This window comes from Cornus florida, unplaced genomic scaffold (genome assembly GCF_030987335.1).
Source record: "Cornus florida cultivar Cherokee Brave unplaced genomic scaffold, ASM3098733v1 CherokeeBrave_3.0.0_Hap2_Chr05, whole genome shotgun sequence".
Lineage (NCBI taxonomy): Eukaryota > Viridiplantae > Streptophyta > Magnoliopsida > Cornales > Cornaceae > Cornus > Cornus florida.
Window position 1 is genome coordinate 6,299,803 of NW_026775575.1, and position 72,089 is coordinate 6,371,891.

General features: G+C 37.1%; 3 protein-coding genes and 1 long non-coding RNA gene across 4 annotated transcripts; 1 reads left to right on the forward strand and 3 right to left on the reverse strand.

Annotated features, from left to right (window-relative positions):
• Window positions 1-18,500: 18,500 nt before the first annotated feature.
• LOC132306055 (uncharacterized) lies at window positions 18,501-19,300 on the reverse strand. The gene is made up of 2 exons (XM_059803251.1): window positions 18,992-19,300; window positions 18,501-18,941 (listed from the first exon to the last, which is right to left on the reverse strand). Exons 1-2 carry the CDS (start codon window positions 19,298-19,300, stop codon window positions 18,501-18,503), a joined length of 750 nt encoding a protein of 249 aa, XP_059659234.1.
• A 10,636-nt stretch (window positions 19,301-29,936) lies between these two features.
• LOC132306056 (uncharacterized) lies at window positions 29,937-30,509 on the reverse strand. The gene has a single exon (XM_059803252.1). It carries the CDS (start codon window positions 30,507-30,509, stop codon window positions 29,937-29,939), a length of 573 nt encoding a protein of 190 aa, XP_059659235.1.
• A 423-nt stretch (window positions 30,510-30,932) lies between these two features.
• LOC132306057 (uncharacterized) lies at window positions 30,933-31,754 on the reverse strand. Its single transcript, XM_059803253.1, has one exon. The coding sequence runs from the start codon at window positions 31,752-31,754 to the stop codon at window positions 30,933-30,935; it is 822 nt and encodes a 273-aa protein (XP_059659236.1).
• A 4,669-nt stretch (window positions 31,755-36,423) lies between these two features.
• Window positions 36,424-42,349, forward strand: LOC132306088 (uncharacterized). The gene is made up of 3 exons (XR_009481813.1): window positions 36,424-37,576; window positions 39,860-39,925; window positions 40,803-42,349. It is a non-coding gene; the product is annotated as an uncharacterized LOC132306088 (long non-coding RNA).
• Window positions 42,350-72,089: the final 29,740 nt, after the last annotated feature.

Consider the following 72,089-nt stretch of genomic DNA (forward strand, 5'->3'; position numbering starts at 1 on the left):
GGAATTTCCTTCTGGTCGTTTTTCTTCAATTTCAGGGTTTTTGGCCTCGGTTGCTGCCGAACTTGTTCGGGGCATATCTCTTTCCTCGGGACTCGGTTTTTGACACCGTTTCTTCTGTTATTCATATTTTCTCATTTTGAATCTTTTTCAATCATAGATTTTTGCCGTTTGTGCGTCTGCTCAAATTTCACTTTTCCGGACCCGGCGGGACCCGTTCAGGGCACTTTTTGAGATTTTCTATAAATAGGGGGACTTAAAGTCAAAAAGTAATCTTCTCCCCTCTCCATGCACGACCTGGATCTTCCATGGCAGTCCAAGGGGGGCTGCCACCCTTCTCCTCTCATTTAAACCTCGTTCCCTTTGTTATAAAGTCATAGTGCCTTCGCATTTTGTATTTGTCTTGACTACGCGCTTCTTTCACCCTTATTAGAATCCATTTCTGACCATTTCTTGAGTTCGGGTTTGAGGTCAAGTTGTGATTTTCATGGGGCTTTCTTGGGATTCTTGTTTACGGTGTTGTCCCCGACAAAACCTCGAAGTATTGTCGGATTCGGAGCCGTTTTGTTTAGGTGGCTTTTGAGATTTTCATCACAAATTGAGGTAGGGGATGTTTTAGGGTTATATTAATGTTGTATTGATTGTTATATGAGCATATACAACTCGTGAGCATGCCTTGTTCAAGTTATAGAATTTAATTTAATTATTTTCTTTATTTAAGATTTAATTCTAATGATGCTAGGCAACTTAGAATTAAATTGTGGCATGCTAGGAATTTAGGCCTTGGTATGGTGGTTGATATATATTAAATTGGGATTATTTGAATAAGAATTGCAAATTTTATTTAATATTTATCTTTTGTGAAAGTTTAATTCACCCAGTTGTATCAAGCATGGAATCAACTTGTAATGTGATATTAAAGTAGGTCTTGGTGAGTTCTTTAACATATATTAAATTGAGAACATTTAGATATGTTTAAAAATCTAGAAAAAAATTAATTAATTAGCTTAATTAATTTTATTTTTAAGTGTTGTAGTCACTTAAATTGATTTTGGGTATAATATATGTGAAGACTATGCTATGTTCCTTAACATATATTAATTTGAGTTTATTTGGGATTAATATGAAATCTAGAGACTTTTCATGTTAGGTTGAAAATTCCTTTTAATGTAGTGAAATTAATTACCTTGTGAGCATATTACTAATTGGATGTAGAATTAGTATTTGGGGCCTTTTCAAATGGTAATTGGACTTAGCATGATATAGAATATCATTGACTTGTAAAACTTGTTTAAATATATCTTGTGTAGGTATATAGCTTGTTAGAATATTACAATTGTTTACCTTGAAAGCTTGTTACTAAATTGAAGTTTATTTAGTATTTGTGGCTTAGGATAGTAATGTGACTCAATTGTTGTAAAATATTCTTGTTTTGTATGTAAATTGCATATTGAGAACATGACATGTCATATGCTATTTAGACTTGAACTCTAGGACATGGTTTGTGTGAATTCAACCTTACTTGTGCATGTAAATTGATTCCGAGACATTATTTGAGATGTATAAGTTTGGTTTAACTTATCGATTTTGCATAAGTTTTAAACTTATTATTTTTGGAGGCTTGTAAGGATCATACTCATGTGATGGCTAGGGTTTGGCCCTAGTACGGATTCGTGAGTCTCTTAAGTCATATGAAGTGCGCAATAGGTAGTACCTTGTGGGTCGTAATTACCCGGATAACTTATACACGTGCGCACTAGGTAGTACCTTGCGGGCTAGTAACCCGGAATAACTCGATTGGTCTGCAGCCAAGGATCCTAGTCTTTCCACTATTTGATTTCACATTAAATTTCAAGTTGTTAATCATGGACTACTTGTAGCTTGACAATTAATGCTTGCTTTGGATATTTGAATCTTATTTAGTATACTTGAAACTGTATACTTGTTTTGTGCATTTAGATCTCATATAGTGTACTTGAACTTGTATGCTTGCTCTGTGAGTTTAGATTTCATTTAGTATGCTTGTGCCGTGTATACTTGTCTTAGGCGTATCTCTCTTAACTTAGTATACTTTATTTACGAGATTTTCATACAAAATGCATACTTGTGTAAATATGCTTAGACATTGCATGACTTGTCTTAATGTGGTTTAGTATACTTGGAAATGTATGCTTGTATGTTGTATAACGTGTTTAACAATGTTTAGTATACTTGAGCACGTATATTTGTATGCCGTTGTTCACTTTAAATTGCATGAGCAGCTTAGGATGCTCCCTGAGTCTCATTTTGATATAGACGTTAGGTGGCATGAGCCCCTTTGACATGTTTCACCTTAAGGTGATATGATCGTAAAATGCTAGGTCGATGCATGCTCATTTCCTATGAGTAGCTTTATGTTACTCACCCATGTAGTGAGGACATTTTTTAGGTACAGGGACCTTGATTTGGGATGCACACTATGCTATGGATGTTTCGTAGACTTGAAGTATCTATTTCATTAAAATGTTAGCATGAAATCCTATTTGTAGCCTTATATATCAAAATGTTTATATTAGATTCCATATATGTAATATGTACATGAGTACACCCTTTACAATGTATTTGACATGTATGAGAGGAGGCCGGACGCCAATGACATGTATTTTGTATCCTATGTAAATTTTGACTTCATGAAATATTATGAAAATATTGAAATGTGTTGAGTTTTTGCTTCACCATGGTTGCATCGTGTGACGACCCTGGATTTTTTAACCCAGTGTGTCCTGTGATGACCCAAAACGGATCCAAAATGCAGAAGCAAAAGATAGAACAATGGTCTTTAGAGATACAACACTTCTCTAAGACACCAATGTGACCCTCAACAAGGTCACAAAACCCAAAGGAAGAAAATGCGGAAGCAACGTTTCAAAAACGGATAAGAATGAACCTAGGCACAAAATGGTCATTCTACACTGAAATGGGTGCCACCGTGCACACCATGGGAAAGACAACGAAAAATTAATGAATTTAGACTCAAGAATCACCTGATTCGGAGTCCGGACGACAAAAATATCAAGTTCTGAAGTCGAAGGAAGGGAAACCCTATCCCGATTCGAACCAAAAATAGACACTACCTTATTAAAACTTGAATAACTTGAGCCACAAGAAGAATATGATGCTCTAACTAGTACCATTAGAAAGCTTATTTCGACGCGATCAATTTAGACTAAAGAACGGACCGATTCGGAGTTAAAACGAAGAAGATATGATGATTTGAAGTTGGAGGTGTAGTGCTAAACCAAGACACACATACACCCGTGAACAGTACTTTGAGTGCTCGAACAAGGACTTCGAGCGCTCAAAAATTGCCCCAAGAAATCTGTCCAAAGTTTGAGCGCTCGAACCCCCCCCCCCCCCCCCCTTTAGAGCACTCAAACTTCTGTAGGCAGCTCCTAAAATGCTGACTTGAAATGCAATTTTGAGGACTTTCTGGGCCTTTTTGAGAAAAACACAAAGAAGAAACTACCCTCAAAATTATGTTTTCTAGCCAACCATGTGAAAAGAAAACTTTATTTTTCAAGTGACAACCCCAAAATGCACTTATGCTCAGTTTAGGCTCAAAACGGCAAAAATGTAAGTTTGCACCAAACCTACATTTGACCCCAAATGGACTTCTAGGCTGAAACGAATATGTACGCAAATGTAATAAGTGATTTTGAGCATGTGGGAATGGTCCACGGCTCCCAGAAATGATCGAGTCAAAATCCGACCCCCCAACGGCCAAAAAGGCGAAAATGAATTTGAAACGGGTATTTTGAAAACCAAAAATAGCAAATGATTGGAAATTACCATTTGGCCCTTGGCCACACTTCATGCATGACTAATGAGATCCTACGGAAGAATCAAAACGGAATTCCCACACCCGATGCAAACATAGTGAAACAAAACTTAATATTTTTTCAATATTTTCATAATATTTCATGAAGTCAAAACTACAAAGAATACAAATACATGTCATTGGCCTCTGGCCTCATCTCATACATGTCAAATACATTGTAAGGAGTGTACTCGTGTACACATTACATGTTTAAATTCAAATATACATATTTTAACATATAAGGCTACAAATGGCTTTTCAAGCCAACCTTTACAAGAAATGAAAATCTTCAAGTCCACCAATCATCCAAGCATGACGAGAATCGCAACCTTGGTTCTTGTACCTAAAATATGCCCCAGTATTGTAGGGGTGAGTAACATAAAGCTACTCATAGGAAATGAGCATGCATCGACCTACGTTTTACAAGTTTACATGATTTAATTATTGTGGTTCATTCCACCTAACGTCTATGTCAAAGGCGAGACTCGAGGAGCATTCTAGCTACCTAAGATCATTTCAAGCATCAATCACCTCATTCATGCAATTTTAGCAATATAGGGTCATGCTTACACAAGGCAACAACATAAGAGCATGCTTTCACAAAGCAACAACATATAGATTCTCAAGGTAATCAACTTGAAGTCGAAAATGTAACATCAACTAAATATAACAGTTTAGCATAATTAGAATATCTAATACCACACATCAAGACATAGGTTCTCTAGGTTATCAACTAGAAATCTAAAAGTGCGCAATCAACTAAATATAGCAATTTAGTATGGATGTACTTTACAACATCAAAAGGATTCACAAAAATCATAAAACATAGATGTACTTAACAACATCAAAATGATTCATTAAAATCATAAACATGGATGTACTTAACAACATCAAAATCGCCAATAACCAAAACCACAAGTTACAATATAAACTTGATTGTTAACTTGGAATTGAATGCGAAAACAAATAGTGCAAGACTTGGACATCTAAGCTCGGAATTCTGCCGAGACCTCAATGGTTATTCCGGGCACTAACCCGCAAGGAAGACCACCCTAAGTGCGCATTATCTCAATGACTTAGAGGACTCACGTCCCCGTACTAGAGCCAAACCCTAGCCATCTCAACTCAACAATGTTCCAAGATTCCAAAATTAAACCAAATAAGTTCACAACTTATACATAACTTATATAATGCATGAAAACACCTTCCATGCACAAGTAAGTTGAAACCACACAATCCATGCCTTAGAGTTTCGATTTTAAAATGACATACATAATGTTAATTACAAAGTGTGCAATTCACCACACATGACATCAATATGTTCCATAAAGAAAACATGTTCTCATGAATATAAATATAACAACAAAGTTGTCCAATGCTCAAAACACAACAAAGTGAATACATAACAAATTCAAGTCCATGATTTGAATATAGAAACAACTTCTAAAATACCAATAGATCCATGGAGCCATTAGATAGAATTTAATTAAACAAGATAATCAAATTCTCTAGATTTCAAATAACCTCAAATTAACATATGTTAAGCAACATATCATGGTCTTTACATATATCAAATCAAAAGTGCAAGATGAGCAAGATATCATCAAATAGAATTTAATTAATTTAAATCAATTAAATCTCTAGATTTCAAAAGTTGTCCAAATGATCTCAAATTAATATACATCAAGCACCAAGTCATGATCATAACATATATCAAGCCTAAGATGGATTACAAGCAAAACACAGTTTACTAGAATTTAAATCAAATTAAATCCATTTAATCTCTAGATTTGAAAACTCATCTAAATCAACCCAAATTAATATATATCAAAGATCAACTCATGGCCATGCCATTTACCAAGTCTAAAATGAGTTATAAGCAACTACCATTAATCATAATTTCTTAAATTAATATAATACATGGATACAAGTTGTATACGCATCAAAAACATGCAAAATAACAAACATATAACCCTATAACATCCCCTACCTCACTAGAGAAGTGTCTCTCTAGAATCCAAGGCAAAATCAACACAAAATGGCAAACCCTTCTAGGGTTATGAAGAGGAAGATGAGGGGAAAAAGATGGATTCCCAAGTTCAAGATTCGAAATCAATGGAAGGCTCTCAAAAATTAAGGTCAAAGCTTAAGGCTTTAGGCTCCATCCATGGAGGCTAGGGTTTTCTTTACAAGAGAAGGAGGAAATGAAAAATGATGAAAATGAAATGTGAGTGGAGGGGATAGAGATCCTCCACTCACTATGTGCTCTTACACTACCTCACACACACACACTAATGCAAGATCAAATTGTGAGCATACACTTGTCACAAATCCAAGGCTCCATCCTAGGCTAAATCTCAAGCCTACACTTGTCAACCATCCAAGCCAACAAGTGCACCAATCCTAGGCCAACAAGTGGTTAAATCTCCACCCTCCACATGTCCTCATCCAAGGCCTCAAAGTGTTTCCACACACATGTCAACAAGTGGACCAATGAGAGCATGACACTTGTCACACTTTTCGAAAATTGCAAAAAGGTCATTTTTGAAAATATCTCCCAAATTAAATTGCAAAATGGTCCATAAGACGAAAAATAATTACTTTACAGTAATTACACAAAAACCTCTAAAGTTTAAAAAATTACAAAAAGGTCATGCATCTATACCCTTTACAAGAAAAGTAAGCACTTAGCATGCTTTTCTACAAAAGTGAAAATACACACAGCATGGAATTTAAATATCATGGATGCATGCAAAACCGGAATCAAATCCAAACATGAAAAATGAGGTTATGCTAAAAAGTGACAACCGAGAAAAAGACGAAATGTGAATAGTGTCACAAAGTGAAAATGTGAAAATGACTCGGTCCTCAAAGAAAGTCGTCAATCCACGGACAAGAGTCTCAGAAACCATTCCCGAGTACTCAAGATGACACTAAGTGACGAGAAACCGAACTCAGAAAGGAAAAGATCAACGGAAAAAAAAAATATCCATGAAAATCCGAAAAAAGGAAATGAATGAAAATGACCGTGTCATTACAACCTTCCCACCTTAAAAGGATTTCGTCCCCAAAATCCAGCCCCAACCATCAAAAGGCGAAACCAGGAAAACCACAGAGTACATCTCTGAGTATCCCACACAACATGCTACACCAGCGACCCCAAAGCTGAAAGGAACCCCACAACCCAGTGTCATTTGCACCCACGTGTTAATGATAAGACAGCCTCTCAAAGGAAAAGTGACTACATGGCCACACAACAAGTCAGAACTCACACACAGAACCCAAGGTCAGATAAGGGAACGGAAGACAACAACCGAAAGCATCCCTCCTGACAAACCATCAGACGGATCCAAAACACATCCACCAAAAAGGACTCCAAAATATCTACGTATCAAATCAAGGTACTAAACAAAGACGACATGGCAGTACAAATAGTGACCAAAACCCGCCCATGACGTACTCAAATGTGTGGTAGCAATGACAGTACTTAGTGCCCGCCCACAGTTACTCGTAAGTAAGGTAGCATCGACGGCAACTAGTACTTGCCCACAGCATACAACTTTGTACGGTAGCATGACAGTATAAGGCACTAATTCATAACCTGCCCCCCACTAGGTCTACCTAAGAAACCTCTCGATATAAATGACATCAATGTCAAAAATGATCATTACCAAAAGCACTACGGGGACCAACATTTTGTGAGAGTTGAGATATGGTCCAAAGATGTCCGGCCGGACCATCCTGGCCAAACCCAAAACTCTGACAACAATGCTATAGGTACCGCTACGCTTAAGGCCCCAAATCCTCAACACAGCAAAACCAACATCTCCAATGTCTCAAAATACCCCTATTGACAACATTAATCAGGAATCCAAAACCTGACACGCAAGTCAACGCCTACAGAAATCAAAACGAACCTTACAATAAGACATTTCATCGAAAGTCCTTCATATCTCCCTGAAACAGATCAACTATAAGACTACACCGTAATCAAACATCAGATATGCATCCCTATCATGGATAACTAAATCCTCCAAATACAAGTCCCCCAAGTGGCACACGCATCAAAATCCTGACAACCAAGGTCACAAAATAAATCTCTCAAAACCGTGCTTGGCAACACCAAGCTAAATCAAAATTCCTCAATTTCAATCCATAATCAATCACTGAAATAACAATTCCTCAAAACCATGCCTAGTCATACTAGGACGAGAAAACTCCATAAACAAGCCATATCCAACAATGATCTTTCAAAACTCTTCTTAAGAGTCAACCACATCAAGGTCTCCAAAACTAAAACAAGTCTCCAAACGACATTCTCAAAAGAGCATCGAGCTCACCTTACGAATCAAATAAATCCTCAATCAAATGGACACAAGTCCCCTTAAAATAATCTTACACCAATCCACTCACACCGAGCACCACAACCCGTCAACAACCACGGCAAAACTTCCCAAGGGAAGACACAAAAGAAAAGGAACCACCAGTCCTAAGAAGGACAACACCATGACTTAGTCTCTGAAACAAAAGATAACAAGGTCAAAGACTTCACCCCCTACATGGAAGTAAGTCGACTAAAATCAACCAAATCCTCACCAAGGACTCAAGACAACAATGGTGATCCTTACAGACCAACCAAACCCCAAAACCGTGTACAAGGCGATGAAGAGAAGAGACTCACTCCTTGTGAAGGCCCTTACTTGAACCAAGAAAAAATGAGAAACCCTATTCTCCCACAAATGTCAACACGACAAACATAAAAAGAGAACAAAAAGGGAGAACCAAAAATGGAAGTCATGCATATGACAAGGAAATGTGACTACCATGAAGGCAAATCTACTCACATAGACAAAATCAAGGGTACATGTAACACGTCTCTACGTAAGCACAAAAGTATGTCACTAAAGCGCAATAACAACATGGCATCTCTAAGCATATAAAGAAGGCATGCTAATGCCACACAACAAGGAAACAAATGTGGATACACTTCCACCTACTTATGCATCACAACATCACAAATCATACTACTAACATGGTAGTAAGCGAAACTACAAAAAATAAAATGATGCAATAATGAACCCTATGGACATCGTGTCTTAGAGTGTCAAGATAAAAGGAAAGATCAATCCTAGCAATAACTGTCTCCAAAAACCAATGCAACAACAACCTGTCTCAAAGCAAACGTGAGCCTTTACCACAATGGTAAGACTACAACAATCCAACTCCGAATCTAAGGGTAACACTACAAGTGACACTAACAATGCAATACTCTCACCAACCCAAAACATCGATCAATCGACTCAATCCAAAAACATCATCACACAAAGAGAACTCAAATAAAATGGCTACTTTAGCCATACAATCGAACAATTAAATCGATCTCCAAAGTCGTCCCCAAAACGACTATCAATTACCGTCACAGCATTAGACGTTCAAAACAAAACTCATATCATCAACAACCAAAAAGGACTACGCCTATCAAAACAAAACCAACATTGATTCCATCCGAATTGCACTTGTAGCTCGCCAGTACGGTAGCATGACAGTGCCATGCACCCGACCACAAACGTACCCGCCCATGAAAATTGCAATCCCAGAGGAATCATCCCGACCAACCAAGGATCCTAAAAGGTCCATAAGCTCATTATGGCCCCAAACCAACAAATCCAGCACTACGGCAATGCCAAATGACTCACCTCACGAGAGCCTAAACAAAAGGTGTCTCACCACCTACCTCAAAACCAATACTAGGTCGACAACAACCTATAGTACCATAAAACCATGTGGACAATCACCAACAACCTCAAGGAAGAATGCTAAAATGAAACCAATTACACCAACCATCATACTAAGTGAAAACTCACCAAACGACTCAATCTCAACTCAAACGTCCAATGACCAATCCCAAGTCCTGCCAAATATGTAACACAACTATGCATATACAATTCTACTCTAGCACACATCACATGTCATGCTCTTTACATTAAAATAAAATAATGCTTAAACAAATGGCATACTGCATATACTACATAAGCACATAAGCATATAAACATGTTATCAAACTAAAACATGTTATCATGAAGCATATAAGCACATAGAGCATGGCAACATAAGCATGATATGCACCCAAAATCCGTCGTCCAAGGTATTTAAACCTAGGAGCTCTGATACCACCTGTGATGACCCTGGATTTTTTAACCCAGTGTGTCCTGTGATGACCCAAAACGGATCCAAAATGCGGAAGCAAAACACAGAACAATGGTCTCTAGAGATACAACACTCCTCTAAGACACCAATGTGACCCTCAACAAGTTCACAAAACCCAAAGGAAGAAAATGCGGAAGCAAGTTTCAAAAACGGATAAGAATGAACCTAGGGCCAAAATGGTCATACCACACTGAAATGGGTGCCACCGTGCACACCATTGGAAAGACAATGAAAATTTAATGAATTTAGACTCAAGAATCACCCGATTCAGAGTCCGGACGACAAAGATATCTAGTTCTGAAGTCGAAGGAAGGGAAACCCTATCCCGGTTCGAACCAAAAACTGACACTACCTTACGAAAAATTGAATAACATGAGTCACAATAAGAATTTGAAGCTCTAATTAGTATCATTGGAAAGCTTATTTCGACGTGATCAATTTAGACTCAAGAACGAACCGATTCGGAGTTAAAACGAAGAAGATATGATGATTTGAAGTCGGAGGTGCAGTGCTGAACCAAGACACACATACACCCATGAACAGTACTTCAAGCGCTCAAACAAGGACTTTGAGTAATCGAAAATTGCCCAGAGAATTCTACCCAAAGTTCGAGCGCTCAAACCCCCCCTTTAGAGCGCTCGAACTTCTGTCGGCTGCTCCTAAAATACTGACTTAAAATGCAATTTTGAGGATTTTCTGGGCCATTTTTAGAAAAACACAAAGAAAAAACTACCCTCAAAATCATGTTTTCTAGCCAACCATGCCAAAAGAAAACTTTATTTTTCAAGTGAAAATCCCAAAATGCCCTTATGCTCAGTTTAGGCTCAAAACGGCAAAAATGTAAGTTTGGACCAAACCTACATTTGACCCCAAATGTACTTCTAGGCTGAAACGAATATGCATGCAAATGTAATAAGTGATTTTGAGCATGCGGGAATGGTCCGCGGCTCCCAGAAATGGTCGAGTCAAAATCCGACCCCCCAACGGCCAAAAAGGCGAAAATAAATTTGAAACGGGTATTTTGAAAACCAAAAATAGCAAATGATTGGAAATTACCATTTGGCCCTTGGCCACACTTCATGCATGATTAATGAGATCCTACAGAAGAATCAAAATGGAATTCCCACACCCGATGCAAACATAGTGAGACAAAACTTAATATTTTTTCAACATTTTCATAATATTTCATGAAGTCAAAACTACATAGAATACAAATACATGCCATTGGCCTCCGGCCTCATCTCATACAATACATTGTAAGGAGTGTACTCATGTACACATTATGTAACGACCCGGTCATTTGCCTTCTTTTCCTTTTTCCTGAAATTTTATGAATGAATTTTTTTCGTTTAATTTTCTTTTCTGAGTTCTGTTTCGTGTCGCTTAGTGTCATCTCGAGTGCTCAGAATTGGTTTTTGAGACTCTTTCATGTGAATTGACAACTTCTTTTGAGGATCGAGTCATTTTCGCATTTTTCGTTTTTCGGACACTACGCGCTATTTCGTCTTTTCCCTATTCTGTCATTTTCCCTATTCTGTCTTATCTCCGTTTGTCAGTTTTTGGCACAACCTCACTTATCATGCTCGGAGTTGGTTTTTGACTTCACGTGCCTTCATCTTAAGTGATTTTCTCGAAATACGTATCTTTACTTTTGCAAGAAAGTACTCTGGTTGCTCCCGGTGTCCATAGGGACATGAATGCAAAGTTATTTGAAATTATTTTCTTTTCTTGGGGTGTTTTTCATAAATATCTTTTGAAGATATTTTATTTCAGGGGTTTTTAAGAAAATATTTGAGGAAGATATTTTCATTCTGGGCCATAAGTGCAGTTTTCACTTTTTGGAGGGGCCATTGTGCAATTAATGAAAGTTATTGCAAAATGTCTTGTTTTGAGCCTGGATCCTCGTACAGGATTCATTTTCAAATTTCGTCAAGTTGTGTACTCTTGGAACTTCCTCCTGGTTGATGTTTTCCAGTTTCAGGGTTTTTGGCCCCGGTTTGCGCCAAACTTGTTTTGGGCATAACTTTCTGCTCGGGACTCAGTTTTTGACACTGTTTCTTCCGTTGTTCATATTTTATCATTTTAAATCTTTTTCATTCACAAAGTTTTTCCATTTGAGTGCATCTCCTCAAATTTTATTTTTTCGGACCCGGCGGGGCCCGTTCGGGGCACTTTTTGAGATTTCTATAAAAGGGGGGTGAGATATTTCATTTTTTCATCTTCTCCCCTCTTCATGCACGACCTGGCAGCCCAAGGGGTGCTGCCATCTTCTCTCTCCTCTTTTGGTTCACTTTTCCTTGATGGAAAGTCTTCGACCTTAACGTTTGTTGTTCCCCTCGCCGTGCTCTTCCTTTCCCCCTTATTAGAATTCAGTTTTGACCATTTCTTGAGTTTGGTTTTGAGTTCAAGTTATGATTTTGATGGGGCTTTGATGGGGGTTATGTTCACGGCGTTGTCCCCGACAAAACCTAGTAGTTTCGTCGGATTTGGAGCCGTTCCATTTTGATGGCTTTTGAGATTTTCATCTCAAATTGAGGTAGGGGATGTTCTAGGTTTAAATTCTTATTATAGAGCATGCTTGTGATGCTTATTCTACTTGTTTGCATGATTAAATATAAAATCTAGAGATTTTATTATTTATTTTTCTTGTACGGGATCAAATTTTCCCGGTTGCTCATGACTTGGTTTAAACATGTAGTATAATTTTATATTGCCCCTTGATATGCTCATTGTCGTGTATTAAAATTGGAACATTTGAATAAGTATTAAAGATTTTATTTAATATTTATCTTAGGTGAATGATTAATTCACATGGCCTTAACTAGCTTGAAATTAATATTTGATAGCATATTATATTAGGCCTTAGCATGCTCTTCAACATAGTTGAATTTGAAAGTAATTAGAGGTGTTTTGAAAATTAATAATTATTAATTAATTTGATTAATTAATTTGCCCTGAGTGCACTATTCACTCTATTTGAATTCCGACTTGATGTTCTTGGTCTACATGCCATATAGCTTCACATATATTTGATTTAGAATATTCGGTGAGGTTTTGAAACCTTTCATTTAATTAATTTCCTTGTTTAAGATTTAATTCTCATGATGATATATAACTTGAAATTGAATTGTGGTATGCTAGAAAATTAAGCTTTGGTGTGGTTGTTCACATATATTAAATTGGGATTAATTGCATGAGAATTGCAACCTTTATTTTATATTTAACTTTAGTGAAAGTTTAATTTACATAGGTGTAACTTGCATGAAATAAGCTTGTAATGTGATATTACATTAGTACTTGGCATGTTCTCTAAGATATGTTAAATTGAAAGCATTTGGTTAAATTTGAAAATCTAGAGATTTTAATTAAAAGAATTAATTAAAATCTATTTTGTGGTCCCATTAGCTTAATTAAGGTTTTAACTTGATGTTTTTATTGGTCATGACTTGTTTACTAGTATATATTAATTTGGGACTATTTGAAGTTGTTTTAGAACCTTGGGATTTAAATTAGCATGATTTAATTAAAGTTCTACTTTGTTGTTCTAACAACCTAATTGAGTTTTAGAATGGATATAGGTGATGACCTTGCCATGTCCTTTAACATGTGTTAAATTGAGGTTAATTGGAATTGAATCGGAATCTATAGAATTTAATTGTGTTTATCTATTTAAATTCTATCAATTTGCTCCATGATCTAGTTGTGTTTTAGAAGTGGTTTCTATATTCAAATCATGGACTTAGACTTCTTGTATATTCATTTGGTTATGTTTTAAACATTGGATAACATAGTTGCTATGTTTGTATTCATGAGAATATATTTTCCTTATTGAATATATTGTTGCCTTGTGTAATGATTTTGCACATTTTGTATTTAATATCATTCATGCATAGCATGTAACGAATCGCATACTGAAGATTCGACATTCATCACATCATATTAGTTGTGGACTTAGAGCACGTATTGTATAGGTTTCCAAATTTGGTTGTGCTTGGTAGATAGTTGATTATCTTGCATATTCCTGTTGATATATGCGTTGTTGCACAACTTGTTGATTTTGGAAACTTGGGAATGTCATTGTTTGACTATGGCTAGGACGTGGTTCTAGTACGGGGGATAGTCCCTCTATATGGTCTAGTGTGCACATAGGGAGGTTACCCATGGGCTAGTAACCCTAAAGTAACTATGTTGTCGGTCTGATCCGGCGTGACGTTCGAGTATCCACTTTGTTTGATTTCGCATTTCATTTTCAAGTTGATAACTAGATGATGTTGTAACTTGTTATTTCTTAATTGTCGTTCCATTTTAAGTTACAGGATGTTAACTTTGTGAAATTGTGCTTTATGCGTTGTATTGGAAGTTCCAATGTTGGTTAAATTGCATCGATATTGAAAATCATGTTTTGACGTTCTAATAAAGCTTAGGATTGATCTTATTGATTCATTTATAACATAAACATTAGGTAACATAAACCACTACTGTTATTTTGTGCTTTAGATTCTAAGTTGATGGCTTTGAGAACTTAAACCTTGTTGCATTGTATAACATGCTCTTTTGTTGTTGAATTACATGGATAATGTGATTCTTGTTAACTTGTATTCAAATATGCTTTTGTCATGTTATATGGATTACTCTAGACCTAATTCAATTGTATTGAAAATACAATTCATGTTAATCTATGCTCAAGCATTCTTCTTGTCGTGTTCTTAGATTATCCCAACCATGATTCGTTTCATACATGTATGTATATCATGATTCTTGTTGCTTAGACTATAAGGTAGCTTAGGATGCTCCCCGAGTCTCATTTGGACATAGACGTTAGGTGGCATGAGCCCCTTTAACATGTTTCACCTTAAGGTGATAAATTTGTAAAATACTAGGTCGATGCATGCTCATCTCCTACGAGTAGCTTTATGTTACTCACCCCTACGATACTGGGGTTTATTTCGGGTACGAAAACTTGGTTCGTGACGCCTAGCATTCCTTGGATGTCGTGTAGCTTTCAAGTTTCCATTTCATGCAAATGTTAGCATGAAATGTCATTTTATAGACTTATATGTCAAAATATGTATATTTGATTCCATGTATGTAATGTGTACTTAAGTACACTCCTTTCAATGTATTTGATATGTATGAGATGAGGCCGGAGGCCAATGACCATTATATTGTATTCTATGTACTTTTTAACTTCATGAAATATTGTGAAAATCTTGAAAAATCGCAAGTCATTGCTTCACCATGGTTGCATCGGGTGTGGGAATTCCGTTTTCATTATTTCATAGGGTCTTATAAATCATGTTTGAAGTATGGCCAAGGGCCAAACGGTCATTTGATCCTGTTTTGTATTTTTGGATTCCGAATTTTCATTCCAAGTTCCATTTTTGCCTTTTTTCCCGTTGGGTGGTCGAATTTTGTATCGGTGGTATTTTTAAGTTGTGGACCATTGTAGCACGTCCAAATAGGTAAATTACGTTTGCGTCCATGGTCGTTTCCGGGCAAAACCTTATCGTTTGTGTTTTGAGCCTCTTGTGAATTCATTTCGCACTTTTTTTACATATTCTGATCTAGGGGCATTATAGACTTTTCATGGTGGTTTTATTTTCTTCTTTCAATATGGTTGAATAGAAAACATTATTTTAGGAGGGGTTTCTTTTCCGTGTTTTTCCAGAAAATATCGTCTTGATATCGGAAATCGCTTACGAAGTTCAGCTCTCAGTTTTTCAATTTAGCAGCTTTTTGGACCTCCATGACAAGATTTCATGGAGGGGCATTTCGGGCATTCTACATTGTGTTTTTTTTAAATTCTCATTTGAGTCACATAGAAAACTTAATTTTGAGGGGGGTTTCTTCTTTGTGTTTTTGGAAAAAAATTCATCTAGGCCTCCAAATTCAGTCTCTGTTCTGGATTTTTCTGAGAAATAACCCCATAGCAGCTTTATGGGCTGCTGCTGCCAGCCATGGTGCACTCAGCGCGCGCGCATGGGCGTGCGCATGGGGCTATCATGGCCCCTCGTCGGGCCACCGCGACGTCAATTCTTCTTTTGGGCTTTTCTCCTTCGTCCGGACTCCAATTCAAGTGAATTTTTTTTTTTGAACTTGACTAATTTTTCGCTGTCTTTCCAACGGTGTGCTCGGTTGCACCCGGTTCTTCCTGGATAATTACCAGTTTACCCTTTTTGCCTTAAGTGCTCGTTTTTCTTCGTCATGCCGTTTCACCTTCGTCCGGACTCCGAATCATGCGATACTTGAGTCAATCTTGATTAGTTTTTCATTGTCTTTCCAGCGGTGTACTCGGTGGCTTCCGAATCTATAATTTTCAAAAGACTATTTTGCCCCTGGGGGCTTATTTGTCATATTTTCGATCTTTTGCTTCCGCATCAGTTCTTGTTGAGTTCCACGACCTCATGGAAGGTTACTTTGACTCTTAGAGTCTTATTTTCTATCTTCGCTTCCACATTCAGATCCGTTATCGGATCATCCTTACGGTTCATCACAGGACACGCTAGCCTAAAAACCAGGGTCGTCACACATTACATGTTTAAATTCAAATATACATATTTTGACATATAAGGCTACAAATGGCTTTTCATGCCAACCTTTACAAGAAATGAAAATCTTCAAGTCCACCAATCATCCAAGCATGACAAGAATCGCAACCTTGGTTCTTGTACCTGAAATATGCCCCAGTATCGTAGGGGTGAGTAACATAAAGCTACTCGTAGGAAATGAGCATGCATCAACCTACGTTTTACAAGTTTGCATGATTTAATTATTGTGGTTCATTCCACCTAACGTCTATGTCGAAGGTGAGACTCGAAGACATAGGTTCTCTAGGTTATCAACTAGAAATCTAAAAGTGTGCAATCAACTAAATATAGCAATTTAGTATGGATGTACATTACAACATCAAAATGATGATTCACAAAAATCATAAAACATAGATGTACTTAACAACATCAAAATGATTCACAAAAATCATAAAACATAGATGTACTTAACAACATCAAAATCGCCAATAACCAAAACCACAAGTTACAATATAAACATGATTGTTAACTTGGAATTGAATGCGAAAACAAATAGTGCAAGACTTGGACATCTAAGCTCGGAATTTTGCCGAGACCTCAATGGTTATTCCGGGCACTAACCCGCAAGGAAGACCACCCTAAGTGCGTACTATCTCAATGACTTAGAGGACTCACGTCCCCGTACTAGAGCCAAACCCTAGCCATCTCAACTCAACAATGTTCCAAGATTCTAAAATTAAACCAAATAAGTTCAAACCTTATACATAACTTATATAATGCATGAAAACACCTTTCATGCACAAGTAAGTTGAAACCACACAATCCATTCCTTAGAACTTCAATTCTAAAATGACATACATAATGTCAATTACAAAGTGTGCAATTCACCACACATGACATCAATATGTTCAATAAAGAAAACATATTCTCATGAATATAAATATAACAACGAAGTTGTCCAATGCTCAAAACACAACAAAGTGAATACATAACAAATTCAAGTCCATGATTTGAATATAGAAACAACTTCTAAAATACCAATAGATCCATGGAGCCATTAGATAGAATTTAATTAAACAAGATAATCAAATTCTCTAGATTTCAAATAACCTAAAATTAACATATGTTAAGCAACATATCATGGTCTTTACATATATCAAATCAAAAGTGCAAGATGAGCAAGATATCATCAAATAGAATTTAATTAATTTAAATCAATTAAATCTCTATATTTCAAAAGTTGTCCAAATGATCTCAAATTAATATATATCAAGCACCAAGTCATGATCATACCATATATCAAGTCTAAGATGGATTACAAGCAAAACACAGTTTACTAGAATTTAAATCAAATTAAATCCATTTAATCTCTAGATTTGAAAACTCATCTAAATCAACCCAAATTAATATATATCAAAGATCAACTCATGGCCATGCCCTTTACCAAGTCTAAAATGACTTATAAGCAACTACCATTAATTATAATTTCTCAAATTAATACAATACATGCATACAAGTTGTATAAGTATCAAAAACATACAAAATAAAAAACATATAACCCTATAACATCCCCTACCTCACTAGAGAAGTGTCTCTTTAGAATTCAAGGCAAAATCAACACAAAATGGCAAACCTTTCTAGGGTTATGAAGAGGAAGATGAGGGGAACAAGATGTTAACCAAGGAATTTCCCTGAGGAGACACCAAAGGCACATTTGTTTGGGTTGAGTTTCATTTGGTGTTTCCTGAGGACTTGGAATGTCTCTTGTAGATCAGCTAGGTGGTCTTGAGCTTTCAAGCTTTTTACCAGCATGTCATCCACATATACCTCCGTATTCCTTCTGATTTGATTCTTAAACATCAAGTTGACTAGCCGCTGGTATGTTACACTAGCATTTTTGAGTCCAAAAGGCATCACCTTGTAGCAATACAAACTCTGTTCGTGACAAAAGAGGTTTTTTCTCTATCTGGTGGATGCATTAAGATTTGGTTATATCCTGAATATGCATCCATGAAACTAAGCAACTCATAGCCAGCCATTCCTTCTACTAACATGTCGATTTTATTTAAAACGGTAAAATCTACGCACAACCTCCATTTTTCATTGGCCTTTTTTACCAAAACAACATTGGCCAACCAGTCGGGATAATTAACCTGTTGGATGAAATTAGCTTTCAGAAGCTTGTTCACCTCTTCTGATATAGCCATGTTCCTCTCCGTGGCAAATGTTCTTCGTTTTTGCCTGATAGGTTTGACTATGGGATCCGTGTTTAATCGATGCTCGATCGTAGTTGGATCAATACCAGGCATGTCTTTATGTGACCATGCAAACACATCTTGATTCTGTCTGAGGAACTGTACAAAAGTATTCATGAAGTCTAAGGGGAGTAGAGACCTATCTTCACCTTTTTTGTTACGTCATTGTCATTTAAGCATATCTCCACCAGGTCCTCAATTGACTTGGCTCGATCTCGCTCCTGTTCTTCAATTTCTTCGACAACCAAAGCCTCTTGCTGCTTCTTTTCTCTCAGAGACGCAACATAGCATTCTCTGACAGTGGTCTGATCTCCTCTTAGTTCGCCTACGCCCTGCTCTGTAGGGAAACGCATCAAGAGGTGATAAGTCAAAGTGATTGCCCTCATCGAGTTTAAAGTAGTTCTTCCTAGGATAACATTGTAAGCAGATGGGCAATCCGCCACCAAGAAGTCTACCATGACAGTAACTTGTTTCGGGCTGGTTCCTGCAGTGACGGGAAGAATGACAGCTCCTAGAAGGTAAACCTTATTGTAATACCCCTAGTTTTCAAAAGGATAGGATTGGAAGTTTAATTTTATTTTTCACTGATTAATTGATTTTGTTTTATGACTTAGTTGTTTTGTTTTCTTAAATGATTAATTGTGTTTGCTTAATTGATTTAATTTATATTTGTGTGTATTTAATTTACATGTTAATTGAGATTGTTTTAATTATAACATTTGATTTTATTTAAATTAATTGCCTTAGTAATATGTAACTTGGATTTACCTGTTTAATTACTATACTTATTGAATTGTTTTATTTAACTAATGCAATATTTATTTATTTTTTCTATGATAACTTAGGGTTACAGTTATATTTTTTTTGGCTTATAATTCACGTATTGGTGAGCCGCCGTAGGTTAAAATTGAGATAGTTTCATGGGCCGGTTAGGATAGGGATTAGGGCTTAGTCTCTGATTATTCGTGGACTAGGGTATCAATATACACCTATAAATATAAAGTAATACATGATTTAGGGTTTGGAGAACAGAATAAACGTATGTTCTGTAAACTACAAACAGAGCCCCAGATTGGTAGTGAAAACCAGAAAGATACAGAGATAATCGGAGTGGGAGTTTGGGTGGTTCACAAAACAGAATCAAGGAGGGAAGTTTGGTGTGTATTACCGGACTGCAGTAGGAGCAGCAAGGGTGGTTTAACACTCAGAGACGTGGAATTAGCTTTGCAAGTTTGGGTTTCAAAGGCAAGTCTTGTTCTTACTCTTTCCCTTTAATTCGTGTTCTGTGCATGCCTAGTTAAGACTCCAGGGATTAATCAAAGATTTAAAATAGATGAAACTAATTCTGTATGCATGTTTAAACCAATATATAGTTCCATCATAGTACTCTGTCTTATTGTTGCTTAAAAGTATTAACTGGAAACTTGTTGCCGATTGCTTTCAAATCTGGTGTTAGATTCCTATTGTGATCGTATATTAATGTTGGAGGATTAGTCTGAGACATTAAACAAGCTCTAAAATAAGTACTTAAAACAGTGTTTGAATGCACCAAAATACTCTGTTTTGGGTTGCTTATAAATTTCAAACTAAGTTTCTATGATCAGTGATTATAAACCTATTTTTTTTATGCATGCTATCATTGCATATAAGTGATTTAAAATTTATCTAGGACTGAGTTTAAACCTAGAACAGAGATTTAAAAGCATCACAGAAGCTCCGTTAATCACCGGAGTTGGAGAAGAAAACACAGAAACAGTCGACGGCGTCTAAGGGAGTGAGAGCAGGCTCAAAAAGGGGACAGAGCCGGCTCTGTAACCCTTAGAGCCAGCTCCCTAATGTTGGAGCTGGCTCTTGGCAGCCTTAGAGCCGGCTCTTAGGGCCATAGAGCCGGCTCAATCATCCAAAGAGCAGGCTCCATTTTTCTAGAGCCTGCTCTTGTCCAGTTTTTGCATTTCTGTGAGGTTTTGGGCATGTTTAGGCTATACAGTGTTTTCAGAAGCTGTTTAAAGGCTATTGCAAGGTGTAATTAAATGTTAGGGACTTATGTTAAAGTTGAAAACACTTAGTACAGTAGTGGATTAAGGAAAGGAGTAAGGAACAGCTCAAAAAAATGTCTAAACGTTGCACTATTTGGCTAAGGAAATTAATTACCGGAACTTAGCAAATTGTTGGTATATGAATTAATTATATTTAATCCTATTTTCCACCATGTAATGAATGTAGTGAATTATCTGTAAATTCAACTATGATTGGTTTGGAATGAATTTGGTACTTAAGGGCTGTTAAAAGGTATCAGTTTTTGCACTGTAGGTAGAATTCAAATACTATGAAATATTTTAGTTATTTAAATTGTTGGAGTATGATAATTAGGTTCTGAAGTGAATACCTAATGTTGATATGTATGTATGAATTCATATGGGTGCATAGTTTGGAGGATGGTAGTTGATTATATAGTGTTGTAGTAACTGTGCTATGTTGGAGGATTTGCTAGTTTTTGATATTAGAACTTAACAAGGTTGTTAAATATGATTTGAATATATATAATAAATCATATGACCATAGTGGTGTAAGTATAGTGAAATAACTACAATTATCTATGCTTAGCTTGGGTGAACTTGATACTTAAAATATTTTTTTCACTGTATCAATTCGTGGACTATAATGGAGTATGTGAATGCTTGACTTTATTGCAGCACTTTACATTATTGGAATTAGATTTTAGGCCCGTAATGAATGCCTATTATTTATGTATATGCATTAAATTTATCTTGTGCATATTCTGGAGTGTGGTTGATGACTACTTAACATTGTATGGTCAATTGTGTTAACTGGAGGATTGTTTGTACCGGTATGGGACGGTGACATACTAGGTATGGATTTATTCAAACACTAAATCCTACCTAAATTGGAATGAGTTGGATTAACCATAAAAAGGTTAAGTCCTACTTATATGGATGTATATATATGAACCGATATGGGACGGTGTCATATTGGGGAAGGCTTAGCTCAAAATACTAAGACCTATCTAAATTGGATTAAGGTATGGATTAACCATAGAGGTTAAGTCCATCACTTACATGTGTCATATCAATTGTGAATTGAAAGACTTATTATGGTTTCAGGATGGATTTATTATACAGATGTCAGACCACTACACAGATGGATGATATTCTGTATTAGGAGGAGTACGGACTTTATATATTTATTATATGTGTCATGGTATGAGCCTGAGTCTCAAGACCATGGTTAGGGCGCGTATATCGCCTAGGATGGATAACTGGACATAAGTGTTGTTCCCTGGTAGGTCTAGGTACTCATGCCCACCTTAGGGTGCGTATTTGCATGTTACCTTCTATTCAGGCTGAGACAGACCTACTGGACTAGCGAGCGTCCTATAGTGTGTACTATATATACATATATGGACTACTCTAGATATTGTTGAGTCTTTCTAGGATGTATCTGCGTATCGGATTACTGTTTGGATCGTAGTAGATCAGGACTTGCATGTGGGCCTGACCCACTCTATTATTTTTTAGGTGTTCGACAGTACCAGTCTTAGAGCTGGATCGTGTTGATGCAGATACAGACACTCACTCTTCCGGTTATATAGGATTTCCTTTCTATTTTAAATTTTGGTTTTTAATTCTGTAAATTTGTTCAAGGTTTGGGATTAGAGGTCCAGTAGGTGGATTCCCGAGTTGTACGGTTTTAAATCATATTAATTTATTTATTTCAAGTTTGAGGATTCTTATGTTAGATTTCTTTCAGCGTATTATTAATTTGTTCTTAATTCAGTTTTTTTTCTGCTTGTTTATATATTAATTGTTTGGTATCCCTCGGATCTGTGCTCGGACTTGATCACCCGTGGCTCTAGAATCGAGCGGTATCACACTTATCTCCCGTGAATCCCACCAATGGTGATTTAGTAGGTTTAAGTTTCTCCTTACCAATATTCATTTTGCTGAATGCATCAAGGAAAATGATATCAGCCGAACTTCCATTATCCACCAAGATCCATCGAGTAGTATAATTAGCGATCATTATGGTGACAATGAGGGGGTCGTCATGAGGTTGTTGCACATCCTAAATGTCTTCGTCTGAGAATGTAATAGCAGGATCACCTAGACGAGGCATCTTTCGATGTTGAACCTGTACTCCAACTTCACACACCTCAGATGAGCTTCTTATTCTCCTGGCATAAGCCTTTCGAGCTGAGCTTGATTCTCCACCTCCTGCACATCCCCCGGCTATGACCCTGATTTCTCCCATTGGTTGTTGATCAGGAGGATGATTATCTCGGCCTGCTCTAGGTGGATTAATATCGGTTCTGTCATTCCCAACAATAAACTTTTGCATATGCCCCCTTCGGATCAGAGTCTCAATCTGATCCTTGAGGTCGAAGTAATCCTCTATGGTGTGCCCATGGTCTTTATGGAACCTACAGTACTTATCACGAGGTCTCCTCGCTGGATCTGACTTCAACTTTGGTGGCCACTTCAAATATGGTTCATCCTGGATCTATAGGAAAACTTGATCTATCGGCATATTTAAAGTAGTGTAATTTATATACCTCTCCGCGTTCTTATAACAAGACGCCCTTTCATTCTGGTTGACCATGGGTTTCTTATACTTGGTTTCTTTTTCATCTCTGGTTGTCAGGGCCGGCCTTTTTTTATCTGCCTTCTTATCCTCCCCTTCTTTTCCCTTTCTCGCAATCACTGCATCTTCAGCATTCATATGTGTAATACCCCTAATTTTAAAAGGATAGTCTCGGTATTTATTTATTTATTTTTATTGTATTTTAATTGTTTAATTGATTATTTGACTAATTGTTTATGTGTTTAATTGAATTAAGTGTTACTTGATTAATTGGCTACTTATTTATGTGTTATTTGTATTTTGTCTAGGTGTTATTTGTATTATTTGTTTAATTAGATTGTGTACTTAAATGATACATTTGATTAATTGTAATTAATTGTAAATTAAATGATTAAATGTTTTATTTTATTTTATTTTATGGTTATGGTTAGTGGTAATGGGTTAACTAATTGGGTTCCATGGACTACTTGGATAGGAGGTTGGATGGGTATGGATAATTACCCAAGGATAGTTCTATATGTATATATATAGATATATATGTATATACATATATATAAAAAGGAAAGTAATTTATTAATATTATAGTAACTTTAGTATTAATAAATAATCTGATGTATATATTTTATATATTTATATAATAAGGATACGTAACATGTTTTAAGTTACCTTTTTAATATTATGGTAACTTTAGTATAAATAAATAATCTGATGTATATATTTTATTTATTTAATGAGGATATAGATAGATTATATACGTAACATGTTTTAAGTTACCTTTTAATATTATGGTAACTTTAGTATTAATAAATAATCTAATGTATATATTTTATTTAATTAATAAGGATATACATAGATTATATACGTAACATATTTTAAGTTACCTTTTTAATATTTTCATTTTTATTTTTCTTTATTAAGTTGACTTGGGTTGGGAAAAGGAATAGGGTTATTATTTAGCCTATAAATACACAACTATAGGTTGAAAAAGGAGTGAAAATATATCACGTAATATATTCTAGAGAGAGAGAGTTAGAGAGAGAAGGAGAAAGAGGAAGGAATGAGGAGAAAACCCTTTAGAGAGAAGATCAAGGAAGAAGAAGTTTAACTTTCAATCCGAAAGTTTAAGGCAAGTTCTTCTTCTATCTCTTTCCCTTTGATTCGTGTTTCTGTACATGCCTAGGAAATTCTAGGATTTATTAAACACATAAAATTAAATAATTATGCATGTTTAATTGGATTAGAACATAGGTTTTATGAATTTTGTTCAAATCTGTTCTTGTGTTATGAATTGATAAATGCATGATTTTGATTTGATTTCCGGTGTGAATTTTTACATGTTTAAATTATGTATTTTTCATATCTGTGGAATGATGGAAAGTAGAAACATGCCTAGGATTCCTGAACATTAAATAGGGACTAGGTTTGGGTTTTAATAAATTTAAATAGACTCAATCATAATGATGCTTGCTATTTGAATGTTTTAAACAAACGAATGGATTTAATCTTTTAAAATATTTTAGCAATTGAGATTAAATGTGTAGGATGAATTGGATATAGAGAATCCTTATTTAACGGTATAATAAAATATCATCATGTATAAGATTCAGTTTGTGTAGGACATATGATATAGGAAGTTTAAAGAAATAATAAGTCATTCCTATTATGTGATAACTTGATATCATATTTATCATAGTTATTTATGGAATGTTTGATGTATTTCCTTAATTGTTACATCAATTGTTGGATTGTGTGGTTTAATGCACCGGTATGGGACGATGGCATTCTAGGGATGGATTAACTTATCAGTTAAGTCCTACCTATTTTATATAAGGGAATGGATTAACTAAAATGTTAAGTCCTACTTATATTTAAGTCAGGTCAGCTGAACAAGTTGAATGACTTACGGAGGATTAATTTATTATATAAGGGAATGGATTAACTAAAATGTTAAGTCCTACTTATATTCAAGTCAGGTCAGCTGAACAAGTTGAATGACTTATGGAAGATTAATTTATACTGGATAGGATGGTTACTAGATTTTATATATATAAGTATGGTGCCATGATATGAGCTCGAGTCTCAGGATCAATGGTTAGGGCGCGTATATCGCTAGGGATGTGTAGCTAGATATAGTGTAGTTGTGTACCCTGGTAGGTCTAGGTACTCATGCCCACTATATGTGCGTTTTGCATATTGCCTACTATTCAGGTTGAGACAACCCTATAGTCTAGTGAGGTTCCTTTAGTGTGTATATATATATATACAGACTACTAGTTACTGTTGGATTGACTAGGATGTATACGTGTATCGGATCTTTGCTTGGACTGTAGTAGAGTGGAACTTGTTTGTGGGCCTGACCCACCATTATTTTTCAGGTGTTCGTCACGAGTAGAGGTTGTTCGTGCTGAGCGGGGATCAGTCTACTTCATTCTTCCGATGCTACATAAGAGTTCCTTTATGATTCAGTTTCCTGTTTTAGATTACTGTCATTTGTTTAGTTTGGATTTTCTAGGGGTCCACACAGTATGGATTCTCGAGTTGTATTTTGGAGGATCAGTTGTATCAGAAGAGTTTATTAATTAATGGAAATATATTATGAGGTTTATTATTAGATTATCATTTTAGTTTCTTATCAGCATTTTATTTATTCTTCTTTATTCTTTTGTACTCTGTGTTCGTTTATTATCAATTTATTTTGATATCCTCGGGTATTCGGGCGTGGGCCTGGCCAACCCACATTCGGAAATCCGGGGGTATCACAATATGTCTTTTAGCTCAAACCAATAACTCGGCCATACTGGTAGGAGGTTCCTCTGATAAAGAAATGAAGAATCTCAAGGTTTGGTGTCCTCCCATGAAGGTGGCTAGGGCCACCTTGTCATCTGCTTCCTCCACCTGCAATATCTCCGTGTTGAAACGACTAATGTAATCTTGCAGTGACTCTCCCTTCTATTGCTTCACAGTAAGGAGGTGGGTAGCTGGCCTTCTATGCCTCTGGCCAGCAATGAAATGGCCCACAAAGCCCTTACTCAATTCTTTAAAGGTTTCGATGGTTCCTGGCTTTAGTTTGTTGAACCATACCCGTGTTAATCCTTTGAGGGTCGGTGGGAAGGCCCTGCACATGATCTCATCTGGCATCGCATGCACGTGCATAAGCGCTTAAAAAGTCTCCAAGTGGTCAAGGGGATCTTTAGTTCCGTCGAAACTCTCAATTATGGGCATTTTAAATTTGCTTGGCAAGGGGCATTTCATAACCGAGGGGTTGAATGACAAGTTGGTCTTCTGCACCAAACCATCTATGGCCGCAATGCCTTTCCCCTTCATGGCCTACATCACATACTCCATCTTTGCCTTGAGATCCTGCATCTCTAAGTCAATGTGGGAAATCTCCTCTGTCTTTTCAATGACAGTTGTGTCTTCATGGCGTCGGGAACTCCGTGGAAGAGAGGGGTGGATCACCTCTCTATGTCGGTTTCCCACATGGCTTTGTTCCACTTTGGTCTCATGTCGGGGATGATGATTATCCTGCTCCTCCAGATTCCCATTACCCCTGTTTGGATTCGAGAGGTCTTGTCATGACAAACTCTATTGAACCGGTGGAACAAGGTGTTGCAAGAGTGCTGTATTTTGCTGGATCAACTGGTCCATACCCTGATTCAGAGTTTGGACCTGCAGTTCCAACGCTACAAGCCGTGTCTGGTCATTTGGGATGTCTAGGTTTAAACCCAACTCTTCCCTTTGCCCAGACCCCTGCGACGATGTTCCTTCGGTAACCATACCGGACTGCAAACATATATACCCAACCAAGTAATTAATTGATTCAAGGGAATTGTCGTTCCCACAGACGGTGCCAGCTGTTGAGGTTGAAATTCACCGTGGCCTAGTACGACACCGTTTCCTGCAAAACAAGGACGGCAAAGTCAAACACCGGTGTGGTGCCGGCCGTTGACCCTCCGATGATTAAGTTAGTGGGGGTTTTCAAATAAAGAACTTCTACTGTAAAGAGTCTTAGTATGAGATTTTTTATGTGTTCCTTATTCCCGAGTCGTCTTCATATTTATAGTCATTTCCCTTATTCTTGATAAGGGAATTTCATCGTCCTTAGCCCATGGAGCTTATCCCGTGGAAATTTTATCCTTTATAAGATTTGAACTTACCCCATGACAAATCTTATCCTTGATACGATTTGTCATCATTCTCATATAATAGGAATGGTTATCCTTGATAACGAGATATTATCGCTTGAAAGTTAAAGAGGTCTGGCGGCTAGTCAATACTTAATTACCTTTGTCGTTAGGTCAAGATATGTTAGGGTTATTTTTTCCTATCATGTACTATAGCATATTTTGCAGCATTCAGTTGGATCCTTCTTGCTTCATCCCTCTGTTCGGGCAAAACACCATCTCGTATATACTAAATAATTGGATCTATCCAGCTCAGCTCATATGGTATGACATTCACCTGCTAGGGATTCGAGCTTAACGGTTCCTCAAGGATAGATGGCTGGTACAGCACACCAATTGGAATCACCCTTGCCAATGTTCCACCTGAGATTGACGCACTGTAGGCTAACCGATCGGCATCTTCATTGTGCTCCCTCGGCAATTGAATAAACTTGATCTGATCAAAACTTCTGGCCTCATGCATAACGGCGGAACGGTATGCCTCCATTGTCTCATTATTTGTTCCATATTCCCCAGTCACTTGCCGAATGATTAACTACGAATCACTGAAGGCGACTAAGCTTTTGACTTTTAGCTCCTTGGCCAACTTTAACTAAGCCAGCAGCGCTTCATACTCTACTTCATTGTTGGTCACTCTGAACTCAAGCCTGATCGCTTGGCTCAGCGTAGTGCCTTCTAGTGTTTATAACTTGACCCCGATTCTTGCCCCCGATTCTTGCCCCCATCTGATTTGAAGAGCTATCAACGAAGAGCTTCCATGAAGATTCTTCAAGACATTTATCTAGCTCATCCATATCACACTCCAGTAAGAAATCAGCCACAGCTTGCCCTTTAATGGCTATTCAGGGTTCATACGTTATGTCAAAAGAACTGAGCTCTATTGCCCACTTCGTCATTAATCCGGACAAATCAGGCTTATGTAGGATCACCCTTATAGGAAATGTGGTTAGAACGACTATAGGATGGGACTCGAAGTAATGCCTGAGCTTCCTCTTTGCTTTTACCAAGGATAAGATTACTCGTTCGGCCTTTGAATACCTTCTCGTTGGCTCGGTCAATGTTTTGCTTACATAGAAAACCGGGAACTGCTTACCCTATGCACATCGTATCAGCACACCACTGGTTGCAATGTTAGAAACTCCAAGGTACAAGAAAAGTTTTTTGCCTAGCTCTGGGGTATTCAAGACTGGTGGGTTCCACATATATTCTTTCAACTTGATCAGCGTTTGCCTCTGTTCATCCCCTCAGGACTGTTTTCCGTGACCTCTGATTGTATCGAAGAATGGCTTGCATCGGTCGGATAACTTAGAGATGAATCGACTCAGTGTCGCTATGCGTCCGGTGAGAGCTTGGATTTCTTTGACAGTGCTTAGATCAGCATTTTTAACAAAGCTTCCGCTTAGGCTGGGCTGACTTCAATCCCTCTGTTGTTGACCACATGGCCAAGGAACTGCCAGGATCCTACGCCGAACGAGCATTTAGTTGGATTCAGCCTCATTCCATAATTCCTTAGTATGCTGAACACCTCCTACAAATGCTTCAAGTGATGGTCCTTCTGGTTGCTTTTTATCACCATGTCATCGATGTAAGCCTCCGCTGTCTTGCCCATTTGATCCTTAAAAATTTTGCTAACTAACCTTTGGTACGTAGCACCAGCATTCTTCAGCCCAAACGGCATGACCTTGTAGCAATAGATCCCTCGTTCAGTGACAAAAGAGGTCTTTTCCTCATCGCTTGGGTCCATTGTGATTTGATTGTAGCCTGAATAAGCATCCAAAAAGGTCAGTCGCTCATACCCAGTTGTTGTGTCCACCATTTGATCAATCTTTGGAAGTGGAAAGCTATCCTTCGGGCAGGCTTTATTCAGATTGGTGAAATCAATGCAAACTCTCCATTTTCCGTTCTTCTTTTGCACTACAACCGCGTTCGACAACTAGACTGGGTATTGTACTTCTTTGATGAACCTAGTCTCTAACAATCGATTAACTTTGTCTGCAATGATCTAGTTGCGCTCCGGGGTGAACCTTCTCTGCTTCTGCCTCACTGGCTTGACGCTCGGATCTACATTAAGGGAATGGCAAGAGACTGAGGGGTTGATCCCTAGCATGTCCAAATGGCTCCAAGCAAATACATCTGCATTCTGGGAAAGAAAATCAATCAACTAACGTTTTTCTTCCTCGGCAAGCCCTGAACCTACCTTTGTGGTTCGATCTGGCCTCAAATGATCAATTTGAACTTCAACTAGGGGTTCCTCGGTTTACACCGGAAGCTCCTCCTCCCCGTTCATGCCGGGGGGAGGTTTCTTTAATTGCTATTGTGTGCTAGCAGAGCGAATGGGTGTTTTTCCCTTCCCTACGGCTTTTAGAGTCACCGAGTAACATTCCTTTACGACAACCTGATCCCCATGGATGTCAATCACCTTGCTCTTGTCCGGACTCAAGCATCTCATCACTTGGTGCAGGGTCGATGGGACTCCCTGTACCCTATGAATCCACCCCCTCCCCATCAACAGATTGTAAGAGGGATAGATCTCTACCACCATAAAGCTCTTGATAAGCTCCATTTCGGCTGCCCGGACAAGCAATTCTACTGTACCGATTGGTTCAACTCGTTTTCCATCAAATCCCAACAACGGATTCCCAGTACATTTGAGCTCCTTTGGCTTGATTTCCAGCTGATCGAAGATGACTTGAGGCATGATATTGGCATTGCTCCCTGGATCAATTAGCACTCTTCGTACCAAACACTCTGCCACTGTTAAATTAACGACCAGGGGGTCTTCATGAGGAATCTGAACTCGCATCAGGTCTGTTTTATCGAATCTTATCTGCGTTGATACGCTCTGCTGGTGCAGAGTGTTGACACTGCCTATTCTCCTCTTCATTTGTGCTTGGCGAAGATACGTTCGGAGTAATTCTTCAAATTTTTCAGTTCGTTCAGGTCGACCATGAATTGCATTTATAATCCGAACGGGCTGAGTGTTATGGTGGTTCGGCTTTTGATTTCTCTTGATTTGCTCAATTAGTCAATTCTGCTCTTGTGCTGGCCCTTAAACATATCCTGCAAACTCCCCCCTGGCAATCAACATCTCCACTTGCCTCATTAAGTTCCTGTATTCATTAGTCTGATGACCAAAATCACTATGAAAAGCACAATGTTTAGACTGATCCCTCTGTTCGAGAGGTTATCTGATTGGCAAGGGAGGACGAAACTTATCTTTGTTTTCTTGGTATAGCCTTGCCAGCGTAAATTTGAGTGGAGTAATCAAGTCATCCTCTCTGGGCCTCTTCTCTGCCTTCCAGGAGGTTTAACGCTGCGGCGGAGCTTGCTTCAGCCGTATCTTAGCTTTGGACTTTTCTTCTGTGGAGATGATAGATGTCTTCCTAGCATTAGCTGCTTCCTCCTCTTCCAGACACACGAAACCATCAGCTCTCTCATTCAACTCGTCCATTGTCTTCGGCGTGTTCACCACCAAACTTGTATGGAACGGTGTCCCTCGGGTCATCGCCAACTTGAACGCTTGAACTGCTGTAGAAGGATGGCACTCTATCACCATGCTCTTAGTTAGGTTAAACCTGGTAAGAAAGGCTTGGAAACGCTCATCCTCATGCTGCTTCATAGTGAACAGACTAAAGATATCTTTTGCCGGGTGCTTATTCCCATAGTACTGGCTTATGAATCGATCACACAGACTACGGAAACTGTCCACTAAGCCCCTCGGCAGGTTCTTGAACCATTTGAGCGCTGGCCCAGCTAAGCTTGTAGGAAAACATTTGCATATCAAGGGATCATTCTCTGTGTTCAGTGCCATCTTCAACTGAATGTGATATATGTGATCGATCGGATCGGTTGTTCCGTCGAACAGAATAAAAACAGGCATAGAAAACTTCCTCAGGCTCAGAGCATTTAGGATCTCGTCAGTAAATGGCGAATCAACCGTCCGTGCTGCCGAACAGAAGGCCTCATTCTCTCTTTCAAACCTTGTGACGATTCTTTGATCTGTAGGTTTTCTTTCTGAGCTCCTATAATCATATGTGGCCATTGAAGGCCAATAAGGTGGATCAAACGACCTTTCCTCAATGAACTCTTTCTGCCACGGTGAGTTAATCTTATGACAATCAAACTTCATATCCTGTTCGCGATTGTGTCTTCCTGATGCAGATTGAAAGCTGTAGCTTCTTCTTGTCTAATCTGCTCACGATGAAGATCTGAATGTATAGATCCTTCTCGATCAACTCGACAAGCATTTGGCGGTACATTCTCCATCCTAACCTCCTCATGGTGGAGATCGACGTGGTTATCTCCCTCTTGCTCACCTTGATGTGCTTCATCAGGCCGCACGCCTCTTTCACCCACCGGAGGCAGTCGCGACGCAACCGGAACCTCTCGGCGCTCCATTCCAGCTCTCAATTCGATCTGCATTTTCTTTTCTCGGAGCTTCGATCATGCTCATCAGTTCATCAAGCTTCATCTGCTGGCCATTCTCCACTGGATTTGAACTCTCTCCTCCGATCATCATTCTGGATCGTAGCAAAGTCATTAACCGCAAATTTCTGATCAGATCTGAACTTTGCCAATGCGAACGCACTAGATCTGGATTCTAGCTTAACTGAATTTTGATCGTAATTGGCTGGATCTGAGTTACTCTGGCGACGAACTTGCCAAATTCAGCAATCTCAGCAAATCTCAACCGCACAGCTCACCAGAACAAGCACAAATCAGAGCTGCGTAGATCGAACGACAACCTCTCAAAATCTACTGGATTCGAGATTCAGCCAGACAAATCACGATTTTACCGATCTTGATTCTACCTTTAACGATCAAGCTTCGTCTTCACGAACTACACTAGATCGAATCAATCTAAATCAAACGCCAATCAATCCTCATCGGTTCCCACAGACGGCGCCATTGAAGATGCAATAATTTTCTCTCTCTAAATTGACAGAGGTTCGTTACACTTCAAACATTTCGATCCTCCTCTCCTCTATTTTTTGTCTATTTATAGATTGTTTACAGTGTTCTAGAAGATTCCTAACTAACTTCCTCCATTGGTCTTATACTCGAGGCTTTTATAACCATGGGCCTGATTGCCTTTAAGGGCCTCCAGCTTCACTCTTCAACATTGGGCTTGCCTGATGACAGCTTGATTTGGGTCCAGGTCATTTACCAGGCCCATTATTCATCATGTGGGTTGGATCCGGCCCATGCCGCCTTTCGTATCCTTAAGTTGTTATTGCTTGGGAACTTTGTGAGCGTATCTTGAACTTATTTATTTTAATTGTGCTTTGGTCCTTGTTGAGGCCTTTTACTTTAATTATCAAAACATCGATCCTTGTCGCGGCCTGTAATGACCCTGTGTGCGGGTGTGCCGTGGGTGGGTGCGAGAGACACTGTCAGGCTACCACACTGGCAAGCTACGGGTGCACAAGTCCCATATCGCCTGAGAGAGGAAAAGGTGAAGTGCGTATATGTAGGTGTGTCACTCCAATTGGTATGAGGCATTTTAGGGTAAAGCCCAAGAGCAAAACCGTGCGGGCTCAGGCCCAAAGCGGACAATATCATACCATGTGGTGGAGTGGGTCGTTACAAATGGTATCAGAGCCTGACCCAACCGAAAATGTGCTGACGAGGACGTCGGGCCTCCAAGGGGGGTGGATTGTGATGACCCTGTGTGCGGGTGTGCCGTGGGCAAGTGCGAGAGACACTGTCAGGCTACTACACTGGCGAGCTACTGGTGCACAAGTCCTACATCGCCTGGGAGAGGAAAATGTGAAGTGCTTATATGTAGGTGTGTCACTCCAATTGGTATGAGGCATTTTGGGGTAAAGCCCAAAGCAAAACCGTGCGGGTTCAGGCCCAAAGCGGACAATATCATACCATGTGGTGGAGTGGGTCATTACACGGCCAATTATTCTAAATGTTGAAAGCATGGGAGTATAGGAACATCGTATGTGGAGGTTGATTGATTGTTGTTGTGGAAGAGAAGTTGTTGATATTTGTTGTTATTGTTGGTGTGTTGACTTGTTTTGTGCATGCATGGTCGAAGATCACTTAATCCACCCCTTATTCCTTTGAATCTAAATATTGAATCCGCCGTTCATAATCCAAGGGGTAGAGGTTGTTTTAGTCAAATTCTTCCGATTTTTTATCACTCCATTACATCAATGGAAGATCACGTTGAGGACCTTGGTCATATAGACCAACAAGGCATGTACCATCCAAATACTGTGTAACCTAATAATGTGAGGCCACCTTTTATTCCACAACCACCAGTTGGCCAAATTCCTCTTGGAATGCTAAGGCAGATCTTTGTACCACCTCCTCCCGTAGGTTAAGTTCCTCTTGGAGCTCAAGTAAAGCAGCAAGTTCCCAATCCTCCAATGGTTCTTAAAGACCATTATGTGCCAAATGAATATAATGCCCCGACATGCACCCGGCTCTCTAATTTTAGGGCGCATCACTATGAAATTAAACCTTCCACTATTCAAATGTGCCCAATTTTCTTTGGGTTGAACAATGAGGAACCATATAAACATTTGAATGAGTTCTTAGAAGTGTGCTCCATCATAAAATACACGAATGTGCCTGAAGAGGCAATAAGGTTGAAGCTTTTCCCTTTTACTTTTCGGGACAAAGCCAAGTCTTGGTTCACCAACTTGTCGGCTAATACCATAACATCTTAGGCAGAAATGCAACAAAAATTCTTAAAGAAGTATTACCCCGCGAGTAGAACCAATGTTATGCGCACATCCATTCGTGAATTTTCTTAAGGGGATGGAAAACTTTTACATGTAGCATGGGAAAAATTGAATGATTTGCTAAGAAAGTATCCATATCATGGCATTCCAAAATGGCAATTAGTTTAATACTTCGATAAAAGCTTATCCGAAACCTATAAGGGTATAGTAGATGTTTTGTGTGGAGGTACTTATTTAGAAAGGCATGAAGATGATATTTGGCACTTATTTGAGAATATGAGTGAAAACTCTATGCATCGGTCATTATCATCTCGCCTAGCTCAAAATTCCAATGTAGAAGGGAAAAAGAACTCTAACTTATGTCAAACAGAGAGTTCAATTGACATTGTCGCCGAAGTTAAAACCTTAACTCAAAGGTTTAATCAATTCTTAATGAATCAAAACTCAGCCAATCAAGCATCTTCCTCTCCTTGTTTTTGTCAAGAGATGTGCATGACTTGCTCAAGTTACACCCATACTTCTTCCAATTGTCCTCATGGACATATTCAAAGTGAGCAACATGAACAAGTGAATGCCGCTTTCACTAATCAAGGGAATAATCCATGTTCAAATTATTATAATCCGGGTTGGAGAAATCACCCAAACTTTTCTTGGAAAAACCAAGGAGATGGTGCGAACCCTCCTCAAAATCAAGGTTACCAAGTTAAGTATGTTCCCCCTCATTTGTAAAATCAAAATTCTCAAGGGTATCATCCATCTTACCTTCCTTTTAATCCGAACCAATCGTCTAATCCTCAAATGTGTAACTCTCATTCCTATTCTCAAGTTCCTCCTAGGAACTCCGCTTTTGAGGAGAAAGTTTTGTCAGCCTTGGGAAGCTTGGAGGCTAATACTCAATTGCTTCATTCCCATTCTCAATCCATTGCAAAGTTAGAAACCCAAGTAGGGCAAATAGCTAACTCTTTGAATGCAAAGGAGAAAAGGAAATTGCCTCCTCACCCCGAGCCCAAAACTCAATATATGGTGGAAGTAACTCCCCTATCAGGATGTCCCACACATGAACAAGTGAATTATTTCACCACTTTGAGAAGTGGAAGAGTGATTGATGACAAAGTTGAAGCAACTAGTGAAGAAAGTGAACCGGTGCAACCAAGTGTTGGCACCCGTCCCGTTTCCAATCCTATTCATACTTCACTTAGGTCAAAGGATCACATTGAGGAGAAACCATCACCATCTAGTACTTTTGACAAGCCTTATGAGCCCAAGGCTCCGTTTCCACAAGCTTTGAAAGCTTCTTCATCTTTTGGGAAACAAAAAGGAAAAATCATTGAAATGATTGAGGTGTTTAGGCAAGTTAAATTGAATCTTCCTTTACTTGACGCCATTCATCAAATCTCGGCTCATGCAAAGTTCTTGAAGGACATGTGCACACAAAAGAGGAAATCAAGAGCCAAACACCTAGAAAAGGTTTGCTCACCGAGCAAGTAAGTTATATTTTGCAACATAACACCCCCCCCCCCCCCCCCCCCCAGAGTTCAAAGACCTCGGCTCTCTTACCATTTCATGCACCATCGGTGATCATGTTATCAATAGGACTCTTTTGGACTTAGGAGTGAGTGTGAACCTTTTTCCCTATTCGGTTTATGTTAAATTAGATTTGGGAGATTTGAAACCCACGTCGGTAGTTTTGCAACTTGCCGCCTGGTCTATAAAAAAGCCCAGCGGGATCATTGAGGATATGTTGATTACAGTTGATAAGTTCTTTTTCCCGGTTGATTTCATTGTCATAGACACGGAACCGGTCGCCAACCCAAAGAGTCAAATTCCCATTATCTTTAGCCGTTCTTTCTTGGCCACCGTCAATGCTAATATCAATTGTAGGACGGGGGTAATAAAAATTTCTTTTGGGCACATGAAGGTAAAATTGAATATCTTTAATTCTACCCCAAACTCTTTTGACAAGCATAAAGAGGTCAATGTTGTTGAGAGAATTGTTGAAAAAGTGGTTGAAGTTCTACCAATTGTTGAGTTACCAAAGTCTAGTGTCTTTCCTTCCAATGATTCTACCCAAAATTCCAAGTTTGAAAAGGAATGGGAACCTAAAAGTCCGTCTTTGGGTGTTGATAGAGGTCCACCCCATGCCATTGATTCAACTCTAACAAATTCCTTATAGAATAGTTTGTTGGGTGGGATTCAAAGTGCCTTGCATCCCATTGAGAAGGGAATGTCAAATAAGATTTTTGATCTGAGCTAAGTAGCTCAGGATACTTTAAACACTATTCCTCCCTCATTTCTTCTTTTGTTATCTTTTGGCATCGTCCAGGTAAGTTTCAAATGTTCCATCTCAGTTTCGGGACGTTCTTAGCATTTCCAATCCTGTGATCGTTCGCCGTTTGCAAAGTCCATTTTTGCCTTGAAAACATCTCTCGGTATCATAAGTATTTATGATCGATCCCTAACCTTGGCAATCGATCACACCTATGTATCAAAAATTCCAAACTTCCAGAGTATCGTTCGTCAACTTGACGATCGATCACCAATCTTGACGATCGATCGCACTGGGACCTTTCATCTTCTTTGATCCTCCGTGAATCTTTACATTCGATCACCAATTCCAGCGATCAATCATACTGGAAGCGGAATTTCCTTCTTCAAATCATGACTATTAAGCGAACGATCGCAGTTGTACGATCGGTCGCACTATGACTGATCAAATTTTTAAATTTTGGTTCCCACTCGTGCTTTGGCTGTTTAGGTCCCTAAACCCTAATTTCTTTTTATTTTTGCTTTTTATTCTCCCCTTCTCCCCTTCTTTTCTTTTTCTCTCTCTCTCTTCCTCCCTGTCTTCTCCATCTCTATCTTCTCCTCACCGAAACCCCTCTCCTTACAAACCCTTAACCTAGCCGCACCTCATCCCTCTCATCTTCTTAATCTCTCATCTCCCCATCGGAGACCCATTTGACCTGCAGCCAAAGCCATCTCAGGCCTTCGCCGCCGTCGCTGCAACTCCGGCGAAGCTTCCTTCTTTCTCCGGCGAGCTCTTGGCCTAACGGCCTAGCCTCTCGCGGTTTTCTCTCTCCAGTCTCGGGGTTCTCTCTACTCCTCTTTCTCTGGCCGATCTACGACATGGAGAACTGCCGGTGTCTTCTGCAATTTCCGGCAGATCTTCTTCATCATCTCCGGCCACTGTTAGGCCAGAAATTATCCCAAATTTCCCAAAGTCTCATCTCTTTTGATCATCTTCTCATCTCGGGTATGTCCATTACTTGTTTTTGTTGTTTTGTTTTTCATTTTATTTTCTTGTTTTATAATTTCATGTTTATGTACATATATGCATCCATGATTAAAAAAAAAAAAAAAAAAAAATGAAAAAATGAAAAACTAGAAAACTAAAAAAATTGGACTGAGATTATTTGGACTGAATTCTGGATCTGCGACTTCACTTGTATTTACACTGTGATGTTGAAAAGGAGGTTAGGCATTTTTGAATGGAGAAAGGGCAGTGTTATGTTATTGAATGTGAATGGAATTTGGGCAGTGTTGTTTTTGTTGGAGTTTGGGCTTTAAATGTGTTGGTTTTTGTTGTTTTGTTGATGGAGGATGGGCAAAATCCAATATGGAGTTTATTGTTGGACTGTGAATAAATTTTGTTGGAATTATTTGTTGCTTTGTGTTAATGTAAATTCTGTGAATTGAAAATTGAGGCTGTAATTTCTAAACTTCAACTATATGTAACTGAGTTGCTTTGGGTTTACAATTTTGAGGAATTTGCAACTGTTTTGGCATATCTAAATATCTATGATTGTGCTTGGTGAAGGCTGTGACTTTTGTGTATGTTGAACATTTTGAAAACTCTATTTGATATGCACACATAGTCTGTTTTTTAAGTCACTATGGAAATGTAATTGAGAGAAGTTGTGCAATCAAAGGATGTATGTGAGTTGAAATTGATTGTTAAGAATGAAATTTTAGGATTGTTGAAAGTTGAATTAAAAAATTGGAAATTGGAAATTGGAATGGAAGTGTGCATTGAAATTGAAATGTGAAAAATTAATCTCATATTGCTTATTGCACTTAAATTTCTAAAAATGGAAATTAGAATTGTTGTCCTTGTGAAGCATGAATTGAAAAATGGAAAGTGAAATTGTGAGACGTTATTTGAGGATCAATTGTAAAGTTAATCTCATATTACTTGTTTGCACTTTGAATTGAGTAATGGAAATTGGATTTGAAAATTTGAATTGAAATTGAAATGAGATTGTTTAGGAAAAGGAAACCATGTTGAAAATTCTTGAAAAATTCTTGGAAATTGTTTGATATGCATTCTTGAATTGATAATTTGTGAGCATGCTCCCTAATTTTATTTCATTTGTTAAAGCCTAAGTGTGGAACTACATGGATGATTGTGCCAAGTTGTTAAATGCATGAATATGTGACTTGAGGTTGAAACTTGTATTCTTAAGTCTTGAAAATGAAAAGTCAAGTCTAAAAGCATGAAAGTGTTTTGAAATGGAACTTTTTGCAATATTTTGGACTTAAATTGACATATGCTCATGGTTAAGGTGCAATTTTTGGTAAATGATCTTTGAAAATTGGAAATTCTCATTTGTGAACAAGTCGTTGGTTTTCAAAAGTTGAAATTGAGTTTTAGACTTTGGATTTGAAATGTGAAGTTGAGTTTTAAATTGTTGAATGTTTCAATGGATGATTTTTGTTAGAATACCTATCTACAATGCATGTGAATGCTAGAACTCCAAAGTCGCTATCTACAATGCATGTGAATGCTAGAACTCCAAAGTCGCTTTAAAATTTTCTTTTTGTGAACTAAAGTGTTGAAATTTTCCAAAGTTGTCCAAAATGTCCTTAAATGAGTTGAACTTATTTCATTTGCTCTATCTTCATCCAAATGCATATTTCAAGTGCCATTGAGTTTGTTCTTGTCCAATTCTTGATTCTTGCCATGTGAGGGCATCTATTTGATATCTTTTGAGCTAAATTGTCGAAACTTGAAATTTTCTTGAAAAATGTGATGAAATGTCAACTTGAACCCAACTTTTTGAAGTCAAATGTTGTGATGTTGCATAATAAGCTTTAAATTGGCCTAATGTGATTTCTCTTGGAATAAATATTGTGCTTTTGGAATAAAATGCAATTTTCTTTGCTTGTAAATACTCATCATATATTGCACATACCTTTGTCACATTGTTGGTTTTGAAAGCTTGTTTGCATCTTTGAATACGTCTTTGTTGCAAAATCATAATTCATGGATCTTTGAATAAGTTTGGGGGAAATTGGATGTTTTAAGTTCAAAAGTGCCTTTCTAGGATATCTTGTCATTGCTTGGCCTTAGTACACACTGGTGGGTATTGAATTGTAGTTTGGAAATACCATTTGAAATAAGTTTGGGGGGAATGTTGTCTTGATATGAAATGTGTTTAAACTTGAAACAAATTTTCATTTGTGGTTAAGTTTAGCAAATTTGAACATGAAATGTCATCTTACTTACCTTATATCTTTGTGGTTCATTCTTAAAAAGCATGTAAGGGCTTGAGATCAAAGTGGCATCTTTGGCTTCGCCGGTCATTGTTTTGATACAAAAAGGGTAAGATTCTCATCCTTCTCATTCTAAACCATTGTATGCTTCAATTTTACATAAGAAGGGGGTCGCGAGTCACAAGTGATTATTTTTGTTCTTTATATTGCTTAGAGGGGGTCACGAGCCTAGAGTGACCGTAGGTTGTTGATTTTGTGAAAATCGAGGATGGGATATTTTTGTGAATGGAGTTTGGCTTTTGAAAATTGTGAATCATCTCTAAAATGCTTCATAGGTTACATACCATGTTTAGAATTCATCTTTGAACTTGTGTATCAAAACATGCTTAGGATTGAAATGTTTGCAACCATGCATTCCACTTATTCTCTATTTCGTGATGTACATGCTTCTTGAGTTCTAAATAGACATTTGCCATGATTTGTTTCCTCCATGTCACCATGTTTGCTCCATTGGTCTTAAATGTTGAAATTATAGAGATTCTTGCTTAGGAAATGATACGATATCATCCTAGGGTCTACTTGTTTTAAAATTGCAAAATCTTCTTCAGTCTTAGGTTTGTGAACTCACGTTGCATGTCTTGTGCACATCACATCCTATACTTGTCCCATTGGTCTCATTCTTGCAAAAATATTTTCAAAAGTGACTTTATATGATCCCTCTTTGCTACCAATGCACCACTTAGCATGCTTAAGATTGTTTAGATGTGTCATGATCCATTCTTGTTCTGTTGAAGTATGTTTAAGTTATAAAATGCCAGAAAATGGTTTGAATGCTATTCTTAAAGCTTTCTTGATAATTTCTTGCACAAGCATATTCATTTATGTCGATTCTCTGTCTCTACTTGATTCAGGCATGCTTTGTGTTTTCTTTTTGGAAACTTATCTCATCTCTGGAACTGTGCACTCATGTTTACATGTTTTTCTAGATGCAGCGGCAAAAGACACTAGCTAGGAAGAAAGTAACCCGGCCTCCACAGCCTCTCCATCTCTAGAGGAGGAGTCTTTTTCATTTGAGTTTGTGGCGACTGTATCATCTTCTTCTACATCTTCTTCCAGTGCACCATCTATGGATCTGGAGGGCCCCATTATCAGAGCAGTGCCTGATCCATATTTTTCTGAGAGAGATCAGGAGCTGGAGTATACTTTTGAAACAAATTTCTTTGCCCAGTCTGAGCAGACTAAGTGGGCCTATGATGAGATCACCTAGCGCGGCATTGCTGCCATTCTTACACTATTTAACGGCAAGGTGTATCCCCGGTTGGTTGCATTATTCTACCAGCACCTCTGGCAGGATGAGGATGACCCTCAGATCTTTCACACTAGTGTGGATGGGCGGGATATTATCATTTCTACAGTCTCCATAGTGATAACCTGCGGATTCCTCCACATGTCTGCAGTGGTCACAGAGACAAAGTAGCCTTTGTATCCAATTATTCTAGAGTATCCTTCATATCTGGATATGGTTGCATCTCTATCTCCTCAGACAGCCTATTTAGGTAACACCTATGGCGAGCGGGTTGATATCCCATCCCGGCTTTGGTTCATTGATACGGTGTTATTTCGCAATGCCTTTCCATCTGGGCATAATACTCAGAGGTGGGAGGGGTTTTTAAAGGCCCTGTACAGTTTTAATATGGGATGTTCGGTGTCGATTCGTTCACTTATCTGGTAAATCTTCCATAAGTACTGAGAGAACTTGGTGTTCAAATAGAATGAAAAAGCAAAGTCCTGGTCTCTCCCTTTTTGGCCGCTTGATTATACATATTCTGGCAGACTAGGGCTTCCCATTTGACCCAACAGAGAAGCCAGAGGAGTCTAACAAGAAGTATAGCGAGACCAAGTGGAAGAAGAGTTATAATGCATGTCAGGCCAATCTGAGAAGGGCTGTGATGAAGAGGCTTGGGACTTTAGATTCACAGGAGGGATCTCCTACTTCTTCTGCTCCCAAGTCGAGATAACGCACCATTTTCGGCACATCCCAGCCTCCCACCACATCTCAGTTTCAGACGGGCACTTCATCAGCTCCACCTCCACCTCTAGCAACTCAGACAGGCCCATCCCTCAGCATGCTAGCTCTGATTCCAGTCTCTGAGGCAATGTTACTCAGCTCCAGTCTGAGTTCAGATCATTCGATACCCGGATGGTATAGAGAGTTGCCGATCTTGAAAGAGGTATCATCGATTCGAGGAGGGATATTGCACTGCTCAGGAGTGATTTTGCCCAGATCCGTACCGAGATGACCAGTTTCCGCGGCAAGGTCACAGACATGTTTCAGCACATCATCGATCTGCTTGAGCCACTACCAGATGTTATTCCATGACTCTACACTCTCTCTCTCACTCATTTACTTGCTTTGATACTATTTGATACTTGATGATTTTTGGGGATTTATACTATTGTTATATGCTGCCTGGTTTTGGATATTTAGGCCTTGGATATTTTTGATTCGATATATGCATGATATACTTTGATATCTTGATCTTTCATTTTATGCATGATTTTATGTCCATTCAATTCATAGTTTTATATCTCTCATTTTTATCACTTGATGCATATGCTTTGACAGTTGCTAGTGTGATCATTTTTAGATAGGTTTTTGGTATCTAAGTTTGGGGGTACGCCTTCCAATGCTAAGCTTCCATTGTCAGGTTCTGTATGCTACGCCCATTTGGTATACCGTATACTTTTTCCACTTTCTGTCATTCTCTTTGCACATTGAGGACAATGTATAGATTAAGTTTGGGAGTGTTTTAGCATGTTATACTTTATTTTCTATGCATGGGATATCATTGAGAGTTTTAGCGATGATTTTGATCTTTAAAGGCCTATGTTTCTTAGAATTTAAAAATTGCTTCACTTGAGATTTCAATATTTCTTGTATGCTTGGGATGCCATTTTGGAATAAATTTTTTCGAAAGATTGATATCATGCTTGCTTTTGTGGTCCACATCACCTTGTTTAGGAGATTACTTTGAGATTCGATTCGAAAGTTCTACACTTGCACATGCACACACTAGTATTCATTTATGGGGTACATGCTTAGTTGATCATTGCCTTGGTTATATCCTAATTGAGCTAGTAAGTTTTGAAAGCTTTCATTCTTGACAAGATGACCTTGTATACTAATAACAAACTTTTTTACCGAGTAGCCGGGATTCTCGCCTCATTAAGCATTGAATTCTTTCGTCGAAAAGTGAAAGGCCCACACAATAGTTAAAAAAAAGAAAAAGAAAAAAGAAAAGTGAGTGCTTCTCACCAAAGGTGGGGAGTAGGGAAATGACATGATGAGATTTGTTTTGATTTGTAACCTAGATGATTTGAGCTTGTAAGTCTTTAGGGGTGTCTTTACACCTAATGTCCTAAAGTCGTCCGGTTTGGGAGTTATTGATGTAACGCTTGTTAAATGGATCTTTTAAAAAGCTTAAAAGATCACTACATTGCACAATACTCTTATCTTTGATCCCATATATATATAAAAAAATAAATAAAATAAAAAATAAAAAAGATTGAAGTAGAAAGAAAAAGAGAGCATGTAGGAAATAAATGGAATAAAGAGGTTCATTCTTTGTCTTGATGATTGGTACTAGATTTGTGTGCTAGTTTGAGACTGGTTATGCCTATTTTATTGATTTGCTAAGATAATAACATATTTGATGCCGGTTCACTCAAAAGGATGTTAGAGTTGTTTTGATTTGCATGATTATCTTGTTTGATGTGTGGAAGACTATATTTGCTTGCTGCTTGTTGGAATTTTGGAAATTACTTAGAGATTGCTGAAAAATGGCATACTTGAGGTAATTTTCATACAATGCTTATTTGGAATGCTGGTGCATCTTTAGTGAGAAAGAGCTTAATGTTTGTGGGTATCATTTCTGAAAACCTTCACGAGACTTCACTCACCTACTAAAGGTAACATAGGGGTTTAAAAGGCTTGTTAGATATGTTAAATGTAACCGTGATCCATACAAAAGTGGCATTATCCTTTTATTACTTTCTAGTTTATAGTTGTATAGTTGTTCATTTCTTTCCTTACTTTGTAGTTCATTGTTAGGGAATAGCAATATCTAAGTTTGGGGGTGTGATAAGTGCTCAAATGTTGCACATTTTAGCACCTAAGTTAGGGTATTTTAGTCCATTCATCTATCTTACATTCCCGTTTTAGTTCTAATTCTTGTTTTTGTCTATTTCAGGTCAACAAGGTTCAAATGGGCTAAAAACAGCCTATTCAGCCCTTTTTGGAGTTGAGCAGAGAATCTAAAAAAATGTGCACTTGAGCATTAGCGATCGATCGCAGGTTTATCACGATCAATCGCTGCCACATCACCAATCACAGGCTACATAAGCAAAGGGATAAGACTGCCACCTTATCATTCGTTCGAAATGAGGATTGATCGTAGAAATTGGTGATCCATCGCAGTGCCACGTCAGCGCCAGCTAAGCGGATAAGGTTGCCAGTTGTCAAGATAAGAATGCCACGTCATCTACGATCGATTGCAGAAGTTGGCAATCGATCGCCACCCTTACTGTCAGTGAGCTGTTTTATTCCCGACTCCGCCCGAACTTCACCTATCACATGGCTGTGAGATTGAACAAATTAGAAGGCCATTTTCTTACTTGTTTACTACTTCAAGGAGCTTGTATTTAAATCAAATTGAACCATTTGTTAGGGGTTCCACAATTTATTTCAAGAATTGTTAGCTAGTTTTACAATTAAATCAATCTTTAGACATACTTTCTCTCTCTAGAAATTAGGGTTCTTGAGCAAGAAAAGAGGCAAGATCTTCATCATCCTTAGGGTTTTTACTAAGAAGACCAAGACGAAGAAGATGATTCCAAGCTTGAAGATAGCCCTTGAGGGTTGCAAGACCACATCCATGAGTGGCTAAACATCTTCTTAGGGTTTAGGCTCGTACTCTAAACTCTAGATCTTTGAGATTTTTTGGGATTCTTTGTAATGAATGTTTTAACATTGTGATTATAAATCTTGATTTTATTTATGATTTGTATGGTTCAAATCTTCTAATTAATTCTCTAGTTTATTTGCATATCTATGTGTGATTAAATTGAGGGTTATGTTTATACACTGGTTTCTCTAGATTTGATGCATGTTTATATGTGATTAAATTGAAAATCTAGTGATGGTTATGCATGATTATTATTGGCTACACTTGTTGATTGATATGATGGTTTATGCTCATACTTGATGGATTGTGCCCCATCTTTAGATTAATTGTCTTAATTTCCTTATCTTAGTTTAATTGTAGTGTAATTGCATTTCAATTCCTAGGTAGGTGGACAATCAATGTTTGTATTTGATATTTCATTCTTATTGTTACAAGTTGTATGATTCTCTAGATTAATATGTGCTACAATTGTGGATTTATTGAATGGTTCATGCCTTAACTTGATGAGTTGTACTACATCTTAGCTTAAGTAAACAGTTTATACTTGTTTTTGTCATCCATGATCATTGTTTCAATTAGTAGCATACACCTTGTTTACAACATTGATCTTCCGCCAAATTGTTAAAGTCTAGTGGTTTACAGGAAGAGCTTAGTGGTGATTCCCATGCCCTAAGACCTCTCTCATATTCTCTACACCCTACTTTATTTAGCCTGCTTCTTCTTCCATTACTTAATTTAGTTAATCATAATTTAAGTAACTAAACCAAACCACTTTTTTGATCACTTGGCCTACTAATCTGACTTTTATTCTAAATACCCTTACAATCTCTTGGGACGATCCCTTCTCACTTCAAACTACATAATATAAGTGTCTAGTGGTTTTATAAATATTTAAATGTGGTGTCACTATTTTTAAATGTGGTGCCACTATTCACTCCTCTCTTTTTGAGCACACCCCTAGGGGCACACCATTCTTCTCTATTCTTTTCATTTGATTCGTGTTCTATACATGTCTAGATTAATTCCAGGATTTTTAAATTTAATTAATAAACCTAATTACATGTAAAAATCAGATTTATAAAGTAGGATTATATGTTAATGGGTTTGTATAATTTTTGCATGATTTAATGAATTGATGCATGAATTGTGGTTTACAATGTTGAGATCGTGTTTATATACTGTATTCTTGTTGTTGGGACATTCTAGAATATTGAATTGAAGCTTTGAATCTGTTATTACATGTTTTAAATTGTTTAAAATAGATTCATGGAGGATTTGGAATGCATGATTAATGTTAATATGCTAAGGGTTTGAACAATATGGAATTTAATTGATTTGCATATTGTTAATGGAGAATATAATTGCTTAAATTTAATCTAGCAATTGTAAGGATGTGTATATGATTTTAATCTTGTGTTGTTAGTATAATATGATAATGTATATAACTGATTTTGATTATACTTAATTCTGGATTGTTTTGATGTGTAATTATTTGTATTGCATCAATTATTGATTGTATGGATTTATGCATCCTTGTCAGGATATGGGGGCATATTAGGGATGGATTAACTAAAAAAAGTTAAGTCCTACCTATTTCATGTCAGGCCACAGAACCAGTTGGATGACATGCCATTGAAATAACATGGTTGGATAGTTTCCTTTTATGTTGGATATGATGGATTTTATATATGCATAGATATGTGTCATGATATGAGCTTGAGTCTCAAGATCAGTGGTTAAGGAGCATACATGCAATGGGATGCATAGCTGGATATAATGGATAGTTGTGTGCCTTATTAGGTTTACATACTCATGTCCACTTTATGTGCATTTTGCATGTTGTTTACTATTCAGGTTGAGGCCGCCTTATAGTCTAGTAAGAGTCCTTTAGTGTGTATCTATGTATATATACGGACTATTTAGTTATTGTTGAATTAACTAGGATGCATACGTGTATCGGGTCTCTGTTTGGGATGTAATAGATTAGAACTTGTTTGTGAGCCTAACCCACCATTATTTTACAGGTATTCGTCAGTTTCAGGCTCAGAGATTGTTCGTGCTGAACAGAGACAGTCTATTCATTCTTCTGACTCTACGTAGGATTTCTTTATGTTTTAGTATTTGGATTTAGTTTTATTTCAGTTTCAGTTAGGTTTTGGATTAGGGGTCCGCATGACGGATTCTCGAGTTATAATCTAGATGGTTACTGGTATTAGAGAATTTGGACTATTGGAGGATTATTTTATTGGATTAATTAATGAAGGTTTATTATTTAGTTATCTTTTCAGCTTTATTATTTATTCTTATATTCTTTTGTATTCTGTGTTTGTTTATGTGATATCCCTCCATTCTAGAGTCACGAGTGATCAAGTCCGAGCACAGATCTGAATGATACCAAACAATTAAGTATATAAACAAGCATAGAGTACAAGAATAATTAAGAATAAATAAATAAGTGGAAAATGAAACTAAATAATAACTCATTAAATAAATAAATAATTAAATAATCCTCCAATTGACAATATCCAAAATCCCTGATACCATTACAACTCGGGAATCCATTATGTGGACCCCTAACCATAAACAATTAAAAATAAATACTGAAATAAAAATGAAATCCAAACCAAAACGTAAGGAAGACTCATACGTCGAATCGGAAGAGTGAATGGATAGTCTTTACTCGGCACGAACCACCTCTATTGCTGAATCTAACGAACACTTGAAAAATAATAGTGGGTTAGACACACGAACAAGTTCTAATCTACTACATCCTAAATAGAGACCCGATACACATATACATCCTAGTCAATCCAACAGTAACTATATAGTCCGTGTATATATATATATATACACACACACACACACACACACATACACACTAAAGGAACCTCATTAGACTATCGGGTTGTCTTAACCAGAATAGTAGGTGTTAACCACTAATGGACTCTAGAGGGGGGGTGAATAGAGTCAATGCCCAATTTTCACAAATTATAAAAATGTTTTCTAACTATCAATTAAGCAATAATCAATAAAGATAGTTAATTAATTTATAGAACCAAATATAAAGGAGATAGAGATAAAAGATTGCGAACAGTGATTTGGGGATTTTAGCGAGCTTCGGAAATTCCTACTCCTTGGCTCAAGATCCCTCTTGAGACTTTCCAATCTACTATGGCTTCTCCTCAGTGGTAGAGAGTAAACCTTCAAATGAAGCAAGCCTTTGCTTCTCTTCCTTGCTAGGAGAACACCCTTTTCCTAGGCTTTTTTTGGGTCACACCAACCCTTACAAGATTGTGGAAATATGAATGAAAGTTACAAGAATATTTCTCTCTCTCTAGGAAATATTACATAAATCAATCTCACCCTAGAGTAAGTAGATGAAATAAATGAAGCTCAAGTCTTTAAACTGATAAGAGAGTACTGATGAGAAATGAAAGCTCATATGAGAATTTTTGGGTTCTTTGAATGCTCTTGAATGCACTGGAATGATATGCTTGAATGCTCTGTCAAGGTGTGTATAATATCTCCAGACCAACCCTTTATATTTGTAGAGATTTCGAGTTCAATAGAGCTGTTGCAGGTGGTTGGAAGCATTAAATGAATTTTTAGCTGTTTGAGATTTGAATCTGCAGAGCTGCGACCAAACCGGTTGACATGTGGCATAAACTGGTTAACCTCTTTGTATGAACTGGTTGATGTATACTACAAACCAGTTGACATCTTCTTCATGAACCAGTTGATGTATGCTACAAACCAGTCGACGCAAATAACCTTCTTTTTGAGATTTTGCTACTGCCTAGATACCCGTTGACATGAGCTTAGTAGGCGTTGACATGAACAAGCTTCCTCTTGAAGTTTTGCTACTGCTTAGATAACGGTCAACATGAGCTTAGTAGGCGTCGACGTACATAACTTGATTCTTCAGTTTTGAGCCCTTTTTGGTTATGCTTTGTAAACATCATGTCTTGATTCAATGAATATTATTAAGTACAGATTGTATGCATGATATTAGTGATTTTGAGCTTCAATAAATTTCATCCTTTGCTTTGACAAGATTTTCTATAGCTCTCACCATCTTACCTACCCTTCTTCTTCTTGATGCTTTTATTTGATCATGAATTCTTGTAGAACACTTATAGCCTTTGAATGTTTTAAGTATGTGTATCGAGTCCACATCATGTCATGAAGTTCTCTTCTTCCTTTTATAGAAGCATTCATTTTCCTTGCATTTAAACTCAGTTGAAACATTAGTATATAAAACCTCTTTAAATGATTTGTTATCATCAAAACAAATGGATTAGGGTCATTTGATCAACAATCTCCCCATTTTTTATGATGACAAATCAATTATGTGATCTTAGAATAATATAGGTTTGTATTTGAAAAATACTCCCCTGATAATTTGCACATAGTTAAATATAAAGATCATGCTTTGAAGGGAGAAAAAAAAAATTTAAGAGCATGACAGTGAATGTTTGCTTAGAGTAATTCATGCATGAATTTGAAGAAGTTATCTCCCCCTGTTTACATGCTTCAAGAAAATGTATGTAACATTAAAACTTAGTGAAGCTAGATATAGTCATTTTATATCATAATTTTCTTGAAGTATATAAATGACTTTTTGTAACTAGCATATAACATTTCAAAAGCACTACAAAATATCCATGGAATAACTAAGTTCAATTGCATAGATCAACAAAGTTTGAATTAAACCAAATAACAGCAAAAGATCAATGCACTGCCAAAATATCCATAGAATAACTAAGTTCAGATGACTACTAAAAAAAATCTAAGCCTAGATCAGCAAGCTAAGCTAAGCCTAGATTAGCCTAGATCACATCTTCTCTCCCTTTGTCACATCAAAAAGAGGGGAAGGTCAATCAGCTAGTGAGGTGGAAGATTGAAATTGGGGCGCAACTCTTGGAGGTTATCCTTCATGATTCTCAGCTCTTCCCTTAGCATCGTTACCTACTCTTGAGTCTGACGAAAGACAGTCAGTTGTTGAAGGATTAGCTCACAAATAGAGGGTTCGTCAGATGAACCGGCTTGCAAAGTGTCATGATTAATCTCAGTCTCCGTATTAGCTGAAGGGATTTCATTATCACTGTGGTTGCCCCCTGTTTCTTCCGCATCCGATTCTTTAGTTTCGCTTTCATTTTGTATAGGATGACCTTCAATTTTGGGGTCATACCAATTTCCATCATCATCTCTTTTTAATCTCATACGAAGAAGAGCCAATTTGTCAAAGCGATGTTGAGATAGAAGCTTCATCTGAGGTTATCCAGCAATCATAACCCCTTTCGCCCGAAAGATTTTAGTGAGAGGCATTGCGTAGAATAGATGGGTTTTCTGGCGGTTGACACAATCCATCATGTGATGGTATATTAAGTGAGCCACATCAATTTTGGTAACCCTTAAGCACACATCAAGTCAGAAGTGATTCCATAAAGGAAACGTCGGAATAACCGTCGGACTTGGGAATGATGGAATGAATAATGACTCGATAGATTAAACGGGTTTCAACGATGAGATCACTGGATTTAATGATATCGATGTCTTCAGTAGTTTTATCATGACTGATATCACGAACAGCCGTAAGAGGATCAAAATCATCACCTTCATACCAAGAATGTGTTTCATAGTGCCGGAGACCACCCACGGGAAGATTTAGTAAAGATCTCAAATCATTCTTACGAAGAGAAATTTTAACACCCAGCACATATGAGTGAAGGCTGTCGATTCCATCAATTTTCTTAAGATGAGTATAGAATAGGCGTACTAATTTTGAATAAAATGAAACTTCCATTGAGAACAAATAAGCTAAGCCTACGGCTTTGAAAATATCATAGGTATTAAGATTGTTGGCAATACAATCGGCATTGGAGAGAGTTTTCCAATAAGCAACTCTCTTTTGAAGAAATTTGGTTTCAAATATCTCCTTATATTCAGGAGATTGGAAGAGCCTAAGGTTGCGAGAAGGAGGTGGGATTGAAGCGCTAGCTTCATGATCTTGAGAGCCCTTGGTTCTCTTCTCTCGGGTTTGGGTCGAACGGGGAGGGTTCTTCTTAGGACCCATTGAAAATTAAAGATGGGATTTGATGTGTAAGATATGGCAGATATGAGAGGGTTAAAGATTATGTATATAGATTAACAAGAGTGATTTAAGTTAAATCAATGAAACCCCCAATTGACACATTAGGATTTTGAAGAATCGATACAAAGAGGGTTATAAACTTTAATACACATGTATATGTAACATGAATTGAACATAAAGATTATGAAACCCAATGATTAACTAATATTAACTAGGAAGATTGAATTTTTGAAAAGTAAGAGAGAACACAACAATTAAACTTTGAACCCTATATTAGGATTTATTAAGAAAGACATTAGAGCTTCAGTACATACAATGAGCACATGATGCAAATTGAAGCATGAACTAGACAATTAGGAATTACTTACTTTGAATGACGCAGGAATGGGGAGACTTGAAGAACCCTAAATCGCCTTGAAGAGAGAATGAGGTGAGAGAGAGAATGTGAAAAGTGAAAAATGAAAAGTAAAAAAATATATATATCACGGTTCAAGTAATAACTGTGATGATCCAGATTTTTACGATTTTAATTTAATTATTTTATGATTAGATTGTCTAAATTAATTACTTTTTATTAAAGTTAGTGGGTTTTGAAATTTAATTTAGTTTTGTTATAATATATATATATATATATATATATATATATATATATATATTGATGGAGGAGATATGTTGTCTGGGTGAAGTGGAAAGAAAGGATTAGGGCTGGCCAAATGAAAAGATGAAGAAAAGATTGTGATTTTTGCGGGTCCCGCCTAATGATGAAAGTGGGTCTTTGATTTAGTTTATTTATTACACACACACACACACACATATATATATATATATTATGTAATGAGATGATGGAGAAGGAAAGATGGTAGGTGGGCCAAAGTGGTAAAAGAGAGAAAGGTGATTGTAATGGTGATGATGGTATGTGGGTCCTATGAGATTTTGTTTTTGTTACCTTATATATATATATATATATATATATTATTTTTGTTACCATATTTATTTATATATATATATATATATACATATATTTAATGTATCAGGTGGTGAAGGAAGGGAGCAGACCCTTAATTGATCATGTGGGTTGGAGTATGATATTATATTGATAGAAATGATGAGATTTTGGCAAACCAACTTTTTGACTTGGGCTTGATTTCTACACGTGGGTTTTGATTGTGTCGTGAGCAAGATGTTGGGTGAGCAGTGATTGAGTCGGTGGGTTGTCTTGTTTATAAATTTGTGTCAGCCTTGTGACTTTGGAAAGATATAGAAAGAGAGAAATAAAGATAAGAGTGAGCCGAGAGAAAGACAAAGTGTTCAAGAACAGTGAGGAGCCGAGAGTTGCAGAGGAGGTCTGGAGCTTGAGGTCTTGATGATCCAGTGAGGAGATAATTCTTTTTCAGTGCAGGGTTCTCTATACCTTGAATGGCTTGGAGTGGTTTTGCTTCAAATGTTTTTATTAAATATTTTAATTAAATGCATATGTATTTTGTTTATACTGACATAAATATATATATTTTGTGAAGCTGTTTTGCTAAACCTCCATGAAATTCTTGTTATGGTTTTTCCTACTGGGACTTTCAGTCTCACCACCCTCCAGTTTCAGGTATCAAAAATGAACGGGGATTGCTAGATTTGGGCTTAGGACTGAAGAGTTGGCGTTGCATGATTTATTTTATTTATTTGGAGAATTTTGTATATATATTTGAGGAAATTGACTTTGTATAAAAGAGGGCATTTTTTTTATGATCCTGGTGTATTTTGATGTATTTGGATTTGTATAAATCGAGAATTTTATTAGAAAATTCGGGTTCGTGACAATAACATAGGAGTAAAATTGAACCGTCACAGGAATCGGTTGATGTAAGCATTCCAAGCGTCGACCGATTCACTTAATTCGGTTGATGTAAGGTGAGGAGATGTCGACCGGTTAGAGCTGAGATGCTGAACCAGGTCTGTTTTAAGTTTGGACCACTTTACTTGCATAAGCCATTCCTAAGTTCCTTCTAAGTGAACAGAACTGATCTTCTTGAATAGGTTTAGTGAATATATCCCCTAATTGTTTCTCGGTGCTTATGTATGTGAGCACAATATTGCCTTTTGACACATGATCCCTTAAAAAATGATATCTAATTTCAATATGCTTTGTTCTTGAATGTTGAATTGGATTTTTAGAAATGCATATTGCACTTGTGTTATCGCACATAATAGGGATATGATCATAGTAAAGTCCAAAATCTTCAAGTTGTTGCTTAATATAAAGAGTTTGAGCACAACTATTTCTGGCTGCAATATATTCAGCTTCGGCCATAGATAGAGCCATAAAATTTTGTTTCTTGCATGACCAAGACACTAGGGATTGTCCAAGAAAGTGACATGTCCCAATACTGTTTTTTCTATTAACTTTGCACCCGCCAAAATCCGCATCCGAGTATCCAACAAGTTCAAATGAGGTGTGCCTAGGATACCAAAGACCTAAATTCATGGTCTTGCTTAAGTAACGCAAAATTCGTTTAATGGCGCATAAATGAGATTCCTTAGGACAAGATTGAAAATGAGCACATAAACATACACTAAACATGATGTCCAATCTACTTGCAGATAAATACAAAAGACTACCAATCATACCTCTATATTTTTTAATATCTACATTAATGCCTCTTTCATCTTTATCAAGTTCAAAGATAAGCTTATAGGAGTATTGGCATGTTTGACTTCCTCCAAGCCAAATTTATTTAGCAAATCTTTAACATACTTCGATTGGCAAATGAAAATGCCATCAAGTGTTTGTTTAATTTGCAACCCTAAGAAAAAAGTGAGTTCACCTATCATACTCATTTCAAACTCATTTTACATGCTAGAAGCAAACTTTTCACATAGCATTTTATTATTTGATCCAAAGATAATATCATCAACGTAAATTTGAACAATCAATAAGTTGCTATCAATAGTTTTAGTAAATAAAGTATTGTCAATTTTTCCTCTAGAAAAACCATTTTCAAGTAGAAATCCATTTAGTCGTTCGTACCAAGCTCTTGGAGCTTGCTTCAAACCGTACAATGCTTTTGACAATTTAAAAACAAGATTTGGATAATCATAACTTTTAAAGTCCGGTGGTTGTTCTACGAACACTTCTTCATCAATGAAGCTATTCAAGAAGGCACTTTTTACAACCATTTGATATAATTTAAAGTTCTTATGGGAAACAAATGCAAGGAGCATTCTTATAACTTCAAGTCTAGCTACGGGAGCAAAGGTTTCCTCATAATCAATTCCTTCTTCTTGATTATAACCTTGAGCAACAAGCCTTGCCTTGTTTCTCACAATTGTTTCCGATTCATCCTTTTTGTTTCTAAATACCCACTTTGTGCCAATGAAGGTCTTATTTTTAGGTCTTGGAACCAATTGCCAAACTTTATTTCTTGCAAATTGGTTGAGTTCTTCTTGCATTGCCAAGAGCCAAGACTCATCATTTTCAACTTCATGAATATTTTTTGGTTCAAGTTGTGAAACAAAGGCAACATAATTGCATATATTTCTCATTTGAGATCTAATGCTTACTCATGTGGATGGATCGCCAATAATTTGATTAATTGGATGATGAGGCACTTACTTCTAAGTCTTAGGAAGTGTATACTTATGAGAGTGGCTTTCTTTTAGATCATCTTTGGAGAGATCTTCAAGAGATGGATCATTTAAATCAAGATTATCAAGGTCCTTTTCAATCTCAATCATATCCTCATTATCATCCAAAGAGCATCTAAAAGGGGGTAATGGAGATTCATCAAACACAACATGTATGGATTCTACAACCACAAGTGTTCTTCTGTTGAACACTCTAAATGTTTTGCTACAAATTGAATACCCTAGGAAAATACCTTCATCCGATTTAGGTTCAAATTTCCCTAGGTTATCTTTATCATTTAATACAAAGCATTTACACCTAAAAACCTTAAAGTAACCAATGTTTGGCTTCCTTTTGTTCTAAAGTTCATAAAGAGTTTTGTTGAGAAGTTTTCTAATAATGACTCTATTTATGACATAGCATAAGGTACTAACGGCTTCGGCCTATAGAGTTCTAGGATATTTATGTTCATTCAACATAGTCCTAACCATTTTTTGGAGAGACCTATTATTCCTTTCAACCACTCCATTTTGTTGAGGAGATCTAGGAGCCAAAAGATTATGATTGTATCCATTTTCATCACAAAATCTTTCAACATCTTGATTTTCAAACTCTCTTCCTCTATCACTTCTAATGGTTTTAATCTTATACTCTTTTTCGTTCTCGACTCTTTTACAAAATTTAGCAAAGATTATATGAGCCTCATTTTTGTGTGTAAGAAAAAATACCCAAGTGAATCTAGAGAAATCATCAACAATGTGATAAGCGCCGAATATTATATATTCAAGCGCCCTTAATTGCATTATTTAAGTCCATTGTTTGCTTATATTATGTAGATTATCTCCATTTGTGTGTTTGTATATATTTTCAGGTCCTTTTGCCAAAAAGGAGCAAATATAAGACTTTGTGGATTTTAGACCATTAAAAGGCACAAGGCTGAATTTCTGGCAGCAGTGGATCCTGGACTTTGCTCGCCATTTTGACCTAGAAAACTCAAGAACTGGACTTCCATCATAACGTGACATATTTAGAGCTCTGAATCAGCTTTCCAAATCTTCAAGCGGTTCATCATTCGGAGTTTGGAGCAGAGAGTTATGATCTTCTTATCAGAGGTCCTCATAACTGCCTGGCAGCAATGAGTTTCTGCCTTGCTCTTCAATTTCGACCAACCAGAATTGAGAATTGGATCTTCATGAAAACATAAAGTTTTTAGAAATCTAAATCAGCTTTCCAAATCTTCAAACGGTTCATCATTTGGAGTTTGGAGCACAAAGTTATGGCCATTTTACCAAAGTAGGTCCGGGTGGAGCAAGGCAAGAATGGAGCATTCTGCTCCAATTTCAAGTGCTCGAGCCCTTATTTCGAGTGCTCGAAATTAGGGCAGAATTGCATCCAGAAATGGCCCATTTTCAGCCACTTGCATCTTGGGTTCCTCAATTCTAATTTCCCTCTTTAATGGTTGGTTGAAGATGTTGGTTGGTGGGGGGGTTTTTAGAGGCTTATTCTATCTAGATAAAGAAGGGGAGAGCCACACAATGGGATAAGCTTCATTTTACAAGATAGAGGAGAGAGAAGAGAGCAAGAAAGAGGCGTTCTTCAAGCTCCAAAGAGGTGCACGAAAATGGAGATGAGGATGATGCTTCTTCCTTCTTCTAGCTCACCAATGGGCAACTAAACCTCATCTAGGGAGGTGATGAAACCCCTCCCTTGTAAGCATATGTTAGTATAGTTTATTTTTGGGGATTACAATGTATTTTTTATAGTCTTTCCATGATCAAGAGCCTCATTTTTGTTGTAATGAATGTTGAATGTTTATAAATGATTATTGTGAGTTATTCATCTTGTCTTGGATGGTTACTTTTCTTAATCATATTGCTTGCACTTCCATGGTGACAATGGAAGTTAGATCATGGAATGGTTTTAATGGCATGGAGTTGGAGAACCTAGATAGTTCATGGCTTAGGGTTTCCCTTTGATGGTCTATACTTGATTCTTAGCTTTATGTGCATTCACCATTTAAATTAGGGCTTCATAATCCTTGACTTAGTAAGCATGTTCTAAGCTACATTTTAGTTTAGGTAGTTGATCATGTGAACCTTTGATGGTTTATTCTTCCCTTTCTATTTGAATGAACTTCTTGAGGATATTATAGCAACCTAGTATTGTTATGTATCATGACTATCATATATGTTGTTTTTCCCTTAAATTAATCTTAACCTAGCATGTGTATAGGGATGGAGGTGGATTCATTTCCCTAGCCTTCTTTACTTGTACTTCACTCCCTTAAATTCTTGCAATTTATTGTTTTATGCACTTTTAATTTCCTAGCTTAAGTGACATCCAACAAAACCTCTATAAACCCTTCATCATTCTAAGAATGATTCTAGACATTTAGATTGTATTAGACTAGCGCAGTCCCAATGGTTCGACTTACCCGACCAATAGCCTTATTTTACAATGATTCGTGCTATTGCGAAGGTTGATGTAAAATTGATCAACCGATCAATTTTTGACCGATCAATTTTTGGCGCCGTTACCGGGGACTGCAAACGGTTTAGCAACCAAAGTTTAGGGTTAAATTTAGTTTGATTGTGCATATTGTGTTTTGTGCATATTTTTCTGGTGGTTTAACCATTTTCGTGTTGTAAGATTCTAGGGACTCAACTCTCGCCGTGGGAACGCTAGCAAAGTGTAAGTCTAGAGGACCCTAGGTAAGCTTCTTGACCTTTTAGTTTCGCATTGTTATATATTGTGCATGTGTTAAGCTTAGAAGTAGTTAATTTATTTGCAAGCCCTTGTTGAGGCTATATTATTGTTTTAATTTCGTGTTCAAGCATCGGTCCTTGTCGTGGCCATTTATTTTCTGTCATGATAATTGAGGAGAAAGGGAACATCATATGTGGAGTTGTGGTTGATGAATTGTTTTGTTGAGTATATACTTTGTTGTTGATGTTCGGTCGTAGGTCACTTTCCTTACCCACAATCGATTCTCCCATTGATATTAACTCTCTTGAAAGAACTCTTAGACGGAACCCTAGGGAACCTACTCTTACACGGGATCTTGAAACTGAATTTAATACAATGGTGGATAATATAGGAAATCCGGGGAATGAAAGGGCTAAAATTCCTAATATCGAGCCAATGACTCTTAGAGATCATTTCATCCCTACCACCTATGCTTCTCCATCTTGTATAGTAATGCCAAACATCGATGCAGCTCAATATGAGATCAAATCTAGTACCATCCAAATGCTTCCATCTTTTCATGGTTTTGATAATGAAGATCCATATAAGCATCTCGATGAGTTCCTTGAAATCTGTTCGACCAACCGGTTGAGAGGATTTCCTGAAAATGCACTCCACTTACATCTTTTCCCATTCTCCCTAAAGGATAAGGCAAAATATTGGTTGAACTCCCTCGCTCCCAACTCTATTACTTCTTGGGCTCAATTGCAACAAGAATTTCTTAAGAAGTATTATCCGGTGAGTAAAACCAACCAAATGAGGCATTCCATTATAAGCTTTTCTCAAGTTGATGGAGAACAACTCCACGAGACTTGGGAAAGGTTACAAGATCTTCTTCGGAAGTGTCCTCATCATTTGATCCCAAAATGGCAATTAGTGCAAGCTTTCTATGCCGGCTTGACCGACACCCATAGATTCATGGTTGACTCTTCTTGTGGTGGGATGTTCATGTCCAAGAATGCGGATGAGGCTTGGACCTTACTTGAGAATTTGAGTGAAAATTCACTTCAACACAATTCTCGTAGGGCTCCGACCTCAACCACTCCAAAGAACACCAATCCTTGTCAACAAAAATCAATAAGGGAGGAATCATCTCAAGTGGATGCCATTGCTCATAAATTCTACCAATTGATGGCACCACATCTTCCCCCTTCATTGTCTCAAAATTTGGCAAGTTCGGTTTGTGCTTCATGTACTAGTCCATTCCATCTCTCGGAAGATTGCCCCACACCGGAGCAATTTCCCAATCCCAACCAAGAGCAAGCTAATGCCATGTTCTCAAGGCCCGGGCATAACCCGTATTCCAATACATATAATCCAGGTTGGAGGGACCATCTGAATTTTTCGTGGAGGCAACAAGCCCCACAAAATTCCCAACTTCAAAATCAAGGGCCTCAAAATCAGCCCTCTTCTCAATATCAAGGTAGGCCTTTCCAAGCCTCTTCAAGCTACCAACCTCCATACAATCCAAATGTCTCCACTCAACCTCCTGTGAATCCAATTGATGAGATAGTGGTTGCAAACAAGCAAATGATGGAATCATTAAATGTGCAAATGATGGAATCATTAAACAAGCAAATCATGGATTCCAACAAGCATCTCTTGACATCCTTGCAACCTACTCTCCAAATGGTTCACTCCCATACTCAATCCATAGCTAGGCTCGAAAATCAAATGGGACAAATAGCTAACCAAGTGAACCAACTTCTTCAAAAAGACAAGGGTAAGCTTCCCGCTCAACCATTTGAAAATCCTAGAGGGATACATGCAATTGATGAAACCCCTCTTCCGAGTGGGCCGAGTCTTGAGCATGTTCAAGCTATCACCACCCTTCGAAGTGGTAAAGTGGTTGACAACAAGGTCGATGGAGACAAAAGTGAACAAAATCCTCCTTTGAAAAATCCAAATTCAAGCTCTTCCAATCCAAATCCAAGTTCTTCTTGTCCAAATACCATTCACGGAAATCCCACGCATGTCACCCCAAATGTGGAAACTACTTATGAGCCAAAAGCGCCGTTCCCTCAACGTCTTCAAGAGTCGACACATTTTGGGAATAAGAATTGCAAAATTCAAGACATGTGGGAGGTCTTTAGGCAAGTAAAGATCAATCTTCCTCTCTTGGATGCTATCAAGCAAATTCCTCCCTATGCAAAATTCCTTAAGGATTTGTGCACTCAAAAGCGCACTTCCAGAAGTCATTTATCAAAGAAAGTGAGGTTAACCGAAAATGTTAGTGCGATCATTCAGCACAGCACTCCTCCGAAGTATAAGGATCCGGATGCCCCCACAATCTCTTATGTCATTGGTGACAACAAAATCGAGAGGGCCCTCCTTTACTTAGGAGCTAATGTGAATTTGATTCCATATTCGGTTTACCTACAACTTGGTTTGGGAGATCTTAAACCAACTTCGATAGTATTGCAACTTGCTGATAGATCTATTAAGCAACCACGGGGAATCATTGACAATGTTATCATAAAGGTGGATAGGTTCTACTTCCCAGTAGACTTCGTGGTTCTTGATACGGAACCAGTCCACGACCCAAGAAAACACATTCCCATAATTCTCGAACGTCATTTTCTAGCTACAGCTAATGTTTCTATTAACTGTAGAACCGGATTGATGGATATCTCTTTTGGGAATATGAATGTTAAGCTCAATATTTTCAATGTTGTGCATCTTTCTCTAGATGAGAGTGAGTGTTTTGCAATCACTATTGCTGATGAACTCATTGAAAATCCAATTCCACCTCCTTCAACGGAGGATCCCCTACAAGCTTGCTTGGTCCACTCTGGTTTTGAGGATTTTGATGAGGAAAAATCCATTCGGAAAGTCAACTCCTTACTTGATATTCCATCACCATTTTCCTCTCCTTTATGGGTAGCACCAAACCCATCTCTATCTTGGGAATGTCCATCTCCTTCCATTTCTTCACCGGAGTTACCTCAACATTTTGAGGGTGAACCACCGGACAAAGGTAAGGAGAATGTTGACAAGTTGCTGGAAATTCTTCCAATCATTCCGGCCCAATCTAGAATCATTGTCCATGATACTCAACCTGTGAACAAACCATTTGAGTACAATGAGGTATATGACTTGGAGATTGCAAATATGAAAGGTCATGATCCTCCCATTATTAGTCAAGACAATGACATTCAACGAGCCTCTATAATCTCGAACAAGCAACACATTTGCTTAAATCTGAAAATAAAAGAAGTGAGATTAAAAGCGATGCTCAAATCCTCTAAGGCCAAACTTGTTTCTCTTCAGAAGGATCAATATCCCTCACCATTCATTGATCCAAGTTTGAGACCATATGAAGGAGGCAAGTTGCATACGGAGCGTTAAGGATCCATCTCTCCAATGGATCCCGATCCTGGTTCGTCTAGCTATCGACATTAAATTTAGCAAAGCAAGGGAAGAAATTCTTTCGATGTTCCAAGCTTCCCTACCTTCTCAAATTGCTCGTGCCTTGAAATTTTCTGGGAAATGGTTTAGAAAAGCCAAAAATTTGATTTTTCTGAAATGGTCTTCAGTTGTGTTCCACAATTTTAGACCGGCCTCTTAGACCTTCTCAGCTCTAATTTTCACTCCCGGAAATTTCCATCGCTTTCTAGCAATTTCATAGGATCTTTGGCACGCAACTCATATGCACAACCTCTCATTTTCAATGCATTGTTCGATCATGGTTCCCCAAAATTTCCCATTTATTGGAATGGAATGAATTTGCAAAGTTTAAAAATTTTTCTCCAGAAATTTCATTCATCCATGCTCTGTGTGATGTTGTAAAAGTTGGAAATTTTTCCATGCAATTGACATTCATACATGCATCATTAAAGAAAAAAATTTCCATGAAAAAAATTTTCCATGAAAAATTTCCATGAAATTTTTTTATTTTCCATGAAAAATTTCAATTTTTCCATCCATGCAAAATTTCAATTTTTCCATCCATGCATATTTCTTAAAATTCAATCCATGCATAAGAAAAATGCATGCATTCCATGCATTTCTATATTGCATGCCTTCTTTCATATCCGAGCCATTGTGGGTTGCATGCATTTCTTCATTTTGCTTGCATGGCCTCACATTGCAACATTCATTTTCCATGTTGCCTTATGTTGAATAATGATGCCCATTGTCAACTAAGCTCTTCTCATAATGTTGCCACACTGCATAATTCGAGTGCTCGCAGCTGCTCGAAGCTTCATCCAACTCTTCTCACCTCACAGCCGAGCTCTCTGTCAACACTTTGAGCACTCCAATTTCCAGTTTGAGTGCTCAAAAATCCCTCCCATCATTCGGTTGCTTCTGTCTCCAGTTCGAGCAATCACAACTACCCTTGGAGTGCTTGCGGTCCATGCATTAAACCACCGAACCTACTGCTCTCAATTCGAGCACTCGCAATACCATTTCGAGTGCTCGACATTGCTTGCACCAATCACCCGAGCCACTGCCTTCATTTTGAGTGCTCGCAGGCTCATTTTCGAGCACTCGAAGTTAACCTCATCTCCTCTCATCACCCTAACATCAACCATCTCTCTCTCGGCCACACAAACCCACACCTCAACTTCCCATGCAAACCTCTCCTCTCGGCAACCCAACTACACCCACAACCACCCTCCACTCTCATCTACTTCCCCAAACCATCTTCTTCTTTCTCTCACCACTCAACACTCCACCCTCTCGGCACTTCCACAAACCCACCACCAACCTTCAATCACCCCCACCCAGCGAGCAACAACCCATGCAAATCAACCTCAAACCATGCAAACCAATGCTTGCTCCCTCTCGGCTTCCTCTGTCCCCCAACTTCACTCACCTCCTTCAACATCTATCTTCTCCACTCTCCAACACCAACGCACCACCACACTAACTCTCTCTCTCTCTCGGCAACTTCAAGCCCCATCAACCAAACCAAACACCATCCTCAACCTCAACCCATAACCCAACACCACCATGCTCGAAACTTCACCACCATACAAACCACCACTCTTCACACCATCCTCAACTCCAAACACCTCCCTCACACGAGCTACCAATATCCCTCCACTCTTGGCCATCACAACTCACAATACCATGCACCTCAACCCCACACAACCAACCTCATCCCTCTCGGCATCTCACCAAACCAACCCTCACCCTTCTCCTTCAACCAACATCCCACCCCAAACCAACCTCTCATGCATACTATTTACAAAAAAAAAAAAAAAAAAAAAAAAAAAAAAAAAAAAAAAAAAAAAACATAATACTATCTATATATATTTATATAAATAATAATAATAATAATAATATTCCTATATATATATATATATATATATACATAATAATAATAATACTAAATAAATAAAATAAAATAAAAAGAAGTTAATTTTTTTTTAAAATTTTAAAATATATATATATATATATATATATATATATATACATATATATTTATATCTATATAGATATAATACTAATAATAATAATACTACATCAATAAATAAATACATAAATTTTTGGGTTTTGTTTAGATTTTTATCTTGCCATATAATTCCTGTAACTGTTTTTATTTCTGTTTTGATTTTTCTTAAAAGCCTATGTTTTTACTTGTGTATAGTAGTTATGTTTTGACAGGTCTTCCTGTCCAAGTTTGGGGGACGCGTTTACGCATTCACATCGATGGATATTTTTACATTCGTCACTCAACTTGGTAATATTGTTCTTTTACCTTCTTTGCTCTTATTTTGTTTCACTTGTCTTCACACATTGAGGACAATGTGTTCTTCAAGTTTGGGGGTGCATTTATGCATTTTTGGTTTCATAATTTTTGCTAAGCAATGATAGTATAACTTGACACTTGTCGGAAATGAAGCATATGTTTAATACCTTGTGTATAGAAGCAATTGAAATTTTTGAAAATAAAGAAAAATTTGAGTTGAAATGATCATGTAGATTCAAATTAGTCTGTATAAATGTCTCAATTAAATTCTCGCTGGATTTGACACTCTTTTAAGCTTCACAATGCACAGATGCACATTGGAAACTTAACTGTGAGGCATGTAACTTAATCGACCTTGACCTTGGCCTAGTTAATCTGATTTGATGAACCTAATAGATGAATATCTTTGGCATGATTTAAGTTGTCTAAAAAAAAAAAAAAACTGAGAAAGAAAGAAAATAATGACTAGTTGACGTTCGTAGCCTTTCCAACTCGAGCTATTAAGCCCTTTGGAGTGTCTCTTCACTTAACACCCTAAAGCCATCTAGTTTGGGAGCTGTTGGCCTAACGCTTGCTACAAGGGTTGGTTAGAAAGCTTAAGGGACTTAAACATTGCACGGTCATTCAAAAAATTGTAATAAGCATGGTTTGCTGGAGTTCATAGCCTTTCCAACTTGAGCTATTAAGCCCTTTGGAGTGTCTCTTCACTTAACACCCTAAAGCCATCTGGTTTGGGAGCTGTTGGCCTAACACTTGCTACATAGGTTGGTTAGAAAGCTTAAGTGACTTCAACATTGCACAACCATTCTATGTTTCGCTTTTGAGTTATAATAAAGTGTCAGCAAGCAACAAAAGTTGTCTTGTAAATAAAATCATGCCTTAGGGACTTCATTTAAAAGGGAATTCAGTGATTTGAAAACTCGTGTCTTGGAATTGGAAAAGAAAGTAAAAGCTGCATGTTGAGAATCCAATCCACTTTCACTGAAGTTAGAGTTGATTTCCATTTAAGAGATGATAATTGAGTTATTTATATGGACTATGATGTTGATACATGCATGTTGAAATGTGTTTAGTATCAATGCTTCATATATGCAAGGTAGTCTTCCCCATGACCCCATCTCCAGCTTTTTTTTTTCTGTTTCAAGTTATTTTTGAGCTATGTATATATCTCATTTTACCATGGATGATATTTTTGTAGTAGCATGCCCATGGTTGTCTTTTCATTAAGTTTTTCATTGTAGTTTTGCTAAGGGACTAGCAAAATGTAAGTTTGGGGGTGTGATAAGCGCCGAATATTATACATTTAAGCGCCCTTAATTGCATTATTTAAGTCCATTGTTTGCTTATATTATGTAGATTATCTCCATTTGTGTGTTTGTATATATTTTCAGGTCCTTTTGCCAAAAACGAGCAAAAATAAGACTTTGTGGATTTTAGACCATCAAAAGGCACAAGGCTGAATTTCTGGCAGCAGTGGATCCTGGACTTTGCTCGCCATTTTGACCTAGAAAACTCAAGAACTGGACTTCCATCATAACATGACATATTTAGAGCTCTGAATCAGCTTTCCAAATCTTTAAGCGGTTCATCATTCGGAGTTTGGAGCAGAGAGTTATGATCTTCTTATCAGAGGTGCTCAGAACTGCCTGGCAGCAATGAGTTTCTGCCTTGCTCTTCAATTTCGACCAACCAGAATTGAGAATTGGATCTTCATGAAAACATAAAGTTTTTAGGAATCTAATCAGCTTTCCAAATCTTCAAACGGTTTATCATTTGGAGTTCGGAGCGCAAAGTTATAGCCATTTTACCAAAGTAGGTCCGGGCGGAGCAAGGCAAGAATGGAGCATTCTGCTCCAATTTCGAGTGCTCGAGCCCTTATTTCGAGTGCTCGAAATTAGGGCAGAATTGCATCCGGAAATGGCCCATTTTCAGCCACTTGCATCTTGGGTTCCTCAATTCTAATTTCCCTCTTTACTGGTTGGTTGGAGATGTTGGTTGGTGGGGGGGTTTTTAGAGGCTTATTCTATCTAGATAAAGAGGGGGAGAGCCACACAATGGGATAAGCTTCATTTTACAAGATAGAGGAGAGAGAAGAGAGCAAGAAAGAGGTGTTCTTCAAGCTCCAAAGAGGTGCACGAAAATGGAGATGAGGATGATGCTTCTTCCTTCTTCTAGCTCACCAATGGGCAACTAAACCTCATCTAGGGAGGTGATGAAACCCCTCCCTTGTAAGCATGTGTTAGTATAGTTTATTTTTGGGGATTACAATGTATTTTTTATAGTCTTTCCATGATCAAGAGCCTCATTTTTGTTGTAATGAATGTTGAATGATTATAAATGATTATTGTGAGTTATTCATCTTGTCTTGGATGGTTACTTTTCTTAATCATATTGCTTGCACTTCCATGGTGACAATGGAAGTTAGATCATGGAATGGTTTTAATGGCATGGAGTTGGAGAACCTAGATAGTTCATGGCTTAGGGTTTCCCTTTGATGGTCTATACTTGATTCTTAGCTTTATGTGCATTCACCATTTAAATTAGGGCTTCATAATCCTTGACTTAGTAAGCATGTTCTAAGCTACATTTTAGTTTAGGTAGTTGATCATGTGAACCTTTGATGGTTTATTCTTCCCTTTCTATTTGAATGAACTTCTTGAGGATATTATAGCAACCTAGTATTGTTATGTATCATGACTATCATATATGTTGTTTTTCCCTTAAATTAATCTTCACCTAGCATGTGTATAGGGATGGAGGTGGATTCATTTCCCTAGCCTTCTTTACTTGTACTTCACTCCCTTGAATTCTTGCAATTTATTGTTTTATGCACTTTTAATTTCCTAGCTTAAGTGACATCCAACAAAACCTCTATAAACCCTTCATCATTCTAAGAATGATTCTAGACATTTAGGTTGTATTAGACTAGCGCAGTCCCAATGGTTCGACTTACCCGACCAATAGCCCTATTTTACAATGATTCGTGCTATTGCGAAGGTTGATGTAAAATTGATCAACCGATCAATTTTTGACCGATCACAATGACAAATGCATAGAGTTTTCCACCAAGACTATCAATTCTCTCTAGACCAAATAAGTCCATATGAATTAATTCAAGTGGTCTTGTAGTCATTATGTCATTTTTCCTTTTAAATGATGATCTGATTTGCTTACTTATTTGACATGCGCTACAAGTTTTATCTTTTAACAAATTAGTCTTTGGGAGGCCTTTAACTAATTCATTTTTAGATAATTTTGAGATCAAATCCATGCTAGCATGTCCTAGCCTTCTATGCCATAACCAACTATTTTCATTTGAAAATACAAAGCACTTAACATCTTGATCATGTGATTCACACAAAAGCAAAATATATACATTACCATTTCTAAGAGCATGAAATACTTCATTATTATCCTTTTTGATAGTGCATTTATCCGATTTAAACAACACATCATATCATTTATCACATAGTTGGCTAATACTAAATAAGTTGTGTTTTAAGCCTTTAACAAGTAAAACATCGTCAATAGATAAGGAAGAGGAGATACCAATTGTTCCGATGCCAATGACCTTGCCTTTTAAATTGTCTCCAAACGTAACTCTTCCTCCTTTGTGAGACTTGATAGAAAGAAACTTTGATCGATCTCCCGTCATATGTCTTAATCATTCACTATCAAGGAACCACTTATCCTTGGATAAGTATGGAAACTTCAAGCAAACCTACAAAAGGAATTTAAGTAATCTTCGTTTGATACCCACAATTTCTTGGGTCCATGAGAGTTAGGAAGAGGCATATATGTCCCTTTAATAACCTAAATTTCTTTTGTTATGCATGGCCTAATAAGACAATGATTGATCTTATGTCCTAACTTTTTACAATAATTGCATTTTAGACTAAAAGGGGAATTTTTAACAAAATAGTTGATCAAAGGTTTTCTCTTTTTTAATAAACAAAAATCTTTGTTGTGAGAATCAAATCCAAGCCCATCCTTAGCATAAGCATTTCTTTGCTTTCCAAGTATGAGGCCCAAATTCTCTCTACCTTTTGTGAATTTGGCTAAAGTCTCAATTTGATCCTCAATAATGACTTTCAATTATTCATTTTTAGAAATTAAGCCAATTGAGGCCGATTCTTTAGCTAATTCTTTTTCCTTTTTCAAAGCTTCATTTTCCCTTTTCAATGCTTCATTTTTAAGTTGAGATTTTTTAAGATTTTGAGAGATGATATACTTTTCTCTTTTAAGACTAGCACATTTTTGAACCATTTTGCCTAATTCATCATACATTTTTTAAAAGCATCTAATAAGTAGTTATGTGCATCAACCAATTCATCATAAGTAGTTTCCAAATCAACTGAGTCATGATTAGAATTTACCTCATCTTCGTCGGCCATGAGACAAAGATTGACCAATTCATTGAGTTCATTGTCACTTTCAGATCCATTTGAATCATCATCCTCCCATGTAGCTCGCATGGTTTTGCCTTTCTTTTTCCTTTCCTTTTCATTTTTGTAAGCATAGCAATCGGATTTGAAGTGTCCCGATTTTCAACAATGAAAACATGTAGGTGCTTCTCTTTTTCCTTGCTCACTTGATAAACCACTTCTTTTGAAGTTGTTGCTCTTTTAGAACTTTTTTATTTGAAGGACTCTTCTCACGGTTTTGGTAATGAGAGCAATTTCTTCGTCTTCTTCATCATTAGGAGCCTTATCAATTACGACTTCTTTGGTAGTAGCTTGAAGAGCTATGTCCTTCTTTTGAGTTTCTTTTTCTTCATCTCTATCATTCATTTCTAGTTCATACGCCATCAATGAACCAATGAGTTCATCTATGGGGAGTGTGTTGAGATTTTTGGCCTCTTGGATAGCGGTCTTCTTGGCTTCCTAATTTTTAGGTAAAGACCTAAGAATTTTTCTCACATTGTCGGATGATGTATATAACCTTCCAAAAGCCTTCAAAAGATTCACAATGTTAGTAAAACGAGAGTACATTTCACTAATAGTTTCTTTGTTGTTTATGGTAAAGAGTTCATATTTATGGATGAGTATATTCATTTTGGATTCCTTAACATGACTAGTACCTACATGAGTAATTTTAAGTTTATACCAAATTTTTTTGGCCATTTCGCAATCCGAAATTCTATTGAATTCGTCTTTGCTTAAGGCACAATAGAGATTAGTGATAGCCTTGACGTTGCATTGCACAAGCCTACGTTCATTGAGGGTCCATTTAATATCGGTTGTTAGAACGTTTTCACCTACTATTTTGGTTGGAACATGATCTCCTTGTTCAGTGGCTTTCCAAGGGAGTGTGTTGAGATTTTTGGCCTTTTGGATAGCGGTCTTCTTGGCTTCCCAATTTTTAGGTAAAGACCTAAGAATTTTTCTCACATTGTCGGATGATATATATAACCTTCCAAGAGCCTTCAAAAGATTCACAATGTTAGTAAAACGAGAGTACATTTCACTAATAGTTTCTTTGTTGTTTATGGTAAAGAGTTCATATTTATAGATGAGCATATTCATTTTGGATTTCTTAACATGACTAGTACTTACATGAGTAATTTTAAGTTTATACCAAATTTCTTTGGCCATTTCGCAATCCGAAATTCTATTGAATTTGTCTTTGCTTAAGGCACAATAGATATTAGTGATAGCCTTGACGTTGCATTGCACAAGCCTACGTTCATTGAGGGTCCATTTAATATCGGTTGTTGGAACGTTTTCACCTACTATTTTGGTTGGAACATGATCTCCTTGTTCGGTGGCTTTCCAAACATCTATATCTATGCGTCTTAGAAATGCTCTCATTTTGATTTTCCAATAGTTGTAGTCACTTTCGTCAAACCAAGGAGATCTATTGTTAGATTGACCTTCTTGATGAAACATTGTATTGGCCATGATCATTCTCTAAGATGACTAAATCTTTTTCTAGAGATTAGGCTCTGATACTAATTGTTAACCACTAATTGACTCTAGAGGGGGGGTGAATAGAGTCAATGGCCAATTTTCGCAAATTGTAAAAATGTTTTCTAACTATCAATCAAGCAATAATCAATAGAGATAGTTAATCAATTTCTAGCACCAAATATAAAGGAGATAGAGATAAGAGATTGCAAACAGTGACTCGGTGATTTTAGCGAGGTAACTCCTACTCCTCAGCTCAAGATCCCTCCTGAGACTTCCCAATCTACTATGGCTTCTCCTTAATGGTGGAGACCAAACCTTTAAATGAAGCAAGCCTTTGCTTCTCTTCCTTACTAGGAGAACACCCTTCTCCTAGGCTTCTTTTGGGTTACACCAACCCTTACAAGATTGTATAAATATGAATGAAAGTTACAAGAATGTTTCTCTCTCTCTAAGAAATATTACATAAATCAATCTCACCCTAGAGTAAGTAGATGAAATAAATGAAGCTCAAGTCTTTAAACTGATAAGAGAGAAGTAATGAGAAGTGAAAGCTCAGATGAGAATTTTTGAGTTCTTTGAATGCACTGGAATGATATGCTTGATTGCTCTCTCAAGGTGTGTATAATATCTCCAAACCAACCCTCTGTATTTATAGAGATTCGAGTTTAATAGAGCTGTTACAGGTGGTTGGAAGCATTAAATGAATTTTTAGCCGTTTGAGATTTGAATCTGCAGGACATGAAAATTAAACTAATTAAACTAAGGTAAAGGCACAATCCATCAAGAAATGAGTATGAACCATCAAACAAACCACAAGAGTATTCTATTTAAGCACTATGCCTTGACAATATCTAGATTCATAGCATCAATACACATAGACATGCATCAATATCACAAAACCAAAATATAAACATATGAACATCTACTTTAGCATACATAGATGTACATAACTTGATTCTTCAGTTTTCTTCAGTTTTGAGCCCTTTTTGGTTATGCTTTGTAAACATCGTGTCTTAATTCAATGAATATAATTAAATACAGATTGTATGCATGATATCAGTGATTTTGAGCTTCAATAAATTTCATCCTTTGCTTTGACAAGATTTTCTATAGCTCTCACTATCCTACCTACCATTTTTCTTCTTGATGCTGTTATTTGATCATGAATTCTTGTAGAACATTTGCAGCCTTTGAATGTTTTAAGTATGTGTATCTGAGTCCACATCATGGCATCAAGTTCCCTTCTTCCCTTTTATAGAAGCATTCGTTTTCCTTAAATTTAAACTCAGTTGAAACATTAGTATATAAAACCTCTTTAAATGATTTGTTATCATCAAAACAAATGGATTAGGGTCATTTGATCAACAATAGGTAACATGCAAAAACGCACATATGATGGGCATGAGTACCTAAACATACCAGGGTACACAACTACACTATATCTAGCTACACATCCTTGGCGATATACGCACCCTAACCACTGATCCTGAGACTCAAGCTCATATCATGGTACATAATTATATATATAAAATCCAGTAACCATCCTATCCAGTATAAAGTAATCCTCTATAAGTAATCATCTATAAGTCATTCAACTTGTTCAGCTGACCTGATTTGAATATAAGGAGGACTTAACATTTTAGTTAATTCATTCCCTTTTACAAAATAGGTAGGACTTAACTGATAAGTTAATCCGTCCCTAGAATGCCACCATTCCATACTGGTGCATTACATCACACAATCCACAATTGATGAAAATAAATATAATATTACATCAATTTAAATTCAGAGATGAGCATAATATAAATCAGTCATGTATATGATCATAATATGCTATTACTACATGATTAAATCATATATACAACACATTAAATTGCTAAATTAAATTTAAGCAATTATACTCTTCATTAACAACATGCAACACCATTTAAATTTCATATTGTTCAATACCTTAGCATATTAATTATAATCATGCATTCCATAACCTCCATGAATTTATTTTAACAATTTAAAATAACTAAAACAAATCCAAACAACTACTAACATGAACAGTATAAAGAACAGTAAGAATCCCCAAATCCTACGACATATTGGACAACCGAATCCTTCCTTCAGTTGGCCGAAAGGCCAAGATCGGTCAACCGAAACCCCTTCTTCGGTTGACCGAAACCCCTTCTTCGGTCGGCCAAAACAGCATTGTTCGTCGTCTTCCTCTGCGGGTTCTTCTTAAAACCTCCATTACTGGAGATTCAAAGTTCTGATTCCTCTTCCCAGAATGTCCCAATACCCAATATATATCATATGAACATATTTTAAACAATCCAGAACACAAATCATGTATCAATTTATCAAATCATAAAAAAATATACAAACCAATTACATACATATTTACATTATAACTTCAGACTTTAAACATGTAAAAAGTTTGTTTTAATCCAATTAATTCTCCTGGAATGGATCTAAGTCTGTATAGAACACAAGTCAAAGAGGAAGAGAAGAAATAAAACTTGCCTTTGGATTTTTAGATTTAAAACCCCAAATCTCCTCCTTCATTTCTTCTCTAAATTGAGCAACCCCTTTGGTTGCCTTAGCGACCTTCTGCTGCTCCTAGTATAGCCTAAGAATAACCCCTTAGATCCCTCCCTGGTTCAGCCCTTCTTTCTTGTCAAACCTTCTCTTTCTTCCCTCTCAAGCCCTCTGTTTTCCTACCTCCCTTAGTGCCTGCGTGAATAAGGTTTTCAACCCTTTCACAGACATACAACTTTTATATATATATATATATATATATATATATCTTAAAATCCTTTTCCCTTCCCAATTCTAATTACTTTAAATTAATTAAATGAAAAATAAAAATAAATATACTATATATACATATATACCTAAATCTGATAGTACGTAATTTAGTTTAAACAATATTATGTTATATGCATATATAATTATATACATATTTGAATCCACTGACTATTAGTATTTAATTAAATTAAATACCCCTAATAAACACATAATTAACACAACATTTAAACATACCATTAATACAACCATTAAATACTTAATTAATACAACATTTAAACATACCATTAATACAACCATTAAACACTTAATTAATACAACATTTAAACATTCAACTTATAAACCATAAAATCAATACAACAATTAATTCAAATAAAAGCACATAAACAAATAGACACGAAATTAAATAATCAAATAATTCAATTAAATTGTGACAAAATAATTAAATAAATAC

Bases quoted from the DNA above. Each gene is read 5' to 3' on its own strand.
- LOC132306055 (XM_059803251.1), bottom strand. From the start codon at position 19,300: ATGGTAGACTTCTTGGTGGCGGATTGCCCATCTGCTTACAATGTTATC. The intron at 18,942-18,991 runs GTGAAGATAGGT...ACTTTTGTACAG, and splicing joins ACAATGACGTAACAAAAAAG to TTCCTCAGACAGAATCAAGA.
- LOC132306056 (XM_059803252.1), bottom strand. From the start codon at position 30,509: ATGAAGAGGAGAATAGGCAGTGTCAACACTCTGCACCAGCAGAGCGTA.
- LOC132306057 (XM_059803253.1), bottom strand. From the start codon at position 31,754: ATGAAGTTTGATTGTCATAAGATTAACTCACCGTGGCAGAAAGAGTTC.